The 61,338-nt window shown below is 42.7% G+C and overlaps 4 protein-coding genes and 1 pseudogene across 10 annotated transcripts; 1 reads left to right on the plus strand and 4 right to left on the minus strand.

The window, feature by feature from the left end:
- Nucleotides 1-413: 413 nt before the first annotated feature.
- Nucleotides 414-21,473, minus strand: DDX25 (DEAD-box helicase 25). 2 transcript variants are annotated; one of them, XM_019421337.2, is made up of 12 exons: nucleotides 21,367-21,473; nucleotides 19,146-19,212; nucleotides 18,850-18,891; nucleotides 18,222-18,357; nucleotides 16,134-16,226; nucleotides 15,943-16,045; nucleotides 14,330-14,444; nucleotides 13,294-13,471; nucleotides 5,609-5,846; nucleotides 4,352-4,514; nucleotides 2,121-2,309; nucleotides 414-701 (listed from the first exon to the last, which is right to left on the minus strand). In XM_019421337.2, the coding sequence occupies exons 5-12, from the start codon at nucleotides 16,193-16,195 to the stop codon at nucleotides 640-642; spliced, it is 1,110 nt and encodes a 369-aa protein (XP_019276882.1). In that variant the 5' UTR covers nucleotides 16,196-16,226; nucleotides 18,222-18,357; nucleotides 18,850-18,891; nucleotides 19,146-19,212; nucleotides 21,367-21,473; the 3' UTR covers nucleotides 414-639. The 2 variants fall into 2 exon arrangements, with proteins under 2 accessions (XP_019276882.1, XP_019276881.1); XM_019421336.2 differs by lacking the exon at nucleotides 21,367-21,473 and adding an exon at nucleotides 19,874-19,997.
- PUS3 (pseudouridine synthase 3) lies at nucleotides 21,159-30,700 on the plus strand. 2 transcript variants are annotated; one of them, XM_019421338.2, is made up of 5 exons: nucleotides 21,159-21,259; nucleotides 27,717-28,143; nucleotides 28,256-28,821; nucleotides 29,728-29,918; nucleotides 30,060-30,700. In XM_019421338.2, the coding sequence occupies exons 2-5, from the start codon at nucleotides 27,769-27,771 to the stop codon at nucleotides 30,368-30,370; spliced, it is 1,443 nt and encodes a 480-aa protein (XP_019276883.2). In that variant the 5' UTR covers nucleotides 21,159-21,259; nucleotides 27,717-27,768; the 3' UTR covers nucleotides 30,371-30,700. The 2 variants fall into 2 exon arrangements, with proteins under 2 accessions (XP_019276883.2, XP_019276884.2); XM_019421339.2 differs by lacking the exon at nucleotides 21,159-21,259 and adding an exon at nucleotides 22,118-22,635.
- Nucleotides 23,394-35,009, minus strand: HYLS1 (HYLS1 centriolar and ciliogenesis associated). Of its 5 annotated transcripts, none has more exons than XM_019421344.2 (4): nucleotides 34,897-35,009; nucleotides 31,998-32,041; nucleotides 27,075-27,193; nucleotides 23,394-24,685 (listed from the first exon to the last, which is right to left on the minus strand). In XM_019421344.2, the coding sequence occupies exons 3-4, from the start codon at nucleotides 27,086-27,088 to the stop codon at nucleotides 23,764-23,766; spliced, it is 936 nt and encodes a 311-aa protein (XP_019276889.2). In that variant the 5' UTR covers nucleotides 27,089-27,193; nucleotides 31,998-32,041; nucleotides 34,897-35,009; the 3' UTR covers nucleotides 23,394-23,763. The 5 variants fall into 5 exon arrangements, with proteins under 5 accessions (XP_019276889.2, XP_019276885.2, XP_019276886.2 ...); XM_019421340.2 differs by having other exon boundaries at nucleotides 23,394-24,688; XM_019421341.2 differs by lacking the exon at nucleotides 34,897-35,009 and adding an exon at nucleotides 34,733-34,845 and having other exon boundaries at nucleotides 23,394-24,688.
- A 15,743-nt stretch (nucleotides 35,010-50,752) lies between these two features.
- LOC128776258 (uncharacterized) lies at nucleotides 50,753-53,613 on the minus strand. The gene is made up of 2 exons (XM_053900633.1): nucleotides 52,978-53,613; nucleotides 50,753-51,526 (listed from the first exon to the last, which is right to left on the minus strand). Exons 1-2 carry the CDS (start codon nucleotides 53,575-53,577, stop codon nucleotides 50,753-50,755), a joined length of 1,374 nt encoding a protein of 457 aa, XP_053756608.1. The 5' UTR covers nucleotides 53,578-53,613.
- A 125-nt stretch (nucleotides 53,614-53,738) lies between these two features.
- On the minus strand, nucleotides 53,739-56,342 carry LOC128776200 (uncharacterized; annotated as a pseudogene).
- Nucleotides 56,343-61,338: the final 4,996 nt, after the last annotated feature.

Below are 61,338 nucleotides of genomic sequence, written 5' to 3' on the forward strand. Positions count from 1 at the left end.
TAAGAAGCCAGAGAAAATATTTTCACAATCTGTATGTCACATGAAACAGTAAAAAAGCAAAATGTTCTCTTTCAAATTGTTTTACTTTTTGAAGGTTTCACCCTGAGCTCCAACCTAAGGGGTGTGTGTGCACGCGTGTGCGCGGGCACTCCCAAGCATGCCTGCACGAGGAGGGGGAGCAGACGTGTGAGGGAGAAGGACACTACTGGCTCTAAAGGGTCGCCCAGGGAGTGAGGCCTGGAGCTGTCGGGCTTCTTCCTGGCCCGCGGCTCAGATCCCAGAACTGGTGAAGTTCTACTGCCATCTCGTGGCACTGTGACATGTTCACAAGAGGCACACTCTGCTCAGACCCTACAGACGAAGTTCCCCAAACACCCCAGTGGCCCACACAAAGATGTTTACCTGCAAAAAGGTTAGAATAAGAAATAATCTTGCTTTTTTATTCAAAAAGATCAGTGCTTCACACCAACTTGGTTTCAAAAAGACCTCATGTCTTAAGACTAAGGCTACCATGACATTTATTTTGCCATATTTAACAGTTTCACTTTGAAAAAGCCCCAATGGAAAAAATTACCTTCAAAACCCATTGGGACATTCTCACATAAACTAGGACATTTCACAAACAACACAGTTCTGTCTTCAATATTCAATCTTTTCAATCTCATCCATGTCTTCAGGGTCGAGCTGCTTGATACTGCTATCTAAGAGAAGGGAAGAGAACAGAAGCAGTCTTAGCCTGGGGCATACACAGAATTTCATTCCACTCAGCTCTGAATATCTGAAGACAGTGACACCTTCACAAATACGTGTTCCTGTCATCCCCTGTATGGAAAGCCCTGAGAGAGAACATTCTCTAGATTAGATAAGGAAGAGATAGGATTAAAATAACCAATTAAAACTAACTAAAAGAGCATCAAATGTACCAAACAATAGAACATCTGTGTCTAGATACCTTGGGGCAGAAAAAAAGGCCAGAGTGCAGGTGAGGGGAGCCTGGGAAGGGGCGTGGCCCTACTAGGAGGAATGAATGGGCGTGTGTGGGGTGGGGTGAGGGATGGCAACAGGGAGGGAAGCTAAGGTGCCTCTGCTGAGGTCACTTCCCAGGATTTGGTCATAAGGAGCTTACCATAGCAGGCGTGGATGGATGGTAAGGGTTCTTTCTGCCTGCCATCCCTCTTTGCCTCTCCTAACACAGAGTTGCTTAATCAACTTCCCTGAAGCGTCCATGGATGTGCTACAGTCTAGACTTTCCAAAATCGTATTCCAAACTGCATAGGTGTGCCTCTATGCATTTCCCCAGGGACAGTGTCCATTGCTTCCCACAAAAGTTAAGTACCGTTTTCCCAAAAGGTGAAGATATATTCGGGGTCATTCGAGTGTACCTCTCCCCCTGCTCCCCAGTCATGTCCATGGGCCTTGGGGCCAGGGGTAACTGAAAAGTGGATGCCTCAGGTTACCATCAGAACTTCCATCAGAGCTTCCATCAGAGTGCAAGCTGCTGGTCCAAGAGCCCAGAAGGTTACCAGAGTCTGCCTTGTTTGGATGTGGGGTGGGAAGAAGGGCAGCAGATCTCAGAATTTAGGACTATCCTAGTTGGTGGGGGGGCCAGAATATAATTTTTTTCAAGTTTATTTGAGAGAGCGTGTGAGTGTGAGTGGGGGAGGGGCAGAAAGAGAGTCCCAAGCAGGCTGACTTGGGGCTCGAACCTACAAACCATGAGATCATGACCTGAGCTGGAACCAAGAGTCGGACGCTTAACCAACTGAGCCACCAAGCACTCCAGGAACAAAATATAATCCTAAAGGACTTTATTACTTTGTTTTGGATGGTGCTTTTAGGACATGAAAAGCTGCCCCGGGTCCCATAATGGGCAATAACATAAACCTGAGCTCATATTAATTCCACTTGATTTTTAAGTTGTTCTTCAGCTACCATATATGGATGATTTACTCAACGGCCTCACATTAGGAGCTCTAGCACTCACTGTGGATTAGGAGCTTCCCACTCCCTGGCTCCTGCCCCCATAGACCCTAAACCTCTGGGTACTAGGTCCGTGACAGACACCATCACTGTCACCATCAGCAGGATGCACAGTTCCCACTGTGACAGGTGCTACTTACTAAAGTGATCCTGGATCTTCATAAGCAGGGGTAGCTTATCCACCTCAATCATGTTGAAGGCCAGGCCTTTCTTCCCGAAGCGCCCCGTCCGCCCTATGCGGTGAAGGTAGGTCTCATAGTCTGGCTCCTCAGCTTGGTTTACAGGGAGATCAAAGTTCACAACAATTGTGACCTGCTTCACATCAATCCCTGGAAGAGGAAAGACACTGTGGGGTCCTGCGACTGTCTCCTTAGGACACAGCTGTTCATGAGCCCCATGTGCCAGGGAAACTCTCTCTTAACAGCCGTCATTTACAAACAAAAGCTGGTTTTATGTCACTGAAGTGGATACTGTGGTCAAGCAATTTGCTGGCCCAGGGCGCCTAGGATGCTAGATTTAAGAGTGTCAGTAGAAGCTAATTCTACAGAAGTTTCAGTATGTACAAAGAGCGTGTGTTGTGGACAGGGCTCTCGCCAAGCCCACAGAGCCTCCTCTCCGTTCCTACTGTGCTAAGTCCCCGGCAGGACCCCCTGTCTCACGTGCCCTACCCTTCACTGGACCCCACGCCACTCCATGCCGCAGTCATGGTTCCAGCCAGGACTTTTTTTTATCCCTTGCCTCACTGTTGTAACAACCTCCAGACAAGTTCCCCCTCTTCTCTCCTCCTCCAATCTCTCTGACCACAGTCACCATGGCAACGTCCTGGACACCTAAGTTCAGGGCTGACTGCCCAAACTGCACAGGATGAAGCACAAACAATTCCAGATTTCCAAACCACCTGAAGTCTCATCTCTTCCTCTCCTGACTCAAATCCAACACTGTAGTCACACGGCCTTGCCATTTCCCAAGCAAACTGTAAATTCTTATCAAATTAGATTCTATCCTTTCTTCAAAACCTTTCACATCTAACGTTTCTGGAAGAATTCTATGATCCCCCAGTGCCTCTGTCTCCCAGCACTACAAAGCTGTCTCGGTCACAATCCTTGTCCTCCTTGGAGCTCCTGGTGCCCTCTTTCCTCCAAGGTCTAGAGGTGTGCCATCCAATATGGCCATCTAACTTTAAATTAATTCAAATTACAAGTTCCTCAGTCACACTAGCCACATTTCAAGTGCCCAGCAGCCCTATATGGCCACTGGCTACCAACTGGACAGCACAGAACAGAACATTTACTTCAATGTAGAAAGTTCTACTGGATGGCACTGGTCTAGATAGTCAAGTGCTAGACGCTGAGCTCCTGAGGGGCTGGGACCTCATCTTTTCTCAGGCTCCTCTTCCACAGTGCTGAGCTCCACCTGCATAGCAGGTCTTCATTTCTATCTGAATGAATTAGGAAACATGGTTTGAGTATGGGGTGTAGGCAAGGGTATGGGAAGAATGAATAATGTAGGAAAGGCCTGTCTCCTGAAAAAACAAAGAATTTTCCCCGAAGTAGTCAATAGTTTTAAAATTAAACACCTCAGAGATGATCAATGTTAGTCATCAGGGAGCATGAGTCAAAAACACAATGAGATACCACACACATCTACTAGAATGGCTAAAATGAAAAAGAGTGGCAGTATTAATTGCTGGCAAGGATGCAGAGCAATTGGAACTCTCCTACATTCCTGGTGGGAATAAAAAATGGTACAGTCACTTTGGAAGACAGTTTCAGTTTCCTATGAAGCTAAACATACATTTACCATATGACCCCCAAATCCTACTTTATTTATCCAAGAGAAATGAAAACATGTCTACACAAGACCTACATATGAATGTTTATTACAGATTTATTCAAAATAGCCCCAAACTGTGAATAATTCAAATGTCCATCAACTCGTGAATGAATTAATTGTGGTATATCCATTCAAGGGAATATGACTCAGCAATAAAAAGGACCTAACTACTAATATATGTCACAACACTGATGAATTCAAAAGCATTATATCAAGTAGGATAAGTCAGACACAATGGCTACCTATATATGATTTAATTTATATAGCATTCTGGAAGAGACAAAAAAGTAGACAGAAATCTGATCAGTAGTTGCCAGGGGTCAGATGATATGAAGAAGAGGCTAGCAGCAAAGGAGCACAAGGAAGTTCTGGAGGGAGAGGGAAGTGTCTGTACTTTGATTATAGTGATGATTACATGACCCTATATGCTTGTCAAAAATCTCACTGTATGCTTAAAATCCATGAGTTTTATCATACGTAAATTATATACTTCAATAAACTTGACTTTAAGTGTGTACATACACAAACACACACACACCTCGAGCACAGACATTGGTTGTTATAAGAACTTTCTCTTTCCCATCCCGAAACCTCTGAATGATGGAGGCTCGCTGATCCACGGTCAGCTCTCCGCTTAACAAAGACACTTGGTGGCCATCCTGCATCATCTCCACAGTCAACCACTTGGCATTTCGACGAGTCTACATGAAAACACAAAACCCAGCACAGCATCCCAAGTCAAAGCAGACCTGCTGTGTTTGCAATGCTCACTTACGCATGATGGGGAAGCCAGAAATGGCTGCACAGGGATTTTGCTTTACCTCTCCCTCAAGTCCTAGAGAAATCTTAGAATAGGCATGGAATTTGTCCACCCCCTGTACTTCCTAGGGTCACATCCTCTCAACCTTTAGGAGCTTTGACTTCTCAGCCATTAAGGAGAGATAAAATGCTCGCCTACCTCACGTGGTAGTGTGATGACAAAATGGGATAATGCAGTAATGACACCCTTAGTCCCTTTAAGAAGAGTGCTTCATGTCTGCCAGGAATCTTGCTCAAATCTTTACATGCATTACAGTCATTTGCTCTCACAACAACCTGATGACATAGCTACCTAAATTAAAAAAACCCAAAAACCCAAAGCTTAAAAACATGAAATCACTTGCCCAAGGTTTCATGGCTAGTCCGTGGCAGAAGCGAGCTTTCTTTTATTCTACAAGTATGTGTTCAGTGCTGTCCCTGTGCCAGGCAGGAGCCATTCTAGTGGGCTACAAAAGTAAGACAGATGAGGTCCTGCACTCATGGAGCTTACAGTGTTTGTGGGGTAGAGAGAAAATAAAACCAATGTGTGAACGTGAAACATGTCCGATGGAAAAAGTAAATATGAAAATAAAAACAGGGTAATATTAACAGTGAGAGACGGAGTGGCTACTTTGCTCATAGTAAGTTAGGAATTAGACGAGAACATTCTTAATCTGATGAAGGGTGATCTGTAAAAACTCAACAGTAAACATCAACCTAAATGGGGAACTGTTAGAAGCAATCCCCCTAAAATAATGATGCCCTCTATTTAACATCATATTGAGGTCCTATTCCATTGCTTAATATTTCTAAGTTTCACCCACAAAATACAGATTAATTCCTATCCCAAGCTGTTCTGAAGATTACACTAAATACCCTCTGGTACAAAAAGTGCTTGCGATGGCACCTGGCTCTATGGCACTTATTAGTATTACCATCCCCTCGCCTCCACATGCAGGGAAGTCTGGGCATGACGAAGACAGATCTCAGCAGTTACCTGGCAGAAGATGATGGCCTGACCAATGGTGATGCCACCATAGATGTTGCACAGAGCTTGGTATTTGTCTTTCCTATTCTCACACAGCACATAATACTGTCGGATGTTGTTCAGGGTCAGCTCCTCTTTTCTTAACTTGATAACATTAGGGTCAGGAATGATTCGCTCTGCAAACTGCCACACAGAGTCCTCAAAGGTTGCTGAGAAGAGGAGCATCTGGCACTCAGAAGGTAAAGCTCTGTAAGAGACAAGGGGAAGACGGCCGGGCCGTCAGCCACTGCCATCCCTGTTGCTCTCCTTGGAGGCATCTTCAAGCACATTACACCCACTGCCATGAGGGCTCAGTGGGTGAAGTGCTGCCCATAAGCTCCACCTCTGTGCAAAGGGCCACGTGTCCTGCCCTTTCTTGCCAACCAGAATCTGGAAAAACTCATGAACTGAATGTAGAACTCAAGGGCAAAATTTAGATATGTATTTTGGAGGGTATGGGGTGTCACTTGACAACTGTCTTCTTTTATTTTATTAAAAAAATTTTTTTAACATTTATTTATTCTTGAGAAGAGAAAGACAGAGCATGAGTGGGGAAGGAGAGAGAAAGAGGGAGACACAGAATCTGAAACAGGCTCCAGGCTCTGAGCTGTCAGCACAGAGCCCTACGTGGGGCTCGAACTCACAGACCGTGAGATCATGACCTGAGCTGAAGTCGGATGCTCAACCGATTGAGCCACCCAGGCGCCCTGGCAATTGTCTTCTTAAAAGAGGCAAAATCATGGAGCCAAGAGTGTGGTCTAGATAGTCTTCATGGTATCGTTTCACACAAAGTTAAATGTGGGGAAGGAAACAGGCTAGTCATTCAATGGCAGGTGTTATAGTTCTTGGGAGGAAAAGAACAGCAGCCGCAGCTAACTTTATTTGGAGTGGAAAGAACCTGGATATACACAAAAGGGGAACAAAAGATAAAAACGCTACTGCATGCAAAATATGAGCTGAACCCATGATGAACAGAGGGCCAATTTACATAAAGTTCAACAATGAGTAAAATGAATCTATGGAACTAGCAGTCAAAACAGAGGTTAATCCTGAAGAAAGGGGGCTAGTGATAGGAAAAGAGCCACAGGGACCCCTGGAGAGTTGGGGTTCTATTTTTTGGTCTGGGCCATTGTTACATGAACACGGCCTCTTTGTGATAATTCACTCAACCGTACACTTGTGATTCATGTATTTCTCTGAACACATTTTACACATCAATAAATTTTAATTTAATCTGATTTCACTGGAGAGAAATCATTGTTTTTTGGGGGAAGACAGAGCACCTAGAAGATAAGGCATTAGTGCTACAAGAGAGCGGGAAAGATCATGGAGTCCAGCGAGTCCCAAGTACTCTGTCAAGTCTGGGGTCTGGATCATCTGGGCAGCTTTCCAAAGTAACGATCTGATAGACTTCTTGGCAACTGTGGTAGACTGCCTACATGCGTACCTCCTTAGCTTCCCACATACCACTAGTATGATCATGAAGAGATAAAAAGATATGAATCTACAACAACATGGAGACAGAAAAGGAGACACTGGTGGATGAGAAATTTCAATACGTTTCTGGAAGATGGGAAACTCTGGTAAACAAGAAAACATGAGCACTACAGATGGAAATGGTGATGACAAGGGTGGTTGAGCTGCAAAGGCAGTGGCTCTCTCAGAACCCCTGAGAGCCCTCAGAGCTGTGGGCACCAGAGGCCAGAGTAAGTGGGGGCGGTGTGCCAGAAGATATGAAGGATACTGTGCATTAACTTGCTTGGGGTGGGGGGTGGTCAGCGGGGTCAGTGGGGGAGACTCTTGGCCATCTGCTATATCACAGTTCTCCATCTGGAGAAAGATGGTACCGGGACTTGCATCCCAAGGCCTGTGCCATTTCATTCCAAAAAGACAACGTACACAGACTACACAAGGAAAGGAAACACGGGCTGTTCTGCAATCCACCCTGGATTTTGAAGACTTTGTAGGAGAAACAGAATTTAAACTATTTCATTAATAATTTTCATATTGATTAAATTGACTACTTGTTGATATGCTACTTTTGATTTTGATATATATAAAATATAACATGAACTTCACCAGTTTTTTCTTATGTGGGTATTAGAAAATTTAAAGTTACCCATGTGGTTTGCATTATCTTTCTATTGGACAATACTGTGATTTAATCTTTTTTAAGCAAAAGGAAGAAAATCAACAATGGAAGGGTAAACCAACATAAACACTCTAATTATTACTTAATATTCTCTTGAGTAGGCAGCCCTTTTCAGCTACCGAATCCTTCGTTCTCAGTTATATATAAACACACCAACTTAGCGTAAAGGATGGCCAGAAGGGAGTCTCACTTGATCTTTGGCCAAAATTATTTTAAATAGGAAGGCTGGCTGAAAATGTGTGTGAGGAGCAACTGGACCCCACCTCATTTCAGGCAGCTGAACATGTGCAAGTAGAAGTCTACTGTCTGTGCAGAAATCCCAGACTTGGGGATACCAGCCTCAGTAGAAGGTAAGGGTAAAGCAAAGAGCTGAAAATAAGGAATGAGGGGAAATATGCACATGAGAAAACACAGCCCACTCCCTGGCCCTCCCAGAAGGCCAGCAACCAAGTGCATGTCTCCTGGGGAGCTGTCAATAAGGTTCTTGGTTCCTAATTTTAGATTTTGAAAGGCTGGCCATTGTACCACCAGATTCGAGGGGGGAAAGGCCTACCACAAAAGACACAGACTGTAGCAAAAAACAAAACAAAACAAAAAAAGAAACTTAGGTAATTCAGAGCCAATGTTGAGAATAGAAAAAAAAAATTTAAATACTATAATTAACATCCTCAGAGAGACAACAGCAGCATATTGCATCCATGACAAGAAAAGGAAGTTATGGAAAAGAAACAGGGAATGCCAGGACGATCCAGATAAGACAGAAAAAGGCAGCTAAATGACTGTGTTACTTTAACGACAGATGGAAAGACACACTCAACTGGGTTAAAGAGGTAAATACCAAAAACAAAGCAACTGCACCACATGAAGGGAAGAACAGGGGGAAAGCATGGTGGAGGAGGAGATGTGAAAAGCATACGTGGAGACCAAACATCACAAGTTCAGGATGAGATGGGTACCATTTCTAAATTCAAAGCTGTTTTTGCCTTTTTAAAGCACACCAGTGCTCAGCTGGAAACAGTGGATGCTGAATTAGTTTGGCCATACCATACAAATGGATATGCATTATTGTATCCCTCCCTTGATATCTCTCTGAAACTGAGGAAATTTACATTTCCTGTTTAGAGGTTGCAAGTAAAATGTCCTGTGGGTGCACAAATGGAGAACATTTTTTTTTTTTTTTTTTTTTTTTTTTTTTTTTTATATTTTTTTCAACGTTTTTTTATTTATTTTTGGGACAGAGAGAGACAGAGCATGAACGGGGAGGGGCAGAGAGAGAGGGAGACACAGAATCGGAAACAGGCTCCAGGCTCCGAGCCATCAGCCCAGAGCCCGACGCGGGGCTCGAACTCACGGACCGCGAGATCGTGACCTGGCTGAAGTCGGACGCTTAACCGACTGCGCCACCCAGGCGCCCCACAAATGGAGAACATTTTGACCACAGATGTCTTACCACTTTCAGTGTACAGCTAATTCTATAAGATTTTACCAATGATCATGCTGTCTACACTATACCGGATGATATGTCAAATCACAGCAACAAGAAATATATTCCTCCCATCTCTTAGATACTTTGACTTGAAAAATGGGAGTTCAAAACATCTCCTTGACTTCTATAAAGTTTTAATAAGTCACGGAAAATCTAAAACTGAAGACTGTTGATATCCTATCCAAATACAAACTAGCTTTTGTTCAACTGTCTGCATATGCTGCAGACAATGCAAATATAAATTCTGACAGATTCCACTCAGTCTATAAACTTATCAAAGAAAACAAAAAGATCTTGCTAGCTAAATATCCTGCATACTTTGTAGACCACACTTATAAAAGGCATATAATTTGCTAAACTGTGATGCTGAGCTTCCATTACCAAGGTTTTTGGTGACTTTTTAGTTTCCTTAAAAACTGCAGAAGCATCTAGTACATTTTTTACTGTATGTTAATGGAAGAAGAGAGTCACCTTGGACATATGCCTATAAGATGCCTATCATTGCTGCTGGCCATGAAAAAGAGTTAAAATGTTAGTCATAAAATCGTATCTTCCAAGTGTGAGACAAAAAGAACATCTTTCTCCAACTTGAAAATGTGCTGAATATAGGAATGGAAAAAAGAATTACGGTAAAACAGAAATGATATGCTGTGTGATGCCCTGAAGCAAAAAAAAAAAGAAAAAAAATACTCATTTTAAAGGAAGTAAGACTTCTTCAGAACTCAAGACTGTCAGCAGAAAAGGGAATTAGTTGAACAAGACTTTCTTGTTCCTTTGCTAAAAACTGTAACTTACTCGGAATCCATCTTGGATTTCACAGACTTAAATCCCCTCGGTGCTTCACAACCATTTCCCTGAGAATTACAATGCTATCTAATGGACTTCAGAGTGTTTAAAAACGATGGACATTTTAGACCCGGGTAACCTAAGTGGTGGATTTTATAGATGTGAAGGATCTGAATGACAAATAGCTTGTCTACAAAACAAGCCTGCAGACATAGATGTGGATGTTTCTAGAAAGCTAGACATGAATTCTTGCGTGTTTAAAAAAACTACTGTTGCTAGACAGTAAACTCTTAAATAGTTCATGTTTAAACACCTTATTATTAATGTTTCTATTTATTTTTGAGAGAGAGAGCACAAGCAGGGGAGGGGCGAGAGAGAGGGAGATACAGAATCAGAAGCAGGCTCCAGGCTCTGAGCTGTCAGCACAGAGCCCGACGCAGGGATTGAACTCATGGATCATGAGATTATGACCTGAGTTGAAGTTGGATGCTTAACCGACTAAGCCACCCAGGCGCCCCCCTTAAACACTTTTGTTAAGAGGACATCACACTGGACTAATACCAAGAATTGGTGTAAGCTCGATAAGAGCAGAGCTTCAAGTCAAAATGAATTTTACATTTGACTGTATTCAGTTTTACCACTACATACAAGGAAAGAAGGCTGCAGGCAGTTCAGAGAAGTATTACTGGAGGAGGAAAGAGAAGGAGTAGAAACAGCCTACTGCACTAGGAGACAAAAAGAAATAGGTCATTGCTGATTTTGTCCTTAAACACAGGTAACAGCTGTTTAATTAGTCCTATTGTGTTGACATTCTCCTTGTAAAAAGTCTTCTATTTAAGTATCTTAAGAACATAACAACAGCACAGCTGACAACATTTAAGCATGCAATAAAGAATTAAAAAAAAAATTGGGGCGCCTGGGTGGCGCAGTCGGTTAAGCGTCCGACTTCAGCCAGGTCACGATCTCGCGGTCCGTGAGTTCGAGCCCCGCGTCAGGCTCTGGGCTGATGGCTCGGAGCCTGGAGCCTGTTTCCGATTCTGTGTCTCCCTCTCTCTCTGCCCCTCCCCCGTTCATGCTCTGTCTCTCTCTGTCCCAAAAATAAAAATTAAAAAAAAAAAAAAAAAAAAAAAGAATTAAAAAAAATTAAATTATGATGTCAAAAATGACATAAACTACTGTTATATCTTTCTCATACATACTATTCATTTAATTAGTTCTATTGATAATTACGACCAATAGCCACTTAACTAGTTCTACTGTTGTTTTGCTTAAATTGTAGGATTTATGTAACAGAAAATATAGAATATACAATTTTAAAGAAATATACCATTTATCACATTTTTATGTTGACACACATGTATGACTATTTCTTCTACATTATGTTCATATATATATATATATATATATACACACACACACACACATATATATGTATACATATATATACTTTTTTTTTTTTTTTTTTTTGGTCTGGCATGGCTGTGTCCTGCTCTCTAGAAAGTTAGTCACTGCAGGGAAAAAAATAACCTAAGAAATTTTCCCAGATCTGGCAGGCACAAGTTTTAAAAATGAACAGGGTGAGTGTACTATGTGTCTAGAACAATGAATGAGGGAAAAAGAACCCAAACAAACACATATCACTGTCAAGTTTCAGAATACTATGGAGAAAGAAGATTCTAAAAGCTTCTACAGAGAAAAAACAGATCACGTACAAAAGTTTGGCTATCAGAACAACTTTAAATGTCAGCAACAACACTGGAACTGAGGGAATTATAGTATTTAAAAAATTTTTGTTTTCAACATTGACTCTGAATTTATAGGGAGAATTCTTTTCAACTTGGACTCCACATCCAAGCAAACCATCAATCAAAAGACCAGATTTACAGGTACAATAAAGATATTTTCAGACATGTGGGAGATGGAAAGTAAACTTCCTGACATTGTTTTTTAGGAAGCCATTAGAGAATATACTCCAGCGTACTGAGTAAATTGACAGTAAACCAAGAAAAGGGACCCAGAAAACAGGAGATTCCAAACTGTAAATGAGGGCCAGGAAGACCTAGAGAGACAGCTATACAACGAAGTCCAGACTGAAACCGTAGAGAGTGTGCTCGGGAGAGTTTCAGGGAAAAAAAGACATTGATGGACTTTTTAAGTGTATTTGCCTTTCTGGAGACAGCATTTTCATATGACACATATGATGAAATAGGCAGAGAAAGCTTAAAGATCCCCACACAGTGATACTAACCAAAGGAAAGAAAACAGACAGTTATTAAATTCTGGGGGTAGCAGTTGTACAAGAAAATACATAATTATAGTAATACCCTGTGCAACAGCGAACAGTTATCTGTATGTCCTAATGATATCACTATTAACGTAACCAACTCTTATGATGTAACTAACCACAGAGAGGGGACAGGAGGATGGGGGAGGGTGGTGGTACAAAAGAGCAGAATTCCCACCTCCTCTACAAGGTAGTCAGCAGATGATGACACATTAAGAAAAAGGCACGTGAGCATGTTATTTAAATATATGAAGGTTAATACCAGAACCCAGGTGTATTCTCTACAGGATAGGGCAGGAGGTCACTGTTTTTCATGACGGGTCTTTCAGTACCATTTGAGTTTAATACTGAGCGCATAAATGCTTTCTTTAAAAACAAGTGATATAGATTCCTAAAGCCCACTCCCAGAAATTCTGAACCGGTGAATTTCGCAGGTTAGGCCTGGTGATCTGTGATTTTAGGGCCCTTGGGTGATCCTGAGAGAAAGGCCTAGGAAAACAACAGGATTTACTCGACAAATGAGAGGCAAAGTCAGGACTAGACCACGTGGTTCCCAATTCCAGATTACTGTGTTCTCTACCCACCCCCCCCCCCCCCCCAGCGGTTATCCTCACCACAGCCTTATCAAGTTTTAACAAATTCTCTTTGGACTTTTGCTCTAATAGAGAACTTAGGAACACAATTTGGTGCCAACTCACCACATGGGGTCCACATGTAGGCCAGTGGAGAAAAGAAGAGCAGTCAGGCAAGATTACAAACTGAAGAAACCAGCAAATGCCAGCAGTCTAAAGGCCCGCTGAACTGGTGAAAATATGGAACCCCAAATTTGTTTCAAAGGCAAAAGAAGTAAGGAATTAAGTAGTGAAGGCAATTAGGAGCAGCAGACAAATCAAACTCCCCCTCCAGACGGAAGATTCAGGAAGAACAAGGATGGATGTGAAACTTACCTCTGAATACGAATGCTTTGGTCTGAGAATCCTTGTGTGTCAATCATCACGTCTGCTTCATCCAGGACAAATACACGGATCTTAGTCAGATCAATTAATTTTCGCTTGAAACACCAATCTAGGACAGTCCCAGGAGTGCCGATTATAATCTGTTTGGTGACATCAGTTCCTCTGGGAACTAGGGAGAAAGGGATCGAAGGACTCATTCAGATGCGATGCAAATGACCCTAAGAATCCACACATCAGGGTGATGCGACACAGGACTCTTCCGTCAAAGTACATTTGGTGATGATTTTGCAAATGCAAACCCTGAGGGCCTTCTCAGATTTTGATTTTGCAGAGCTTTAGGACAGATTCCTCATTTCCTAGGATTTAGTAATAACAGTCTTGACTATTTGATTCTGCCCACGGTCTGGTTAAGAAGCCACCCTGCAGCAATAGCACTGGCACAGTGGTGGAAACCCTACAAACTGTCCCCAGACGGTGTCCCCATGTTAAGTTCGTAGACACTAAGAAAATAGTGCTCCCATTTTCACACTCTACAAAAACAAATACATACATGTACATCCATATGTTAATAAAATGAAAAAGAAAGCAAACAACAGAGGTCGGTGAACAAAACTAGTTATCCTTGGAAATAGGCCTTTGGAGGACAAGAAAGAAAAACTTTCACTTCTACCTTCTGACCTGTGTTTTAAAGATCTTTTTCTGCTATGCACATGAAATACTTTAATGAAAAAGTTAAACACCACAAGCTGTCTGCACAAAATGCCTGAGCCTCAAAAAAGAAATATATGTAAGCACCATCTTGCAGGATGTGGAAATGAAGTAGCTAACATTTACTGGGTCCTTCTTATGCTCCAGGCGTGCACACGGAGCGTCATCTGCACCGCTTCATTTAATTCTAGTAACAACCCTTCGGTACAGGTGCTGTCATAGCCCCCGCTTTACAGACAAAAAAGCCGGGAAGGGATGTAACATGCTTGCCGGAGTGAGGATTTAAAAGGTCAGCCAGGACCGGCTTTCTGGTACATACTGTGATTCCCTCGAATGGCGTACATCACTTGAACATCCACACAGAATTTTCCCATCCGTTCGACCACACGACCAGTCTGCAGAGCCAGTTCGTAAGTAGGAGCTAGACAGAGGCACTGTGAGAGAGAAAGGGTAAGTTGAAAGGCTCATGCAAGCCATCGTGCAAATCTGACATACAATTAAAGTCTGTTCAGGAAGAGGCACACGTGCAAAACTGGAGATTTTGGTTGACTAAAATATCTTCAATTGAACACAATTTAGCAGCTGACAGATCTGAGGTGAACGCTGAATATGGGTGGGGGAGAGAAGGGGCTGAAGGTGGAGAAACACCTTTTACATATTCCTCTCTAAAGAGTTATAGAGAGCCACAGGTTATGCTTTTTTTGTGGGGGACAGTGAGGTGTAGGGAGGCTGGGAATCCAGAAGAAAGATAATGCAAGATAAATCACAGCTTGAGCATGACCCTCATAACTTCTTGCCTGCTATTAAGTTTGCCTACTTCCAGAACACCCCCTGCTTGATCCACCGTATACAATGCTGGCAGAATATTCCCTAAAATTTTCCTGCTACTTCCACCCCTCTCTATCTGGTTGATGAATGAAGAAGCCGATGCAAGAAACTGGTGATGTTTAATGCATTTGTTAAGATCAGTTAAGAATCTGCGATACAAAGAGGAAAACATAGCTACAGTGCTAAAAATTGTTTCCACACACATTTCTCAATGTGTGTTCATGCACAGTCTTTCCTGAAGAGTTTTTATTCATCATATCAAACCCTCCCTGAATATTTATTTCAGTGAACTTTTCTAAAAAAGCACAAAGTTTCAAATGCTGGGCATTAGTCATCCATCTCCACAGCTTATCCTGCTGATCAAACTGTAAACTTACCAAAAGAAGCCTTGTTTTCCCCAAGGCATAGAGTGCACTCAGTACTCAGGTACTCAGCTTGTCAAACGAGTTGATGAGTACAGGTTAGAGAAACAGGGAGAGAATACCACTTTCCATGAGTGGAAGCCAGACTGAGCACATGGCAAGATCCATTCCTGCCCCTGCTCAGTCACTCTTCACATCTGTGACCTTATGTGAGACACTTCCCTCCCCAAGCCCCAGTTTCCTCCTCTGCTAAAGGGGGAGGTGGACCAGGTGATCCTCTAGTCCTACAGTCATCACCAGTGAATGCTCACTTTAGGCCTAGCACAGCGCTAAAGAGGTACATTACTTAATCTGCACGACAATCCTATGAGGCATTCGTTCATTCATGAATTCATACATTCATGCATGCATTCAATGCTTAATGAGCGGTTTCTACACTGTGCTCAGAGTCAGGAATGATCCACGCCTTTATAGATGTTATCTTTACAGACAGGGAAACAAACATGGAAAGATCTACTAACTCACCTAAGACATTCTACTAGTAAGCAGAGAGGCTGGGATTGGAACCAAACTATAAAGGCAGTGTTCCCAATCACTGTCCCCTACTGCTGCCCAATGCTCTGTGATTTTATGAAAGAATGTCTATTCTAAATGCCAGCACATCATTGAAGTAATATGACCCGTTACTACAATATCATTGGCATCTTCAAGCATTCCCATCTCTCCCTCAGCCTTTTCTTACCTGTGGGAACAATTCCAAGGTATTAACTCTGCTTAGCATTGCCAACACAAAAGCAGCTGTTTTTCCTGTTCCAGATTGGCTCTGGGCTATGAGGTTCTGAGGTCTGGAGAAAAGAGGAGATGCCTGGGTATAAACTGCATACAGGAGACTAAAAATAATGAAGTTGGGATAGCACTGCCCTGGAAACTCACGGGTGTGCCAGCATCATAGGGAGAGCCATCTCTTGGATTTTGGATGGTCTATTAAATCCCATTGCATAGATCCCTTTTAATAACTCTTCCTTCCTGTCAAAAGAAAAAAAAAAAGCAAACAAAGCCTATGATTGGTCAGCAGTCTCCGAAATACAAACTCCAAAGGTGCATTTTTATTTTTATTAATATATGAAATTTATTGTCAAATTGGTTTCCATACAACACCCAGTGCTCATCCCAAAAGGTGCCCTCCTCAATACCCATCACCCACCCTGCCCTCCCTCCCACCCCCCATCAACCCTCAGATTGTTCTCAGTTTTTAACAGTCTCTTATGCTTTGGTTCTCTCCCACTCTAACCTCTTTTTTTTTTTTTTTTTCTTCCCCTCCCCCATGGGTTTCTGTTACGTTTCTCAGGATCCACATAAGAGTGAAACCATATGGTATCTGTCTTTCTCTGTATGGCTTATTTCACTTAGCATCACACTCTCCAGTTCCATCCACGTTGCTACAAAAGGCCATATTTCATTCTTTCTCATTGCCCAAAGGTGTATTTTTAAATTAAGCCACTTTGCAACTGAGATTCAAAAGTAATATTTAGAAATATACAATTTATACCTCAAATTCCAAACATATACAATCATGATTGTACAGTTTTACCATTAAAATAATACGCTACGCTACAAGCCCAGGCTGAGGACAGTAATAAGAGCCTAACAATGAACTTTCAGTTGAACCCAGAAAAAAAGGAAAAACCTGTCTGATAAAAGTGTATTAACTTGCCAGGAGAGCCTTATTTTCCACACAAGCAGAAAACTGAGATTTACTGTTTAATTCTTTTCTTTCCTTTTTTTTTGTTTTTTGTTTTTTGTTAAGTAGGCTCCACATCCAGCATGGAGCCCAACATGGAGCTTAAACACACAACCCTGAGATCAAGACCTGAGCTGAGATCAAGAATCCAACACTTAACCAACTGAGCCACCCAGGCACCCCTCTGTTTAATTCTTTTTAATGAATGACAAACTTTGATGCTTTAACAGCAATTTTCAGAGAAGACAAAATTATGTCGAGGTGATCCTTACATCAATTCTGTCTAGGAGTGGAAGACACAATATTATCTCATCCTTCTGAGCTAGCATTTAAAGAAATTTTTTAATGTTTATTTATTTTTGAGAGAGAGAGAGAGAGAGAGAGAGACAGACAGACACTGCGAGCAGAGGAGGGGCAGAAAGAGAGGGAAACACAGAGTCCAAAGCAGGCTCCAGGCTCTCAGCTGCCAGCACAGAGCCTGACACGGGGCTGGAACTCATGAGCCATGAGATCATGACCTGAGCTGAAGTCAGACGCTTAACCAACTGAGCCACCCAGGCACCCCAGAGCTAGCATTTTTAAATGCATCTTTCCTGAGGTCTCATGATAGATGTTAGAAAGAAGATAAAAAGAAATAGGTTGGAACATGTCCACCTTCAATAACAGGCACATTTTGCATGTGGTTAATTGGCAGGTTATTGGCAGCCAGCTGTTAATCATAGGTAGGCTTCTCCTTCCATTTAGAAAATGTCTGAGCATTGGGATTTTGGATTTTTCCCCCCTTAAACGGGTCCCTATCAGTAACTCTTCTGATTAAAACACACTTCCTTAATGAGAGTTAACAGATCCCTAGCAAATGCAAACCCATTTGGGAAACTTATTCATTTTAATGCCATCTAAAACAAAATAGAATTAGGAAGGTAACAGCTTATAACTTATCTAAAGGAGGTGAGAGAGAATATTTGGGTCATCAACGTCCCTATATCTGTATCATGGTATGGCAAATAGTAATATGGCTGTGTTGAGCTTAGTTATCTCCCTTAGCATGTCAAGGTTAAAATATTTTACCATCAAAATGTTCTCAATTTGCTGCACAACTCAGGTATTGTAGTGCTCCTTTTTCAGCTATACTTTACTTGCACGCAAAATGTACACATCTCATTTTAATACTGAATATTAGAACAAGAAGGGTATTCTGAGAGTTTTATTATTAGCAGATTATTTTGTTCTGTACCACTCTTTCTGGCATTTTCCCACACAAAATGAATAAAAATACTTACAGCCGCAGCTCTTCAAATGTTTTCACTGAGTAGAGTGGAGAGCTGGGGTCCTTCTGTAAGACTTCAACTCGGTGACTGGATTCTACTAATGACTGCCGGATTAATTTGTTTAAGAGTGAATTGGCTGCCAAATCCACTAGAAAAGCAAAAATAAAAAAGGAAATATTGCATGAGTAAATCTAGCTTCCTAAATGACACCTAATAAATTGCTCCTTCCCATTCAGTGGTTGTATATCAAGCAACTGCTCCTACTCTTATCTTCCTTCTAAAAGAAGGTTCTAGAAAGAATGACAACACTGAGAGTTCCTTTTTACATGAAGATCCAGTTTCTTATGCTCTGCTGTTACACCAACCTCTGGCCTTAAGCAAGCCTACATCCATCACCACCAGACCTAATTTTGCCTTGCCAGCTGAAAATTCTTGACTCATTCCCGCATATTGCATTTCAACTCCCCCTAAAGAAATACAGCCTACTCCTAATTTAGTATTTCTTCTGAAATTCACGATTTATAAAGAAAATAGAGAAAAAGTCCTTTTTCACTTAAGATTATATTATTCACTCACATTGTGAAAGTCATAATTAATTGATACAGAATGCTAGGTTACGTGCAAATGAATTTACTCCTACCTACATCGTCTTCATCATCTTCTTCCGTGTTATTAGAACCATCTAAAAGGATGGAAAAGAAACAATAAACACCAAACAGAAATGTTTGTATGATCCCAATATCTCTCACCAACTCCACAGTGTGCACTGACATGAAGAGTCATCCAGTGGAGGAGTGGGTAAAAAGACAGGGAAGGTAGTGGAGGACCCTGAGTATTAAATTAATGGAAGTCTAGGTATTTCAGTTGCCAGGAGCCTGAGGAAAGCAATGCTTTTTAATTAATTGAGACCAATCTGCTTTATCTAACAGCACTCACCTACGTTTGGGACTGTAGTACTCCTAATACCCCGAAGGTTCTTCCGGGGGTGGATGAGGTTTGAAAACTATTGAAAGACACAAATTGCAATCAATATTAGGAAGCAAGCCACCAAGCAGCTCAGTGCTCCCCACTAGCTGGGAGAGACCACCCGAATATTGTTTCCTTTGCAGTTTCAGGTATTAATGGATTCTTTTCAGGAACAGGTCACCTGTATGAATTATGCTAAAATGAAGGAGACTTTCTGCTGCCCCTGTACCTTAAGTTCCTCTTTATAGTCCTCTAATCTAAATGTGGCAGTCCTTGGGGGCGGGGGTGGGGGGGTGGGGGGGGGGGAAGGGCGGTGTCACAGAACCAGCAAGGAATGGTAGACAGCAAAACGCGGTGGTCGGTAAGATGGAAGCTAGCCGAGGCCAAATGGTCAAATTGGGAGAACAAAAAACTCCGAGGTCTAGTTGGGACTATCAGCTGCTTTCTCTCCCAGGACTTCTAGGGGTCTTCGTTCTGCCCTTCAAACCAAAGGTCTTGCGTCTCTCGGGGTCTCCTTCCTCTGGCCCTCCCCCATATCCTTACCACATCACCCCTCCACCATTTGACACCCCACGCCACACGCTAGCGAGGCTTCCCCTCACCCCCCCGCCCCCGCCACATCCCCCCCAGCAGATTTCCCTCTCAGAGTGAGGTTCTGGCTCCCGCCCACTTCCCCTCCCCGCCTCAGCGGCGGTTACATGACTGTTCAGCCGCTCGCTCTCCGCCGCCCCGGCGTCGCCTCCCCAAAGTAACGACGCCATAGCCGAGATCGCAGCTCCCGCCCCCAGCACGTGCGCCCTCCCGTGGCACGAGGCAGTGCCCGGCCCCAGCCAGCGGCCAATGGGCTTCCCCTGGGGGCGGGCTTACGCGCCCGCGAGCATCCGCCGCGCGGCGCGCAGGCGCACGAGCTCCAGGGAGGCGGGGGGGGGGGGGGGGGGAGTGGGGGCAGGGGGAGTTGTGGCCGCAGGAGCCAGAGAAGTGTGATCCTGGGGCAGGTTTCTATTCCACCAGCAACCCTATCCGTCCCAGGTGTTAGAAACGGGCGACGGGGCGCTATTGTCGTGAACATTCGTGTTCCCCTAACTTCTGCTAACCCAACAAAAGCTTGAGACTCTAAGCCTCCCCAATTTTCGCACTGATTCGCGAGTTCTACCTTCTTTAAGCACCACTCACTACAGACAATTCAGCTCACCCACTCCCGGTTTCAAGCACTCGTGCCCACGTTTCCTCCCAAATATCCGCTTCTGCATTAAAAGATGTCAGAAAGGCCAGAGAATTGCATAGGATAGTAAAGGGTCAGAATGAATGAGTTTCATTTGACAAATTAATTCAAATGCGAAAGATGAGAAGGGGGAGTGAAGTTACCCAATTTCTAAACTTCTGCCCCTGTTCAAATACCTGTGATGTTTCCACATACCGGCTTGTTTTAATTTTAATCCTGATATTTGCCCTTTGCTAAAACAATCCTGAGAAAACTGTTTTCCTTGCGGTAAAACCTTCACCTCTCATCCGCATCTGCATTATCAGTTTTCTAACTGGAATCTTTAGATTTGGATCAGCGTCTCTGCAGAAACTCACAAACCAAAAACCTAGTTATGATCTCTCCGTGGTGCTGAAGCACGACTCCCCAGCTCTGTTCGGTCACTCTCGGGCACCTCAATCGTTTGTTTTGAGGTTATCAAATTCCTTTTCAGCCTTTACATGTGGATTATAATAGCAAATGTTTTTGTCTTACAATGGTAACTTTTTACTCATTTAAGTAGATATAAAGTCGGACCAGGTTCTTTAATGTTAGTTTTCGTATACAGATAGCAGAGACTTGAAAAACTGCTTTTCCGTTATTTTATAGGACTAGATTTATCCTGTATTTTATTCTTGTGTTAGCATAGGTCCCAGATTCTGCTTTGTCGGAGGGGAAATGGTGGTCAGACTAGAAAATATAAGGCAGATTTTGGCGTCTCTCTTGGAACTACATTTCCCACAAGGGTGGACTACATCTCCCATGAGACCCTGGGCGCGCGCTCAGAAGACGCAAAGTGACAGCTTCCTGTCTCGCGAAAAGCTGCGTGGTCGGCAACCGGAAGGTAAGTAAGGGGATTTGGGGATGAATTATCTTCTGGGTTTTCCGAAGAGAAACGCTAAATGTATAGACAGCTGGATGTTTCTCTTTTCCACTCCCCCTTTTACATACCTTATTCTTGAAAGCGCTGGTGGGTGAATATGGGATCTCGCTTAGGACCCTGTTTTTGTATCTGGTGCTTCTTGATGCTCCTGGCAGAAAGTCGCAGCAGTAGGAACTTCTTGTAATTCGGTTTACTTAGAGGGCCCTTGGACTGTGGAGTTAAGTCTCTGCTGCCTCAGAATTGTTTGGTCACAAAACTCAATACTAATAGAGGTCAGGATTCCAATAGTCTGTGGGGAGGGAGGCGTGGCGACTTTTTAAAAAATTGTTCAGGAGATTGCTTTCCACGCGATTGCTTTTCACTGTTAGTGATCATAGTGCGTGTCTCCTGATCCTTCGGCTATTCCTCCTTCCCTCGTTGGTTTAAAATAAAGTTTATCACGGAGAACGCTTTCTACTACCCTATTGGTTACTAATATTTTGAGATTTGAATCTTTTCAACTTCAAAAAACGTATTGAAACTCTAGCGATAGCTAATTATATTTACAGTCGATGGTCGGCGCACACACGACTCCCTCGTTGCGGTAATGTGGCAGCCCCCTTCCAGGCGTTGGGTGTGCTGTGGTGTGCTGGAGGAAGCAATGCACATTGTCAGGAGTCTTGGACCCAAGTCTTTTTGCCACAAATCTTACTACCTGCTTAAGCCCTTTGGACTAGTTCTCTGGTTAAAGGGTTAAACTAGGTAACTAAAAACTATGTGTTGATAGTGGGCGTTGAGATAATATAAAGAGAAGTCATTGGTGTAATTTGCATATAAAAATGCCATGTGGCTTTCAAGGTTTTTAAAGAGGTATAAAAACTACCTTTAATCTCATTACCCAGTAAGGTTTTGATTTTTCCTTGTGCTTTGTATGTGTAGATGACTGTGATCATACTGTATAGTTTACAACTGGTTTCACTTAATTTGCACTTTGCCAATAGCTTCCCATTATTTTCAGTGGACAGTATTCCTAATCATTTCACTGTTGGATAGTTTGCAATTTTTACTTTACAGTGAGCATATCCCACATCTATCTTTGAGTCACTGATTATTTCTTTCCCTGATAAATGCCTTCCAGTGGAACTGGATGAATGTGGCCCAAACATTATGGAGCAAGTATATTTTAGCAGATAGTAATGGTCAAAGTTGTTCATTTTTATGTTGCACAGCTGTTTTCCCTTGAACAAGCAAACTGTTTCTGCTGTCCCTCTGATGGCTTCAAATGCTACAAATGACAATCTCCAGATTCTAGATGTTCCTCGTTGGATTAGAGGCATCAAGAATAGAACCAATTTAAGGTGAACATAATTAGCATTTTGGTCTGTACCCAAATAGGCCAGATTCACTTGGATATTTGTGTCTGCATCTAGTTACAGATAGTATTCGTAGTGAAGAAGTTCTGTTTAATAGTGGGAATAGCCTTCAAGCAACAAGCATAATTTCCAAGCAAATCTCAGTGGCAAATTATAAAAAGCATGGTATTCTAGAAGTGACAATTGGAGGGCAATGTATTATTGAAGTAATTCTGGAATTAAACTTGGGTTAGAATTCTGTATGTCATGTAGTACTGTTACTGAGCATCTATTGAAAATCACTTGGGGCTCTTGGGTGGCTCAGTCGGTTAAGGGTCCGACTTTAGCTCAAGTCATGATCTTACAGTTTGTGAGTTCAAGCCCCACGCCGGGCTCTGTGCTGACAGTTCAGAGCCTGGAACCTGCTTCAGATTCTGTGTCTCCCTCTTTCTCTCTCTGCCCCTCCCCCACTCATGCGCACGTGCTTGCACACACTCTCAAAAATAAACATTAGTTTTAAAAAGATCACTTAAGTTTTCTGGATTTACTATGTTCCTTTAGTGATGGAGGATTATCTGTGTTGCTACTTTCCTTCCTTCCTTTAAGGACTGTGTGCGTAAATGACAGTTTTTTGTTCCTTTCCTCTGGTGCTCATTATTTAAGTGGTGAGAGTATGATGGGAAGTAATGATTGGAAGGAGAATCATAACCCAGTTTTGAGATCATCTTACTTAGGAAGTAGTAGTAAGTAAAAAAAAGATCAAGTTCACAACATCCCAAAATTCTTTAATGAGTAAGCTTAACACCCAGCAACTTTAAAGACAGCAACTCACACATTGGCCAAAGGTTAAAAACAGTATAGAAAACAAATAGTGCTATCTGACAAAGTGAAAGACCAGGTCTGTTTTTCTTTCTCTGGCATTTGTCTTGCAATTACCGGATTTGAGAGTGGTCATTTGGAAGTGAAGTAGTATTTAATACCAATGAGATATAGACTTAGGAAAGACCAATGGTAGGTGAAGTCTTTATAATGTTCCATGGGCTTTTAAGTTAGTTGTTTCTACTTAAATAAAAGGAAAGAGAGAAAGAACCAGGTTACCCCCAAACAATCCCATAAAAGAGGTTAAAAAAACACTTAAGAAGGAAAAAGAGGGAAGGGAAGCTTCCTGGGCATGACACCATTTGCGAGGTCACAACGAACACCCCAGCGAAGGGCAGATCTTTTCTTCTCAGTTGGCACTAGGTAATTGTTTGGAACATATATGTGCTGAGGCTTGGACTGGGGTTCTGTTCGAGAAAGCATCTGCTCTCGGACACCCCAGCGTAATTCCTTTCTATGATCTTCACCAGGTAACCTTATTGAGTCCCAGTCTCGTTTGTACTCAAAGTATCGGGCTACGCGGTCTACCTTGCCCCGGTTTCGGCTCAACTGGTCCAGCCTTGGGAGAATAAAGGACTTTGGTCGACTGGCAACAATCAGGTCTTGTTCATAAGCTGGAGGGGCCATTCCTTCTCTTCGTAGATAGCAAATGAGCTCATCTTGAGAAATTCCTCGGTATTCATGTGGTAAATTAAATTTTTGTGAAATGTCAGCTGGAGATTCCCTGTCTTCCTGGAACTGCAGACTCATCAGCTTTTGTCTTAAGTCCCAGAGATCCATATCGCTTTCTGTACCAGACTCCGATTCACTGATAATTGACTCATCTGTCACTAAGACTTCCCCTCCTGGCTTCTTCCGCAACACCTTTCTCTTCATCGCTGGCTTTCGGAGTCTTTGAGAGGCCTCTGAGACTGTTTCTGAAGTGGCATTACTTTCTACGTGTGGGTACTGCAGTTGCACAGGGAGAGGCTGCTTTCCTGGAATTATTGAAGCTTTACTGTAGGGATCATATTGCATAGACTGGGCATCTCTCCTGACATCTCCCTCACCCTGCCTTGCACAGATATGGGTAAAAGCTGTAGTGGCTGCCAACATTCTTTCTTCTGGATCCATATTGGCCGATTTTTGTCCACTGGGTCCCATGAGTTCCTCCATTGCTTCCCCTCCACTGTAGGACCTTCTGGAAGAAAAAATACTGATCAGTTTTCTGATAATTCCCAGCTCATTAACTGTTCATTCCCTTCTTGTGTATTATTTTATTGTAGTCAAATGGAGAAAGAATGGCTAAGGCAATCATAAATGTAATAGTTCTGTAATAAAATACAGATTTTAGAACAGGGTAGCATGGTAGCGGTTTGGAGGGGCATTAACTCAGCTCCAGAAAATCTACCAGCTGCTTTCATTTCCACTCTCTTGTTTGCTCCCACTTTCTAATGCCTGGTAGTTCTGCTACCTGTAGTAGCTCCTAGGACAGTACAGGTGAGGCAGAAAAAGAGCTTGAGACATAATGCTTAACATATATTATGCAACTTACACTGAGGAGCACTTTGTGTAGCTAGCATTGTTCTATGTGCTTAACATTTATTAATTCATGGAATCCTGTGAGCTAACTGGTACTCTTATTACCGGTTTTCCACAGATGAATAACATGAGGCATAAAGAACTAGTCCAAGGTTACACAGCTTGTAAGTGATGGAGTTGGAAGTCTAACTCAGGCAGTCTGGCTTTAGTCCTTGCTTTTACCGATGAGAGTGATTTAATCCAAAACCATCACAAAGCAGTGATGTGCACATAAACACTCGTATGCTTAAGTGATTTTAATGTGTCATTAGTTGCCAAGCTAAATCTGTTCATCTCAGTACCCTGTCACTGAACTTTTAAACCCCAATCAACCAGCCAAATGCCCAATGCTAGTTTTTGGACTGGATCTAGGATAGGTAGCTACTGCCCACACTATTTCCTGTATCCCTACAATTTTTCTTTCTTTCTTTCTTTTTAATAAGGACTTTTATGCCCTACAATTTTTCTTTTTAAATTAAATTGAAAAACTAGTACATGCACATGGGAATTTTTTTTAATTAAAATATAGTTGGAATACAATATTCATTAGCTTCAGTTGTACATTTGACAAGTTTATAGGTTATGGTAAGCTCACTACAAGTATAGCTACTATCTGTCACCATGACATGTTATTACAATACTATATATACAATAATGACTAGATTTCCTATGCTGTACTGCACATGGTCATTTTAAATAAGGATTCCCCACTTCCCCCACCAAGTCTCACTCTCAAAAGGTAGTTTCTTACACTTTCTCTAGTAATCTTCCATATTCATATGTACATTTTTATACCATAAAGGAGCATATTATACAACTCTTCTGAATCTCTTTTTTTTTTTTTTTAACATTTATTTATTTTTGAGACAGAATGAGACAGAGCATGAGGGGGGAGGTGCAAAGAGAGAGGGAGGACACAGAATCCGAAGCAGGCTCCAGGCTCTGAGCTGTCAGCACAGAGCCTGATGCGGGGCTTGAACCCAAGAATCATGAGATCATGACCTGAGCCAAAGTCAGACGCTTAACCAGCTGAGCTACCCAGGCATCCCGCAACTCCCCTGAATCTTAAAGATGGTCTTGGTGATCCAGCGAGATCAGCACACATGGACTTCATTTTGTTTAAAGTTGTACAGAATTCTGACATATGGATGTGCCCTAATTTATTCGTTTCAGCCCCTGATTTAATTTAGGTTACAGTCTTGTTAAAAACGAATGTTCCAAGTATCTTTCAAGTTTTTACATACTTGTGCAAGCCCACGTGTATGTAAAATTTCTAGAAATGGAGTAGGTGGGTCAAAAGATATGTGTGTGCTCAATTTGATGGATGTTGTCAACTGCCCTGTGAAGAGGCTGTACTGACAGCATCTTCCAGAGCTTGCTTCTCCATTCCCTCTCCAAAGTGGTGTACTGTCAAACCTCCTCTGCAGTCAGCTGGATGAAAAATAGTTCTCCTGTAAATGGTATTTACATTGAGTAGAACTGAACAACTTTTCATACACTTTTATCAGCTGTTTTTCTCTTTTTGTATGAAATGCTTTTCCTTTCCCATTTATCTCTCTGGTTGTTGGACTTTCTCTTATTGATCCTTAAGTTAAAACAGATGTATATACTTTCTGAGCTTCTATAGTATCTTACATAGAAACGCCTTTCACATTCCAAGACTATAAAAGAAAAGTTTTCTTCTAGTATTTGTTATAGTTTCATTTTTTTTTGTATTTAAACTTTTAACATATCATAGATACAGAAACTCTCAAAGGCCAGAAACTAAATGAGGTACCCAGATAACATAGCCTTAGAACACATTTGGTGACAATCCATATAAAGTGACCACCAGTCATAGACTGTCTAGCACTGTCCCAATTTTAAGGATGTAGTATATTCAACGCTAGGATTTTGAAATATGTCAGGAATTTCAACATGTTAATTACATTTCCAGATTGACTCTTCAATAGCTAGAGGTATAGAACAGAAATTCAACTTAAAAAAAGATCATGATGCTTAATTACCTTCTCTCTGCCATCAAAACCACTTAAGAGTGGGAAACCCTTGACTTCAGGCTCTCCTTGCAATATGAAGTACAATCATTGACAAGTTTCGTCAGTCAGGCTAGCTTCTGCCGTACCACCTTTAAGACAGAACTGAGTGTTAGAGGACAAAATATACAAGCCACTCGTTTTATATGAAATACTGGAAAGCAGTGGAAACTGAGTAGACATATATATTCCATATGAACAGATTTTAAGATTAGAAAGATTAGACAAGTGTAATGAGAAGTCAAAAGGAAATGTTTTAAGGAAAAAATATCAAAAACATGATCATCATCAAAAAAATCATCACAGCTAATGAAGCAGAGAGAAATGGGATCTACAAATATTTTCCCTAAATTCTGACTAAACTTTAACAATGCCATTTCTTGATGCTCCTTTCCTTTTCCCCTGTGAACTGGCCAGACAGGATAGAAAAGAACAGTATCTATGGATGATCAACCCAGAACAATTAAGCTAATGCTTGTCTCCCTGGGCAGAAGCAAAATATATCCTTTAGGCATTAAACTAAATCTTAGGTACTATTTGCAGATGATGGAATGATATGGACATAACCAAAGTAATCCGCATTGAAACTGTTGTATCCTTTTATTCTTTTTTCAGGTAGAGTGGACCTATACGGTTTCTTTATTGCTGGGGTTGGTTGTCTTTTATCATGGCTGAAAGTGACATAGACAGAACCCAAACTGTCAAACTCCTAAAAAGAGTACAGGAACTGGAGCAGGAGGTACAGAGACTTAAAAACGAACAGGCCAACAACAAAGACTCAACCGTGAGAGAAAATTCTCTAGGAGCTGGAAAAGCTAAGCGTGCATTTGATTTCAGTGCTCATGGTCGAAGACATGTAGCTCTAAAGATAGCCTATTTGGGCTGGGGATACCAAGGCTTTGCCAGTCAGGAAAACACAAACAATACAATTGAAGAGAAACTGTTTGAGGCTCTAACCAAGACTCGACTAGTAGAAAGCAGACAGACATCCAACTATCACCGCTGTGGGCGAACAGACAAAGGAGTCAGTGCCTTTGGACAGGTAAGGGCCACTATACTGGTTCTTAAGGCAAGTGATCCCCATGTATTCTAGGTGCAAATACTAAGGATTCAGATTGTGTCTTTAAAACAACCATCTTCCTTTAATTCCATAGGTGATTTCTCTTGACCTTCGTTCTCACTTTCCAAAGGACAGGGCTTCAGAGGATTGTAATTTAAAAGATGAAGTCAGTGATGCTGCTAAAGAGATCCGCTATACCCACATTCTCAATCGGGTACTCCCTCCAGACATCCGTGTACTGGCCTGGGCCCCTGTGGAACCTAGCTTCAGTGCTAGGTTCAGCTGTCTTGAGCGGACTTACCGCTATTTTTTCCCTCGTGCTGATTTAGACATTGTGGCCATGAACGATGCAGCTCAGAAGTATGTTGGCACACATGATTTTAGGAACTTATGTAAAATGGATGTAGCCAACGGAGTGATCAATTTTCAGAGGACTATTCTGTCTGCTCAAGTACAGCTAGTGGGCCAGAGCCTGGATAAGGAGAGATGGCAAGAACCTTTCCAGTTATGTCAGTTTGAAGTGATTGGCCAGGCATTCCTTTATCATCAAGTCCGCTGTATGATGGCTATCCTTTTTCTGATTGGCCAAGGAATGGAGAAGCCAGAGATTATTGATGAGCTGCTGAACATAGAGAAAAATCCCCAGAAACCTCAGTACAGGTACGTTAAAAACAAAAGACAATTGTTGCTGTTAGAATATTTTTAAATATATTAAATATTTTAAATAATTAAAGGTTAACATATCTTCTCCCAACAGCTGTCTAATTAACTAGGTCACTTATTTTGTCTTCTTGAAGCTTTGAATCTAACTTGGAGAATGTCATGAATATGCAGGAGGGCTATCTTTTTCTTCTCTTGTTGTTCTATCCCATTAGTAAGGAATAGGTATTTGGACCAGTCCCCTTAAATCAAATAACATTCATTCCTAAATGTTTTTTCCCGAATTTATTTTAAGGGTATTATTATTAGGTTCTGGTGAAGTTTAAAAGTGAGCATTCAAACTATTCATATAAATCTTCCTTGCTTTATATTATTGGGCAGTCATACTACTGTACTTTTGAATTTTTCCTTATTTTCAGTGTCTGCAATGGCAAGAAAGGTAGGAAGAATAGTTAGACTTTTGAGACTAGGCCGAGGCCAGACAGACTAACAATTCATTTCTAAAGCAGTGAAATCTAGTTTTTTACTTCATACTATGCAAAATTAACAAGTTCATAAAAATGTTTTCAATCAGCAATAATCACACCTTGGATAAACCTCACTGGCTACGATACTGCAAAATCAACAAATTGGGAAAAAATGTAAAAAATAATGTTATAGCATTATGGTTGAGGCCTAACCAGTTGATTCATGGTTTGTTGTGTTGTGGTTTTGTTTTTGTCTTTCAAATATAAAGTTGTTCAAGGTTAGGGATGGTGTTTTTTGCTTTCTTATCTGTTACTCAGTACTGACAAAGATTTTCCCCTCCTTTTAATCCAACTACCTCCCCCTACCACTTGTATTTGAAAAACTGTTGGACGGCTGCTGTGTATTTTCATACTGTTTCTTGTCTCTTTTTCCCTCTAGTATGGCTGTAGAATTTCCTCTAGTCTTGTATGACTGTAAGTTTGAAAATATCAAGTGGATTTATGACCGAGAGGTTCAGGAGTTCAATGTTACCCACCTACAACAACTATGGGCTAATCATGCTGTGAAAACTCACATGTTGTATAGCATGCTACAAGGACTGGACTGTGTTGCAGTACCCTGTGGGACAGGTATGACAGGGGAAATCCTAAGAGACAATTATTTACCAGAACCAAAGTTATGTGGGGTTATGGGAGCAGATTTATGTAAAGTTTGGAGGTGATTCTACTGTGGTAAAGTATCCATGTAACATATGACTGTATGTATTATAGGACCAGAGATGGATGGAATGATAGAATGGAGAAATGTTAAGCCCTCTGTCATAAAGCAGACCAGTGCCTTTGTAGAAGGAGTGAAAATGCGCACATATAAACCACTAATGGATCGTCCTAAATGCCAAGGATTAGAATCCCGGATCCAGCATTTTGTACGTAGGGGACGTATCGAGCACCCACATTCATTCCTTGAGGAAGAAACAAAAGCCAAAAGGGACTGTCATGATATAATGGAGGAAGAAAATACTCTTTTGGAGAAACCAACAAAGAGAGTCTGTGTTGATACAGAAATTAAAAGCATCAGTTAACCATAAGAGAATCTAGGAGGCAACAAGCAGCTAGTGGTAGGTGGAGAGAAAGAAATACAAGAAAATATGTACTACAAGAAGTCCTAAAAATTCAGATTATCAGCTCTTTGAAAAAATAAAACAAGAAACCCCCCCAAAAAACCCCAAACCAAAAGAACATTAAGCCCTGTGAGGGAAGCTCCTACTTGAGTAAGAGAATTCAAACATTCTCATTCCTGTCCAAAAGGATTAAGAGATGGAAGAAGCAAAAAGCAATTGTGAAATGGGGTTTACATACATGTGGAAACCTGTGCCTCAAATTCATTAAAGCCTGATCCTGCAAGTGTCTAACTTGTTACGCTGTTTGTTTATTTAATTTTGAGAGAGAGAGAGGAGAGAGAATCTTAAGCAGGCTCCACGTTCAGCACTGGGCCCAAAGCGAGGCTTGATCTTACGACCCTGGGATCATACCTGAGCCAAAATCAAGAGTAGGATGTGCAACTGACTGAGCTACCCAGGCACCCCTGTTATTTTTGTCTTTTTAAAAAGCAAATGGGGGCGCCTGGGTGGCTCAGTCGGTTAAGCACCCGACTTCGGCTCAGGTCATGATCTTGCCGTCCGTGAGTTCGAGCCCCGCATCGGGCTCTGTGCTGACAGCTCAGAGCCTGGAGCCTGTTTCAGATTCTGTGTCTCCCTCTCTCTCTGACCTTCCCCCATTCATGCTCTGTCTCTGTCTCAAAAATGAATAAACGTTAAAAAAAAAAAAAAAAATTAAAAAAAAAAAAAAGCAAATGAATGGAGCGCCTGGGTGGCTCAGTTGGTTAAGCATCCAACTTTGACTCAGGTCATGATCTTATACTCTTGTGAATTTGAGCCCTGCATCAGGCCATGTGCTGACAGCTCAGAGCCTGGAGGCAGCTTCGGATTCTGTATCTCCCTCTCTCTCTGCCCTTCCCCCACTCATGCTCTCTGTCTCTCTCTCTCAAAAATAAACAAACATTAAAAAAATTAAAAGAAAAAATCAAATGAAATATTCACTACTCCTCTGAATTCTCATAAAGAGCTTTGCCTGAGTGTCTTATTTTTTAAAAGAGAAATTAAAAGTAAGAAATTTAGTCCGTTAAATATTTGATACATTGGTTTATACCAGGCACAATACTACCTGAAAATGGCCTAACTCAATAAAGCACAGCATCTCTTAGAAAGCTTATCAGTCTAGTGCTGTGTGAGCCACAAATGGTCTCAGTTGCATAGTCATCATCTTCTTCACCACCTTTTACATAAGTTGCAAACATTCTTGGGGCGCCTGGGTGACTCAGTCACTTAAGCCTCCAACTCTGGGTTTTAGCTCAAGTCATGACCTCATGGTTCAGCAGTTTGAGCCCCACATCTCCACTCTGCACTGACAGCATGGAGCCTGTTTTGGATTCTCCCTCTCCCTCTCTGACCCACCCCTGCTAAAAAAAATATATCTATCTATCTATCTATCTATCTATCTAGATAGAGATAGAGATATATAGATAGCCTTCCTCTTTAATTTTGATGTCAGGATCCTTTTGTTTTTAATGTAATCATTGAGTATAGTAGAATATCCTCACTTAAACATGGAAGGACAAACCAAAGCATTTTATTTTTTTCAATTTCCTACCTTATTTCAATGTACCTCCACTGCCATTAGTTTTCGAGAAAAACCTGGAAAAGAAGAGTTTAAGAAATCACCATTTTAAAAATTCAACTTTAAAGAAACGATACATGGGACAAAAAACACTAAAACACCATGCTTGTAAGATTCCTTAGAAGGAAAGGAGTTAGAGGATTAGGGTCTTAGATCTTAAAATTCTTTCAAGGTTAATGAAACTATACTATCAAATCTAGAAGAATAAGCATTTAGTGACATTTAAAAAAAAAATTTTTTTTTTAACGTTTATTTTTGAGACAGAGAGAGACAGAGCATGAGTGGGGGAGGGTCAGAGAGAAAGGGAGACACAATCTGAAACAGGCTCCAGGCTCTGCACTGTCAGCACGGAGCCCGACGCGGGGCTTGAACTCACGGACCGTGAGATCATGACCTGAGCCGAAGTCGGAAGCTTAACCGACTGAGCCATCCAGGCGCCCCTAGTGACATTATTTTTTTGGTAGTTATCATAGATACACTCAGGACAATCATCACAGATGAAGCAATGATGCATCCTAAAATGTAACTTTGTAAAATTACTTACGTTATCTGAGGTAATATCATAAATTTCAGTTTCTGACTCACGGTATGGAGTCAGAAGTAGGCCTTAGATCTTATTTTCTTCATTGGAAAAATGGAATTAAATGAGATTATATACATTATATATGAACATACAACACATAATATGTATTATATGTAACATAACACATATATGGTATGTATACAAATAAAATGGTGCTTTGTGAGAGGTATTACACCATTTATTTCAATGTTCATGCAATACAAAACTACCTACTAAAAAGATAAAACAGAATAAAGCAGGGACAGAAATGGAATAGGACTCTGGGCTAGGAGGATCTCCAATACTAAAGCCCAAAGAGATTTTTTTTAATGTCATATCTACTATACTATACGGTGATTAACATGTTATTTTGTTTGCATTTAAATTATGGCACACTCCTTTTTCTTCAACGTATGAAGAAGGGTGTTTGCAAATAGTAAAACATAAACTGTAGTAAAGCTCATAGGTAACTGTAAATTCTTACTTTTTAATAAAGACCTGATAATCCTTTCCCTTTACTTAGGAGGAACCTGTCACATAGAAGCTAGAGCAGCTTATATTTTGTAGATACTGATAATATTGACCAAAATACCCAGTAGTGCCTTCTCTTCAAAAATCCTAAGCAACTTGGTATCCCAGGTTTAGTAGTTCCAAGTGCAAGGATTTCAAGGGTGAAAGGGGAGGATTTTAAACTGGGATACTAGTTAGATTCTAACCATTACAGGGAGGCTACCGTAGAGTTACAACAAATTTCTCTACCTCTGGGGAGAAGTAAGCAAGTAGCTGAAAGAACCACAACTTTGGAACAAAGCAAGCAGCTTAAAGAACCACAACATTGGAGCAAAACAAGAGAAAACAAAACACCCAGCAAAAGTCAACCATAATCCAAGGGACAACTGGGGAAAATATGTGCAACAGGTTCAAAGTCACTAATTCAAATTCCTCTTAGAAAGCTAGTAAAAGGTAAATGCACCAGAATAGGGGACCAGAATAAAGGAAAGACAGAAAATTTCCCAAAGAAATAATGACTAATACACACAGAAAATGTTTAATCTCATTAATAACGGAAATAAAGACATTAAGATGCCTTTTCAGATTGGTAAGATTTTCTCATACCCAGTGTCAGTCAGAGTGTGGAGAAATAAGCACCCTGCACACTGTGTGTGTGTAGATGGGGGGATATCAATTTTTCTAGAGGGCAGCTTGGCATTATGAGTCACAATTTAAACTGCACCACAATGTCTAAGCCATAATCCACTTCCAAGAATTATTCTAAGGAAATAAATTGAACAAGAATGCAAACATGTATACATACATGTAACCACCACCATGCTATTTTATGATGAAAGAACTGGAAAAACAAGTGTCCATCGTGAGGGGACTGGTTAAATAATATATTGTACAGTAGTGCCATTGTAAGAAGTACCATGCATCCATTAAAAATGATAATGCTTTATATTTGACAGTCACATGCTCCTAAAATATTACTAAGGCATAATCTGCTTTTTAAATGACTATGCTTTATCATATTTAAAACAATTACATAAAACCAAATATATTTTATGAGTATAATTAGGTATATATACTCAAAACGCATATATCTGAAGGGAACCCAAATATGAAGTGGGTTTTTTTGATGGTTATCTGTGGCCCAGTGGAATATCTAGAATTTTCTTCCTTTTTTCCTTTATACGTTCGTTCTTCTTAGATTTATTTCTAAAATCAACGGGACGGTATAACTTTACAATCAGAAAAAAGGTTTATTTTCATCTGGGGTAGGGCTACAGGGTTCGTTTTTCCACCCTATCCTAACTCATTAGCGAGAGAGCTGCTCGCACGGTTACACCCAGAAGTTCACAAAGGGCGCAACTACCGGCTGGGAAGACTGGTCGCTGCACAACAACAAAGGCCACCTGGTGCCCACCTGGCCTGGGGCGCGGTCGTCGCCTCGGATGCTGGCGGCCTCCGGGGAACCCGGCTCCCGCGGCGACACCACCCCCTTCCCCTGCAGCCCTCTGGGCTACGGAGGTGCCAGCCAGGGCAGCTATCGGGCTGGCAGTGGACGTCGGGCGCGCCACGGGAGCCCACTGTGACTTCAAGGGGCTCAGGCACGCCAAGTGCACAGCACGACACAGCTTACGCCAACCTTGGGAAGCAGTAAACCCGGGTTTGGAAGGTATGTCGGACGTGAGACGGCGCACCAGTGAGGGTACTCCCATTCCGTGCTATTCAGACCTCGACCTCTCCGTACGGCGGGCGATCGGCCCCCGTGGGCCCGTGGGCCCCCTATTCCAGTCTCTACCCGCTTACCGGCCCCGCCGAGGTCCGCTCGCCGCACCGACTCCCGCTGCCGGCCTAGCGAAGCTCCGCAGGGTTCCGTTAGCGTCCAGCAGCTCGCGCAGGCGCACGGCACACCCAACCTCGAAGCTGCAGTTAACGCCTGGCCGCCGCGGTTTAAACTAGAAGAGCGAACCTGCATCCTCGGCCCCGCCCTCCAGTTCTTCTATTGGTTCTGACCATGAATGTCTTCCATGTCTACATTCTGATTGGTGCCCATTTTCTCTTGCCTTCCTCCACTGGCGGGAGGAAGCCCGGGATTTGAGGCGTGGATTCGGAAATGTTCGAACCTCCCCTTGCTCTGGCGCGTAACCCGGAACTGTCTCTGCGGCGCCTTCAGGCCTACGGGTAGAGGAGGGGACTCTCTAACCTCGGTTAACGGCAAGTTAGCTGAGTTTTGGGAGGGACGGCCTTAACGTTCCGTTCATCTCAGTGGAACGAATGTCCGCCCTTCCCAATTTTGGGCGGCCCCGGGGGGTGGGTGGCGTTGGAACTGAAGGTCCTCAGAGCTCAGCTGGAGCATCTCCAGCCTCCAGCTTTTTCAGACAGCCCCCCTGGGGTCTGACATACGCAGGTTCTGTGCACGCTCTTTGAATCCTTTCCGTGGCTTCTGATTTGACGGGTTGCTGTGTCTCCCGTGCGTACCAATGTTACTCTGCACTTGTGCTCCAGCCATGCTGACTTCTTGCTAGGGTTGGCACTCACTTGGGGTTTTCCTTCGGAGTGCTCCCGTCTGCTCCCTTGACATAGCCATACTCCTTAAAAAAACGTGTGTGTGTTTGTGTATGTACCCGCTTTGGGAATTGCTGAGGATGAGATCTAGAAAAGAAAATGAGTAGAGGTCCCCACGACTCAGCATTTTCTAGTCATTGCCCTGCAACATAACTAAACAATTTGTCCTGCCAAGTCCTGAGCGTTCTGGATCCCAATTTACACAAATAGGCGCTGGATGACAAATTTGTATTATTTCTTAAATCCAGGATTCAATGAGAGAGAGAAGATCATATTTAATCCACTTCACATTGCCTCTTATTCTTCCCTCTTAGTCTCGGGGCCTTTGCACAAGCTCTAAGTCACTTTGGATTTGTTGGGGGAAAGAAAAAGGACTAAAGATGGCAGAAAGTAGGTTGTAAAGATTTGAATGACCCTACCCCCTAGATTTCAATCTCAGTCAATACCACTTTAGTGCCACACATTCTTTTCTTTCCTCATGGGCAAATATCCCTTGTTCTAGTTTGGTTGTCTTACACCTGCATGACCTTTTCTTTGACATCAAATCTCCTCAATGTATTTTAGAAACAAGAGTAGAGTCATTTTTCTTACCTACCGCTTTGATCATTTAACATGTTCCTTACCTCCGCCCCCAATTATTTTCTTGTTATCCTTTATGTTAAAGTTTGATTTTTAAAAACCTTTAATTGATAACAACTTAAAGGATCTATCTCCTGTCATATTTCAAGTGGTGTCTTGTGTTCAACTCAGTCCTTGTTTTTTTCTGGATCACTATGCTCCAACTTTGCCTAGATCTGATTTAATAATCTTCATGATTCTCTGAAATACATTACACCCAGGTCAAGAAACCTTAACTAAGGCCGTCTAAAATACAGTATATAAAAGAAAATCCTATTCTTGAAAACCAAATTGTATCCTTAAAAATTTTTATTGAGGAAAGTTACAAACACATAAAAAAATTGTATGTAATGAAGCCCCATGAACTCAATGCCCAGTTCCAATAATTATTAACTCATGACCAATCTTGTTAATTCTATATCACTATCCATGTACCTACTCTTATATTGTTTTGAAGAGAATATCAGGCATCTGAAATCTATAAATATTACATATGATATTTTTACAAAAGACTTTTAAAAAGCATAACCGCAATACTATTATCACACCTAAAATATCTAATATATTTCATTAATAGCATCAAATAACCAGTGTTTGATTTTCTACTTGTCTCATTTTTTTTCCCCCTTGTTTGTTTGAACCAGGATCCAATCAAGTCCACACATTGTGACTGGTTGTTTCATTTACATTTCTTTTATAAATTCCTCCTCCATTTTCTTCTTGTGCAGTTTGTTGAAGGAAGCACATTGTTGGTCCTATGGAGTTTCCCATAATCTGAATTTTGCTGATTACATTTAATTTATGCAATTTAATATGGTTTCCTTACCTCTCACTTATAACAGAGGTCTCTTTTAGATGCTTTCCCTACTTAGGTTTATTAACCCATCAGCATCTTTTTCTGTGCTTGAAATATTACTTTCAGTTGGTTATATTGTCATGCTTAAGGTAATCCCTCCTTTATGATATGTTTGCTCACCTCACCCCTTTGTTGACATTTTCAAACTCCTTCAACTGTAGCCCTCTCTTACCTGACTCATTATCTCCTGCCTCTAACATTTGCAATTCTTCCTTCTTTAGTCTTGGAAATACAGAGAAAAACAATGGCATAAAGAAAAGCAAAATGAGGGGTTGCCCTGGTGGCTCAGTCAGGTTATGCATCTGACTTGATTTCGGCTCAGGTCATGATCTCACCATTCATGAGTTCAAACCCTGCATCTAGCTCTGTGCTGACGATGTGGAGTCTGCTTGGGATTCTCTCTCTTTCCCTCTCTCTCTCTGTTCCTCCCCTGCTTGTGCTTGCTTGCCCTTTCAAAATAAACAAACAAACTTAAAAAAATTTAAAAAAAGAAAAGCAAAGCAAAATGAAAACAGCTCTCTCTACCCTGCTGCCACCTCCTATCAGCCTACTTGTCCAATTTCTCCTCTCTATTCTCATTGCTCAGTTGTTTCTTAAGTCCCTGCATTCTGGATTCTATGCTCATCAGTGTATTCAAAGTGTACTCTCAAATGTAACTAGTGATCTTCTTAACAGTCATCTCTAGTTGTTTTGCTCGGTTCCCGTTCTCTCTCTCTTCCTCTCTCTCTCTTTTTTTTTTTTTTTTTTTTGAGACTGTTTGATAATTTATTCAGCAAATATTTGTTGAGCACTTAACCTTAAAAATAAAGCTGTCAGTTGTTTTACCAGCAAAAATTGGTTTATTTGGGAATAGCAGGGGATTGTTACCTGGGACTGTAACCTGGGACATGCAAGGTTTAGCAAAATGATTGGCAAATACAGAGAACAAAGGAGAGACATTCTTTTATAGAGGAAAGGAGGAAGTTAGGAGGGGCTGTTATAAGCAAAAAGTACTTTGGAGTAAACTGGGAATTTGAAGTATTCTAGGGTTTTCATTGGCTGAGTTGTGACAGTCTCTCATTGGTTGGGCTGTTGTCAGGCAAGTGGAAAAAGCCTCCTTCTTCTTTCTGGGGTAGTCGAGTATAGGCTTCTTCCTTTTGGAAATGCAAGGCACATCGCTTTTTATTGGGGAATCTATAATTGACAATGAACTGTAGGGCATGAAACCTCCCCTTTCTGACCTCTCAGCTCCATTTTAAATGAGGTAGCCTTTACTTGGTTTCACAATACCTATGTTAGGTACTGTGCCATGTCTTAGTGATTTGATGATGAATAAAAAGACATGATCCTTGCCCTTATAAAGCTTCCAGTTGGGTAGGAGAAAATAACATTTATCAAACAATCACAAATTATTGTAAAATTACAATTCTGTCCAGTGCTAAGGAGAGGCAAATGGTCTCATAAGAACATCTAATAATGGGGAGATTTGACATAGTGCCACTGAACAAAGAGCTAAAGGATAGTAGGGAAAATGTGGAAGGGTGAGATGGGGGTGAAAGGAGATTTCTAGGCAGAAGGAAAACCATATGCAAAGGCCTATTGGGGGTGGAAGATTGGAAGATTCAAGAAATTGAAAGAAGACCAGCAAAGAGAGGGTAGAGGTGAGACGGAAGAGGTAGGCAAGGGCCAGGTTATGTAGGTCATGTAGGCCAGGACAAAGAATTTGATTTTTTCCTAAGAACTATGGAAACTCACTAAAGTGAAGATTGGGATGTGTTATGTGACACATTCATATGTGCATTTGAAATTTTGTCTTGGATGCATTGAGGAGAATGCATCTGAGGGGGCAAGATTATGTGAAGTACAAATGCGAAGCAGTTACAGTATTTTAGGCAGAAGATGGTGGTGGCTTTGGTGAGGATGCTAACAGCCAGAAATAGCAAGAAGAGAGAGGACAGATAGCTATTTAGTGGATAAAACTCATAATGACTTGACCTTGAATTGACTGGGGTTGATGTATGGAAGATAGGTCATGGATTATTTGTAGGTTTCTGGTTTTTGCAGCTGGATGCCACTTTCTGAGATGGAAAATTCTGGAAGACCATATTTTGACAGGCAGAGTTAGATTTTGGGCATGGTGAATTTGAGATGCCCTTGAGACATCCAGGTGGAGGTAAAATTAGGCAGTTGGAAATCTGAGTGTGGAGGTCAGATGCAAAGTATGGCCTTGTAGTATTTGCATGTGGGTGGATAGTTGTTTAAGTAATGCGTGTGAATGAGATCTTCCAGGAAAGAGTATAGAATGAAAAGAGAAAGCAGCCTAGTCTCATCTTGAAACTCATCTGGTGAACTCTCTGAGGTTACCCTGTCCTGGCTCTCCTCTCACCTCTCCTCTTCTGCCTCTCAACTGTTGCTGGTTTCCAGAGTGTGGTCTTTTTTCCCCCTTGGAGAGCTAAATAGTTTTATCGCTCCCACAACTCATTTTATGTGAGATAAGTTCAAAATATTTCCAATTCTTATTCTTCCCTGGTTTCTAAAATTTATCTTTGCTGTGTACTAAGATTTCTACATGAATACCTTTTATTGTCTTCCCAAATACAACATATCTAAAATACTATTTATTGTTTCCCTCTGGATTCACCCTTATGATATCCATATTCCTTTCGGTGATCTTATCATTTCCCCGGGCTTTCATCACTGAAGGAATGATCATTTTTTACTCTTTCTTATCCCCATATATCTTATAATTATTTTTTTTCAATATATGAAATTTATTGTCAAATTGGTTTCCATACAACCCCCAGTGCTCATCCCAAAAGGTGCCCTCCTCAATACCCATCACCCACCCTCCTCTCCCTCCCATCCCCCATCAACCCTCAGTTTGTTCTCAGTTTTTAAGAGTCTCTTATGCTTTGGCTCTCTCCCCCTCTAACCTCTTTTTTTTTTTTTTTCCTTCCCCTCCCCCATGGGTTCCTGTTAAGTTTCTCAGGATCCACATAAGAATGAAAACATATGGTATCTGTCTTTCTCTGTATGGCTTATTTCACTTAGCATAACACTCTCCAGTTTCATCCATGTTGCTACAAAGGGCCATATTTCATTCTTTCTCATTGCCACGTAGTATTCCATTGTGTATATAAACCACAATTTCTTTATCCATTCAGCAGTTGATGGACATTTAGGCTCTTTCCATAATTTGGCTATTGTTGAGAGTGCTGCTATAAACATTGGGGTACAAGTGCCCCTATGCATCAGTACTCCTATATCCCTTGGGTAAATTCCTAGCAGTGCTATTGCTGGGTCATAGGGTAGGTCTATTTTTAATTTTCTGAGGAACCTCCACACTGCTTTCCAGAGCGGCTGCACCAATTTGCATTCCCACCAAAAGTGCAAGAGGGTTCCCGTTTCTCCACATCCTCTCCAGCATCTATAGTCTCCTGATTTGTTCATTTTGGCCACTCTGACTGGCGTGAGGTGATACCTGAGTGTGGTTTTGATTTATATTTCCCTGATAAGGAGCGACGTTGAGCATCTTTTCATGTGCCTGTTGGCCATCCGGATGTCTTCTTTAGAGAAGTGTCTATTCATGTTTTCTGCCCATTTCTTCACTATATATCTTATAATTATTAAGTTCTTGCATTTGTTTCCTTTTAAAGTCTCCTAACTCTCACTTCCATTTCCTTTTTACTATTAATCTCTAGTTCAGCCCTAATTATTTCACTTTCAGATTCTTTCAGTAACACATTTAATAATATGGAAGGATATGACATAGTAATTAAGACTGTATGCTCTGAGCTCATATTATCTGGGCTCAAAATCTAACTCCTCCACTCCCTAGTTTTGTGACTTAGGCAAGTTATATGGCATCTCTTTGATTCGATTTTCTTACTTTTAAAATGGAGATGACAATCTGACTTTCATGGGGTTGTTGTGAAAGTTAAATGAGAAAATGCACATTAGCACAATGTCTACCAAATAATAATAACTTGCCGCATTATAGATCTTATATAGTATAGTTGGCCCTTGAACAACACAGATTTAAACTGTGCAGGCTGACTGATAATGTAGTTTTTTAAAATAAATATAATAATAGTACTGTAAATATATTTTTCTTCCTTATGATTTTCTTAATATTTTCTTTTTTCTACCTTTATTATAAGACTACAGTGTCTAATATATATAACATTCAAAATATGTATTAACCAACTATCTTATCAGTAAGGCTTCTGGTGAACAGAGGCTATTAGTAGTAGTTAAGGTTTTGGGGAGTCAAAAGTTACATGCAGTACTTCACTAGAATTCACCAGTGGAGTCATCTGGGCCATGGGTTTCCTTTGTGGAAAGTTTTTTGATTATTAATTTAATATTTTAAATAGTTATGGAACTAATCAAATAATTCAGTATTGGGTAAATTGCAATAGTCTGTAATGTTTGAGGAATTGGTCCATTTTGTCTAAGTTGTCAAATTTATTTATATAGAGTCATTCATAGTATTACCTTATTATCTTTTTGAGGTCATCAAGGTCTGTAGTGGCATCCCATGCTTCATTCCTGATGTTGGAAATAATAGTTCTTCTCTATTTTGTCAGTCTTACTAGAGGTTTCTAAATTTTTTAGATCTTTTCAAAGAATCAGCTCTTTTATTTTTTTCAATTGTTTTTCTGTTTTCATTTTCGTTGATTTCTCCTCTTATTATTTCCTTCCTTCTGTGTAGGGTTTAATTCGCTCTTGTTTTCTTAGGTTCTTGAGATGGGAGCTTAGAATATTGATATGTGGCTTTTCCTCTGTTCAGATGTATGCATTTCTTGCTATAAAAGGAGCTATAAAAAGAGCACTGCGTTAGCTCCTTTCTACAAGTTTTGACATATTTTAATTTTTATTCAGTTCAATGCATTTAAAACAATTTTCCCTTGAAACTTCCTCTTTGATCCATGGGGTACCTAAGAGTATGTTGTTTAATTTTCAAGTGTTTGTAGATTTTCTTATTATCTTTTTGTTATGAATTTCTGGTTTGATTCCATTGTTGTTGGAGGATGCACTTTGTGTGAGTTTAAGTCTTTTAAATTTATTTAAGTTTATTTATGGCCCAGATGTTGCAAACCTTGGTACATGTTCTGTGGGCACCTAAAACAGTGTTTATTCTTTTGTTATTGGGTAAAAGGTTTAGCAAATGTCAGATCCTTTGGTTGATTATGGTACTGAGTTCACCCATGTACTTGCTAAATTTATGTCTAGTTGTCTTATCAATTGTTGAGAGAAAAATGTGGACATCTCCAGCTATAATTGTGGATTTGTCTATTCCTTCAGTTCTATCAGTTTTTGCTTTACATATTTTATAGCTCTGTTGTTGGATGTTTGCTTATTTAGAATTGCTCTGCCTTCTTGATGGATTGGCCCTTTTATGTAATGTTCCTCTCTGTCTCTGGTAATTTTCTTTGCCCCAAAGTCTACTTTATCTATGGTTAATAACTCCTGTTGTCTTTTGATTATTTGTATGCTGTATCTTTTTCATCCTTTTATTTTCAATATTATATTTAGAGTGAGTTTCTTATAGATAACATAAAGTTGTATCACGTTTGCTAATCCACTCTGCCAATCTGTGTCTTGATGTATTTAGAACATTTACAGGTAGGATAATAATTGATATTTTGGACTTTAAGTCAGTCATTGAATTAGTTTTGTTTTTGTTTTTCATGTCTTTTAGTTTTTCCTGCCTTCATATAGAGTACAGGAATAATTTTTAGAATTCCATTTTTATTTATCTGTTTGCATTTTCTCTCACTTTATTCTTGGTGAGTCTAACTGAAAGTTTGTTTTATCTTATTCTTTTCAAAAAGCAGGTCTTAGGGGCGCCTGGGTGGCTCAGTCGGTTAAGCGGCCGACTTCGGCTCAGGTCATGATCTCGCGGTCCGTGAGTTTGAGCCCCGCGTCGGGCTCTGTGCTGACAGCTCAGAGCCTGGAGCCTGTTTCAGATTCTGTGTCTCCCTCTCTCTGACCCTCCCCCGTTCATGCTCTGTCTCTCTCTGTCTCAAAAATAAATAAACGTTAAAAAAAAATTAAAAAAAAAAAAGTAGGTCTTAGTTTTATTGATCTTTTCTATTGCCTTTTAAGTCTCTACTTCACTTATTTCCACTCTTATCCTTGTTATTTCCTTCCTTCTGTTAATTTTGAACTTCATTTGTTCTTCTTTTTCTAGTTCCTTGAGGTGTCAAGTTAGGTTGTATATTTAAGGTCTTTCTTGTTTCTTGACATAGACGTTCATCTCTGTGAACTTCCCTCTTAGAACTGCTTTTGCCCCCCCCCCCCCCCCCACTCAGTTTTGGTGTGTTGAATTTCCATTTTCATTTGGCTTGAGGTATTTTTTGATTTATGATTTGATTTCTTCTTTGACTCATTGGCTGTTCAGTAGCATGTTGTTTAATCTCTATATATTTATGAATTTTTCAGTTTTATTTTTGTAATTGATTTCTAGTTTCAAACCATTGTAATTGAAAAAGATGCCTGATATGACTTCATTCTCTTTAAATTTATTAAGACTTGTTTTGTGGCCTAATTTATGATCTGTCCAGGAGAATGTGTTTGCTTAAGCCATGTGTGCTTAAGAAAGGTATGCATTCTGCTGCTTTTGGATGAAATGTTCTGTATATGTCTTTTAAGTTCATCTGGTCTAATGTGTCATTTAAGGCCAATGTTTACTTATTGATTTTCTGTCTGGATGATCTATCCTTTGGTGAAAACAAAGTATTAAAGTCCCCTGATATTACCAACTTAGAGGTGCCTGGGTGGCTCAGTTAGATGAGCATCTGACTCTTGGTTTCGGCTCAGGTTGTGGTCTCACAGTCATGAGATCGAGCCCCCGTGTCAGGATCCATGGTGGGCATGGAAGCTGCATAAGATTCTCCCTCTCCCTATGCCTCTCCCAACTCGCTTGCACACTCTCTCTCAAAATATTTTTTTCTCATGTTTTATCTTGTTCTTTCATTTGGAACATATTCCCCTATTTCTTCATTTTCATTGTGTTAATGTACACACATTAGATAAAATAGCCTCCTCTCCCAGTCTTAAAGGAATGGCATTGTGCAGTAGATGAACTTTATTATTCAACCTTGCCCTATCTCTTGGTTGCCTTTCAAACCTTTGTGATCGTGAAAACAGCCTGTTTTAACGCTAGTGACTCTGAGTAGTTGAGGGTGTGCTAGGACCCCTCAGTGTCCTGAATGGGATGATCCCAGTCAGCACCTAGATTCAGGCTGATGAAAGCCAGATCCTCAGGCAGTAGCTTGTAGAGTATGCAAATATACCTCTTTCAGAGGAAGACTGGGAGATAAGAGTTTCTGTCTGCTCCCTTTGTGCTGATGGCCAGTTAAGAGTTGTTTCTTTCTTTGCTACTGTATCACTGAACCCATGAACATAAGCCCCACTGGCCATCAGACTTAGGCTATCAAACGATGTGTCCTCTGGGCAGCCAGGGCATTAGATGTGTGCATAAGCACCTTTCTTAGAGATGCCAACAACTTGGGGCAGGGCAGAGGGAGAGCACAGAAATGACGCCACTACCCTCCCTGGTCCCTGGAGAAGTTGGCCGCTAGATGTAGATTAGAAGCCTGCCCCTCAGGCCACAGCTATGAAGATAATCCAATAGGCCTCTTTCATAAATACCAGCAACCCTGACTGAAATAGAGAGATAGTGCTAAAATGGTACCCACTGGCCCTCATCCCTAGATGGTACCTAAATGGGCCTTGAGATGTGTGTTAAACCAGCAGTTTACCCCTCAGGCCAAAGCTCCAAGAGGAGAAAATAAGCCTCTTTCACAGAGAAACCAGCCTGTGTTTTGGTCACTGTCTCTGTGTTGTGCCCTGAGATTGGTAGCTGCCAAGTCTTGTCTCTTCATTTGTTACATTCCCATGGGACCGTGAACACAAGAGCCACTGGCCACCAGAGCCAGGCAACTAGAGGTGTTCCCAGGAGGGGATACCAGTCGTATGGACTAACTCCCCTCCAGGGCACACCAATGATCTGCAGTACAGCACAAGGAGAATAGGAAGAAAGTGCCCACCCCCCAAGGTCTCTGGAGAGGATTAGAGTTGGCCCTTAGATGTGTGTTTATTTTATTTTTTTTTTAATTTTATTTACTTTATTTGTTTTTTATTTAAACTTTAGTTAACATACAGTGCAATATTGGTTTCAGGGGTGGAATTCAGTGATTCATCAAAACACTTGATTATATAAAACACCCAGTGCTCATCACAACAAGTTCCCTCCTTAGTACCCATCTAGCCCATCTTCCACTCACCTCCCTCTGTCAACCCATAGTTTGTTCCCTATCATTCAGAATCTTCCTGTGGTTTGCTTCCCTCTCTTCTCTCCCCACTCCCATAAGTTCATCTATTTTGTTTCTTAAATTCCACATATTGAGTGAAATCATATGGTATTTGTCTTTCTCTGATTGACTTGTTTTGCTTAGCATAATACATTCTACCTCCATCCACGTCATTTCAAACAGCAAGATTTCATTCTTTTTGATGGCTGAGTAATATTCCATTGCATATATATATACCACGTCTTTTTACCCATTAATCATTCTGTGGAAATTTGGGCTCTCTCTATAGTTTGGCTATTGTTTATAATGCTGCTGTAACTATTTGGGTGCATGTACCCCTTCAAATCTGTATTTTTGTATCCTTTGGGTAAATACCTAATAGTGCAATTGCTGGATTTTAGGGTAGTTCTATTTTTAGTTTCTTTTTTTTTTTTTTTTAATTTTTTAACGTTTATTTATTATTGAGAGATAGAGAGACACAGAGCATGAGCAGGGGAGGGGCAGAGAGGGGGAGACATTAGAATCCGAAGTAGACTCCAGGCTCTGAGCTGTCAGCACAGAGCCCAACACGGGGCTCAAACTCACAAACTGCGACATCATGACCTGAGCCAAAGTCGGTCGTTTAACCAACTGAGCCACCCAGGCACCCCTCTATTTTTAGTTTCTTGAAGAACCTCTATACTGTTCTCCAGAGTGGCTGCAACAGTTTGCATTCCCACCAGTAGTTCAAGAGGGTTCCCCTTTCTCTGCATCCTTGCCAACATCTGTTGTTTCTTGTGTTGTTCATTTTAGCCATTCTGACAGTTGTGAGGTGGTATCTCATTGCGGTTTTGATTTGTATGTCCCTGATGATGAGTAATACTGAGCATCTTTTGATGTGTCTGTTACCCACCTGTTTATGTCTTCTGCCCATTTCTTAACTAGGTTGTTCATTTTTTGGGTGTTGAGTTTGATAAGTTCTTTATAGATTTTGAATACTAACCCTTTATCCACTATGCTGTTTGCAAATATCTTCTCCCATTCTGTAGGCTGCCTTTAAGTTTTGCTGCTTGCTTCCTATATGTGTGTTTAATAAGCCTGTTCCTCAGGCCATAGCTATGAACATAAGCTAATAAGTCTCTTTCATAGGAAGACGGGGCACCTCAGCCTGTTGTCTCTCTGCTGTGCCCTGGGAGGTAGTTAAGGTGTCTTTTTCCATTGTCTATAATCCTGTGGGACCCACAAGTGTAAGCCTCGCTGACCACCAGGAGACCTAGAGGTGGGCAGCAGGCACAAATATCAGAGCACCAGAGGAGAGTATAAGTTCCTTTCCAGGAGATACCAGTGGGCTGGAGCAAGGCAGAGGGTGAGCACAAAGAAGATGCCTGTAGGCCTCTGGTTTTGGAGAGTGTTTCATTAGGCCTGTAGATGAGTGTTAAATTAGATGCTTTTCCCTCTGGCGGATGCTTTAAGATAAATAGATAAGCTTCTTTCACCCAAAGTCTTGGTACTTTTTCCGCTGGCTGCCTTTGTACTGGACTCTGGAGTGGGTGAGTCTGCACAAGCCCTTTAAGAACTGTTTCTTAGTTGAAATAGCCTTGTGGGTCTCATGGACACAAGCCTTATTGGTTTTCAAAACCAGATGTTTTGGGGACTGTCTTTCAGGTGCAGGTCTTTAAAGTTGGGGTACCAGGTGTGTGGTTCAAACCCTTCACTCTTCAAGGAGAAACTTGGGTTTGTGAGTTCTCTCCCGATCATAAATTGCTGTGTGTTGTGGGAGAAGGGGACATTTATGACGTGTCTCAGTTTCTCCTCCCCTTCATGTTATGTTATGTTTTTTTTTTTTTTTTTTTTTTTTTTTTTTTTTTATCCAACATGTAGGAGCTGCTTAGCTAGTTTTGGGTTTCTCTCAGAGGATCTTTCTCCATATATAGATTTTGTATGTCTGTGGGAAGAGGTTGAGTGCAGGATCCTACTACATCACTGGCTTGAACTGAAACCTCCATTTTAATTTATCTATAACGTTTTTGAGTGACTCTCTTTGTATAGCTCCTTTAGTGGTTGCTCGAGGTGTTATATATGCATAACTTATTGTGGGGAAATAGGTTCTACTTACATAAATGGGTTAGAAAAAAGCTTAGGACAGAAAGCTGCCACCACGGGGCGAAAGCACCCAAGGTTAGCTAGTGAGATATTGTAATGGGATCACGAGTAACTTGTTATATCACCTGCAGGAAATTACTTTTCATCTGATACCGATATACTATTGTACATTGATCATAAACCCCACTTGGCCCCCAAGACCCTTTGCTTCTTACAACACACAAGTTAATGATTACTGTCTGATTGTTTTCTCCACATTCACGTGTGTAAGATCTTGCTTTCTTCACATTCACCACGTGGGTCCATAATTATGGAGACAAAACCCCTGTTTGGGGCTCTTGTCTCCTCCTGGACATTAGCCACTCTCGTATTCAATTCTGTGTCTGCTCTCTTGCTGGATAAGAAAGAACTCCAGACTCATAGTCTGCGACAACTTATCACTGTCTATAGGTGTTGCCATTTTACCAGTTGGAATGCAGTATAGGATCCCTTTGTCCTTTTATGTCCCTTTATAATATAATCCTCCATTTTTAATTGTTTTAAATATTTCCTTTTCATACATCAAGAACTACATCAGACAATATTATAATTTTTGCTTTCTCTGTCAAATGTAATTTTGAACTCAAATGAGGAAGGAAAGTCTATTGTGTTTATCATTCTCTTATGATGTTTTATCTTTGTTCTTGATGTCCCAAGAACAGCATTTTCTAAGTACTTCCTTTAGCCATTCTTTTAGGGTCAGTCTACTGGCAACATATTCTCCTAGTTTTCTTCATCTTAGAATGTCTTGTGTCTCCCTTTCATTCCTGAAGTATATTTTTGCTGAATATAGGATCTACCCATTCTTTTCTTTCAATAGGAAAATGTACTTCCTTCTAGCCTCCGCGGTTTCTGATGGGAAATCTTACCATTGAATTGTTTCCCCTTGTGGATAAAATGTCATTTCTTTCTTGCTGCTTTCAAGACTTTTCTCTTTGTCTGCAGTTTTTAAAAGGTCGGCTATGATGTGTCTTGGTGTGGATTTCTTTGTGTTTGACTGTGAGATTTTTCACTCTGCCCTAGGGAATAACCACTGTGCTTTTTATGGTGCTTTTTCCTGCTTTGTGTAGTTTGTTCACACGTGTGCCAATCAGTACTCAGTTGAATACTTGAGAGAGATCCTCTCCAGATCTGTATTCTCTCTGTACTCTTTTCTCCAGTTCCCTTCTCTGTGAGCTCTAGCCATCTTGGTCTCTCCAGACTGTCAATTTTGCCTCTTCAATTCAGGCACACGTCCTTAGCCTGCGAATTCTCCAGGTGTGAGATGGTACAGTCATAGTCATATGGCTCACCTCGCTTAATTTTCCATGCTTCAGGAATCACTGACCTACATTACCTGATATTCAATGCCTTGAAAACTATGTACTATATTCTATTCATTTTTTGAGTTTCTTTAGGCAGGAGGATAAATCTGGTCCTTATTAGACCATCTTGACTAAGATGATTTTTAATGGGACTAAAAATCAGCAGGTGGATCAGATAATACCCAGTTCATGCTGGGCAGCTCAGGTTTCATGGTAACTTGGTATCCCATGGTCCAGTGTTTAGGTGAGTTGAATGGGAATGTGGTGGGAATCACTGCCCCTGCATCCCTTATATCCTGGATGGTGGCACTAAGCTCTGAAATCCCTCCTAAGAATTGCTTTAGGTTTGCCATTTTCCTAGGTAGAGGCATTTCTAATGGTTTCTATTTGACCTTTCTTGCCCTAATAGCTCTCATTCCATAGTCAGGGAATCAATAAGGAATTCTGCCAGCTGAGTATGTCAATTCCAAGTATGCATTCTGAAATTGGAAAAGTAAACACAGGAAGGTTCAGGGACCCATTGGGCCCACTGTGAAATTGACCTGAGCTCAAACTCCATCGATCACCTGACCTTCCTGAGCCCCTACTCTGATTGGTTTTGGGTCTCCTGGAATTAGTGTCAATTCAGAGCCAGTTTCTAGTAATCCCTGAAAGGTCTGAATATTTCCTGTTCCCCACTTCACAGTTACCCTGGTAAAAGGCCATAGGTCCCTTTGAGCAAGGCTGGGAGGAATAATGACAGTATACATTTTCAATAATGTACTTCAAGAAGAAGGAGACACCCCCTTCATTCAAAGGATTCTGAGTCTGTAAACTTGCTCAAGTCAGTGAACGATTGAGGAGTCCCTGATTCTGTTTTTATGATTCAAGTTAGACTTTTGTTCACCGATGTAGAACTTTCCTGCTTGTATAGAACAAGTAAGAATTTATTAGATTTTCTATCTATTTCACTTGTAGGAACACTATAATTAACTAGCCAAAGCTGTAAGTCTGTGTAAGTCAAACTATCAGATTGCTGCTTTGGCTCTCTTGTCCCTTGCAATAACCAGGCCCACCTTGCTGGTGTTGGGGGTGTCACCACTTGGCTTCTGCTGTTATGCCCAGAATTCGTGATCCCCAAAGACCACTAGGGAGCCGAGTCCGATACAAAAGCAAAAGAGCCTTTATTCGAGCTAGCTCGAGCTCAATCCCCTACCTGCACCGGCGCAGCGGTGAGATACCAGGGAGAGAGAGCGAGTTTCAAAAGGACAAAGGTTTTATTGGGGCCTAGGGGCAGTTGGTGAGGTAATGGCTGTGGCCTCAGCTGATTGGCTGGGGAAGGGTCCGAGTCCTGTTAGGCAGGTGAGGGGGGGGGGTTTACTCAAGGGGAGGAGGTGTGGTCAAGGTGAAGGACACAGAACAAGATGGAGTCGGCCGGCGTAGGCCCGCCCTTTCATTCCCCCCTTGTCATGTAGCTTAGGGACCCAATCATGGGACTGGCTGCATTTATGGTGACAAGGGGAACAGAGTTTGGAGGTTTATGCAAAGTTCTGGGAAGCAAGTGTCCCTGAGGTGGCTCTGGGAGGTCTGATTAAGTATTGTCCCCAAGCTGGTGTCTATGATCTGCCAGGTGATGTTTTGGGGGGCATGGGGACTCCCGGCAGCGTGAGCAATGACAAGCAGAGTTAACAGAGTTACCAACATTAGGTGGGGCGAATGTGCTGTAGCTTGAGCTTGAGCGGGTTGTGTTGGTCCCGACTGATGGCCCATCATGTGACGAAGTCGTTCTGGATCGAGGAGGGGTCCGCTGGCCAAACGTGGGTGTGATGGACCTAGGTCGCGATGCCATCTACTTTGAGAGCGGTGGGGGTTGTCAACACCACGATGTAGGGTCCCTTCCAGCATGGCTCGAAGGTCTCTCAGTGGTGCCTCTTGACGTAGACCCAGTCTCCCGGCCTGTACTGATGAGGTGTCGGGGTCCGGCCAGCCTCATAGATGGCACAGAGGCGTGGCCAAATGTCCTCATGCGCCCTCTGGATTCCGCTCAAGGAAAGAAAAAGTTCTTGATCTTTAAACTCAGCAATAAGTTCAGCTCGAAGGCTGGGAATAACAGGGGGTGGCCTGCCAAACATGATCTCGTAGGGAGTAAAACCCAGAGTGTAAGGAGTGTTTCTAACCCGGTAAAGGGCGTACGGTAGGAGAGTCACCCAGTCCCCGCCAGTCTCCATGGTTAATTTGGTAAGGGTCTCTTTTAGGGTTCTATTCATTCTTCCTACCTGTCCTGAGCTCTGGGGCCTATAAGAACAATGTAATTTCCAGTTTGCCCCCACTGCCTTGGCTACTGACTGTGTTACCTGCGAGATAAAAGCTGGTCCATTGTCTGATCCTACCATGGCAGGAAAACCATACCTGGGTAAGATGTCTTCTAGTAGCTTCTTAGCCACCGTCTGAGCCGTTTCATGCTTGGTTGGGTATGCCTCCACCCAGCCAGAGAAGGTGTCTGTAAATAGTAAAAGATATTTATAACCATACTTTCCTGGTTTGACTTCAGTGAAGTCGACTTCCCATTGGGCTCCTGGTCTGGTGCCTCTGAGCCTGGTTCCTTTTTTATTTGATGTGGCTCTCGCGTTGGTGAGTTGGCAGGTCTTGAAGGCAGATGCAACTTGCTCTATTTTGGTGTCCTGTTGGTGAATCTTGATTCCGGCATGTCGGATTAAGTCTTTTAATTTTCGGGCCCCCATGTGAGTAGACCAATGCATGTGCTCTAATATCGAGACTCCGAGCCGGTCTGGCAGCACGAGCTCCTTGTTAGGTGTATACCATCATCCCTTTATCTCCTGGGCCATGGGGAGTTTCTTGATCCTCTGTAACTCCTCCTGGAGTATTTGGGCTGGTCTGGTAAAACTGGGTCTCCCGGGTCCAGTAGTTGTATGGTCATGGTGGGGACTGGAGTAAGGGCTACTGCCTTGGCTGCCTGGTCAGCCTTTGGATTACCTCTAGCTACTGGGCTATCAGCTTTTTGGTGCCCTTGGCAGTGGATAATGGCTAGCTTGGCAGGAAGCCATAAGGCCGTAAGCAGGTTAAGTATCTCCTGCTTATTTTTTATAGTCCGTCTTTCTGCCATCAGTAACCCCCTCTCCTGATAAATTGCCCCATGAATATGAGCTGTGGCAAATGCATAACGGCTGTCTGTGTAGATGTTAAGCCGTTTTCCAGCTCCCAGCATCAGCGCCTTGGTGAGGGCTATGAGCTCTGCTCGCTGGGCTGACGTTCCGGAGGGTAGAGCCTCCGCCCATACGGTGTCCGTTTCGGTGACCACTGCTGCACCCACATACCTGTGTCCATCTCGCACAAAGCTGCTGCCATCAGTGAACCAAGTAGCCTCAGCATCGGGGAGGGGCCGGTCGGTCAGGTCCGTCCGGACTCCACGTACTTGTTCCAGGATTCCCGCACAGTCATGTAGTGGAGCACCTAGGTCAGGGTCGGGCAGCAGGGTTGCAGGATTGAGGGCTCCACTGGGGTGGAACTGCACTCGTGGAGGGTTGAGTAGGAGGCTCTGGTAATGAGTCATACGTGTATTGCTCATCCATCTATCCGGAGGCTGTTTCAGGACCCCTTCAATGGCGTGTGGGGTCGTGATCCAGATCTCCTGTCCTAGGGTCAGTTTGTCTGCATCCTTGACTAGGAGTGCTGTCGCTGCAATAATTCTTAGGCATGGTGGCCAGCCGGCAGCCACTGGGTCTAGTTTCTTAGACAGGTAAGCCACTGGGCGGTTTCAGGGGCCTAAGGCTTGAGTTAGAACCCCTTTTGCTATTCCCTTATGTTCGTCTACAAAGAGGTGGAAGGGCTTCGTAATGTCTGGTAGGCCCAGGGCTGGGGCACTTAGGAGGGCCTTTTTTAACTGATTAAAGGCAGTTTCTTCTTTTTCAGCCCATTTAAATGTTTTCCCCTCTTTGGTAGCTTCATATAGGGGCCTGGTGATCTCAGCAAAACCTGGAACCCAGAGGCGGCAGTAGCCGGCTGATCCTAGGAACTCCCTCACTTCTCTTCGGGAGGTGGGAGTAGGGATCTTTAGGACAGTTTCTTTTCTGGCATCTGATAACCGCCGCTGTCCGCCCTCCAGGATATATACCAGGTAACTTACCCTCTCCCTGCATATCTGAGCCTTCTTCGCGGATGCCCGGTACCCTAAGGCCCCCAGGGTAGCCAGCAGGTCCTGGGTCCCTCGCTCACAGTCTTTGGCCGTGTCGGCAGCAATCAGGATGTCACCTATGTACTGTAGAAGGGTGAGGCCAGGGTGCTCCCTTCTGTACTCACCCAGGTCCTCGTGTAGTGCCTCGTCGAAGATGGTGGGTGAATTTTTGAATCCCTGAGGTAGCCGTGTCCAGGTGAGTTGCCCACTGTAGCCCTCCTCCGGATCATGCCACTCAAAGGCAAACAAGGGTTGGCTCTGGGGTGCCAGCGGCAGACTGAAGAAGGCGCCCTTTAAATCTAGTACAGTATACCAGACCCTGGAGGGCGCCAAGGAGCTCAAGAGAGTATAAGGGTTGGGAACAGTTGGGTGTATGTCCGCGACCCTCTTATTTACTTCCCGGAGGTCTTGTACTGGTCGGTAGTCATTTGTGTGAGGCTTTTTGACCGGCAGTAAGGGGGTGTTCCAGGCAGACTGGCAAGGAACTAGTACCCCTAGGCTTCGTAGTCTCCAGATGTGTGGCTGGATCCCCTTCCGGGCCTCCTGAGACATGGGGTATTGTTTGATCCTTACCGGACTCTCTCCTGGCTTGAGTTCTACCAGGACTGGGGTCCTATGAGCGGCTAGTCCCATCCCCCGCCCCCCTTCTCTGCCCAAACCGAGGGGAATTCTTGTAGCCATCTGTCTATATTATCCTCTCTCGGGAGCGCCTCCTAGTGGAGGCGCTATTCATCCTCCAGTTTCATGGTCAGGACCTGGATGGGGTGGCCCTTGCCATCGGTGACCTGAGGCCCCCCCTTGTCTGAAAGTTATCTGAGCTCCAATCTTGGTCAGTAAGACCCATGCTAACAGCGGGTAGGGGCATTCTGGTATTACCATAAAGGAGTGGGATACCCGGCCCGTTCCCAAATCTACTGTTCTTTGGGTAGTCCATGAATACTGGCTCATACCAGTTGCCCCTTGTACCCAGGACTTCTTGCTGGCTAGTTTTCCTTGTGGGGTGCGGAGGACCGAATGTTGTGCTCCGGTGTCGACAAGGAAGTCAACAGGGGTCCCCTCTACTTTAAGAGTTACCCTGGGTTCGGGGAGAGGGTCCGAACCCCGACTCCCCTAATCACTCAGTTCATCTAGCTCTAGGACTTTTACTCGATCAGTCTTGCTTCCCTTCCCGCCGGCCCTTTTTGGACAATCTCGGGCCCAATGCCCTATCTCCTTGCAGTATGCGCACTGATCCTTCTGCAGCCTCTGGTTCCCCCCCTTGGTGGTTCCTTTACCTTTTCTTGCGTCGTCTGCCAGCTGCCGGAGATGGCGGTCTCGTTCCTCGGGGGAGTCAGCAGTGGTAGCTAGTAGTATTCTGGCCAGGTCTCGAGTCTGCTTACTGCTGGCAGCCGCCATGGCGCGAGCCTGCTTGTCCTCAGGAGGCTCCCGGTTATTATATACCTTTTTGGCTACCACCAGTAAGTCCTGCAGACTTTTTTCTCCTAGTCTATCTATTTTCTGTAATTTTCTCCTAATGTCTATGGCCGATTGGTTTACAAAGGCCATGATAACAGCTGCCTTGCTTTCCGGAGCCTCTGGATCCATGGGGGTATAGGTACGGAATGCCTCCATGATCCATTCTTTTTTTTTTTTTTTCTTTTTTTTTTTTTTTTTTTTTAATTTTTTTTTTTTCAACGTTTTTTATTTATTTTTGGGACAGAGAGAGACAGAGCATGAACGGGGGAGGGTCAGAGAGAGAGGGAGACACAGAATCGGAAACAGGCTCCAGGCTCCGAGCCATCAGCCCAGAGCCTGACGCGGGGCTCGAACTCACGGACCGCGAGATCGTGACCTGGCTGAAGTCGGACGCTTAACCGACTGCGCCACCCAGGCGCCCCAGCCTCCATGATCCATTCTAAAAAGGCAGCCGGAGATTCATCTTTTCCCTGTTGTACATTTCCTACCTTGGCCAAATTGGTTGGCTTTCTAGCAGCCATTCGGAGACCCCCATTAGAGTCTGGCGGTAGACCCGGAGCCTCTCCTTACCTTCTGCCGTGTTGAAATCCCACTGGGGCCGAGTTAAGGGAAAGGAGGCATCTATCTGAGCCTGGTTGGTGGTGGGATTCCCATCTGCGCCCGGAACTAGTTTTCGGGCCTCATTGAGGATTCTTTCTCTTCAGTTGTGAACAGGACCTGCAAAAGCTGCTGGCAATCGTCCCACGTGGGCTGATGGGTAAAAAGAACAGAGTCTAATAAATCAATAAGCCCTGCCGGTTTCTCGGAAAACTTAGGATTCTGAGCTTTCCAATTGTAGAGGTCACTAGTGGCGAAAGGCCAATAGTGATGGGGCTGATTCCCCTCCGCGTCTGGGGGTCCGGTGGCTCGCAGGGGCAGAATAGTGGAGTCGGCGGCGGAGGCGGATTGCTCCCTCTGAGCCCTTTGTCCGGTGAAGGGCGGGCTTCCCACTGGAGCGTTTCCGCCTCCCGCTCTCGGAACAGCGTCTGCCTCCCCCGGAGGGGGAGGATGGTGTTCTTCCGGCACCCTAGAGGGGTTATACGGGGGAGGAAAAATTAATTCTTCTTCAGTACCCCCCTGTAAGACAGGGTAGAGGGGTGCTGAAGGCTGGATAAGACTTTTCTTCTTCTTTGTCCCCTGCAAAGCAAGAATGGGTTTTGGCTCCGGAGGGAGCAGGGCTAGGAAGGGCTTAAGCCAAGAGGGTGGGTCTTCTACAAGGTCCTGCCAAGTGATAATGTAAGGGAGCTGATCAAGATGGCCCGTCTTAGGCCGAGAGATGATACTCCTGACTCGGTGGATGGTAGGGAGGTCGAAGGTCCCCTCTGGTGGCCATCCGACATTGAAAGTTGGCCACTCGCTAGAACAAAAAAACTGCCACCGACACTTTCGGACTTCCACACTGAGGTTGTTAGCTCTTCCCCTCACATCCTTAAAGTGATCAATCATAATACTTAGAGGAGTAGTCTGAGTCTGTCCCATAACGTCCGTCCAGTAAGTCCACAGAACAAAACAGAGAAACACAAAAACAGACAAACAGAGGGCCCCTAAAAAGTCTTCCAACTCCATGGAAGCAAAACTGAAAGCTAGCTTAGACCTGTGAGGGGATTCCATGTCCCTCCTAAACTGATGAGGGGATTCCACGTCCCTCCAAAGATGACGGCCTCACGCCGACCAGCCGGAGCGACCCGCCTCGTCTCAGACCTTTGAGGGGATTCCACGTCCCTCCAGAAGGGAGGATCGGAACGTCTTCCGAAACTCCCGGCCTGTGGTCCTCCAGTGCGTCCACTTAGACCGCGTCAGGCACTACCAGAATTCCAGAAATGAGCTCACACAGAAAAGACAGACCAAACAGACAGACACTAACCATGGCCAGTCAGGCTCTCCGGGTCGGGGGTCCCTCGGGGGTCTTGGAGATCCTGGGCCGAGCCCCCAAATGTTATGCCCAGAATTCGTGATCCCCAAAGACCACTAGGGAGCCGAGTCCGATGCAAAAGCAAAAGAGCCTTTATTCGAGCTAGCTCGAGTTCAATCCCCTACCTGCACCGGCGCAGCAGTGAGATACCAGGGAGAGAGAGCGAGTTTCAAAAGGACAAAGGTTTTATTGGGGCCTAGGGGCAGTTGGTGAGGTAATGGCTGTGGCCTCAGCCGATTGGCTGGGGAAGGGTCCGAGTCCTGTTAGGCAGGTGAGGGGGGGGGGGTTTACTCAAGGGGAGGAGGTGTGGTCAAGGTGAAAGACACAGAACAAGATGGAGTCGGCCGGCGTAGGCCCGCCCTTTCACTGCCACCCTGGGGTCCAATTTGTCCCAATGCATTTAGGTTTTCCAGTTGTGACTGCAGTTCCTACTGTAAGTTCTGTCCTATAAGAGAAGGGTGATCATAGAGCTCCTCAAGGATGCTGGGGCTCCCCTCACAAATTTATTTGTCAAAGTAGTGGTGAGAAGACGTACGTCTGAGCACCCCCCATCTCCTCCCTCCCGCCCCCCACCAAACCCTGTGGGTAAGTAAGTCTTAAATCACAATGCACTCTGACATTCCAATCTCCCTAAGCCTTTGAATCCCTTCCTCTAACTGCCTTTCTAACTTCCAAACTGCAAAATTAAATGCACAATCTCTGTTTAGTGTGCCCATATCAATAACTTCAGCCTGATGCGACTTTATGTTCCTTGCATCATTATCCCATACCCTTAGTATCCATTTCCACACATTCCGCCCCAGATTTCTGCTTGTACGGATTATAAAAATCAAATACTTCTTTCTTTTGGAGTATAGCACATGGGTCACCTCACCTTAAGTGGCCTGCTAGGACTTGATTCTAGTTCTAGGTCTAGAAGCAAAGGGGGTGGTGGGGTGGATCCTGAGGAGAATCTGTATTATCTTGTAAGGCAGCTGCCTCAGGGGTGGCCATTATAGTTTCCTCAGTCAATGCAGGGTTAATCCCCTCAGATGGGGGTGGAACAGCTGACACTACTGGACATGAGGATACTGCTGCCACTGGGTCTGGGGAGGCCAGTGCCACTGCAGTTGGGTGAAACACTTCCGCTGAGGGTGGGGAAGTCAGTTCCCCTGGGGACAGGGAGGAGTCTTCCACCAGCAGAGAAGACTCTTCAAAATTTAGCAGTTCGATGTCCCCACCTCCATCATTCTAACTTATTCTTTCTCAATTAATGACCTCTTTGTAACAGTAGAGCCTTTGAAAGACCAGGAGTTCAAGTTACATCGTAATGCAGCCACTTGTAGGATGAGGGTCTGCATTTGATTTTCAGCAATTTCAGCCCTGCAGCTAGAGGAAATAAAAGGTCTCCTTCGGGGCACACATGAAGTTCTCTGTCATTTCTGTGGCCCAGGACCTGGACATTCAAACCTCTGAACTCATCCTTTTCTTTCCCCACATTGTCTAGTGATCTTGGGAGCAACTAGCCAACCTTATCCTATTTGTTAGTTTTCTGAAAATGTTTGAAAGTACACATAGCCATTTTAGTCTTGTTTCTTATAAGTAATTAATGAGCGCCCAGTGGAGATATTTTGCTTATCTTTATTGCCAGATTATGCAATCAACTATCTTTGCACTCTTTACTACTGGAAATAGAGTCCTTAGTGTCTTTAAATCTAATCAGATTAGAGGGGCACCTGGGTGACTCAGTTGGTTAAGCGTCTGACTTTGGCTCAGGTCATGATCTCACAGTTCATGGGTTCGAGCCCCGCATTGGGCTCTGTGCAGACAGCTTGGAGCCTGGAGCCTGCTCAGATCCTGTCTCCTTCTCTCTCTGCCTCTACCCTGTTTGTGCTCTCTCTCTCTCTCAAAAATAAATAAACATTAAAAACATTTTTTTTTAAATCTCATCGGATTAGAGAGCCAATTTCACAAACCCCAGAACTAATTCAGAATACTCATCTTTACAGTTCTGCTCCTTTAGAATCACCATCAGTACCAAAATCTTTTTTTTTACTAAAAAAATTTTTAATGTTTATTTTTGAGACAGAGAGAAACAGAGTGAAAGTGGGAGAGGGACAGAGAAAGAGGGAGACACAGAATCCGAAGCAGGCTCCAGGCTCCAAGCTGTCAGCAAAGAGCCCAACATGGGGCTTGAACCCACGAACCGTGAGATCATGACCTGAGCCAAAGTCGGATGCTTAATCGACCAAGCCACCCAGGTACCCCAGTACCAAAATCTTTATTAGGCAGAGAAGCAGCTCTAGTAAGGAGATGAATACAGATGTATATGTATATGTTATGTTTACATAGAAGCTATATTTATAACTTTAAAAATATATAATTATTTATTTATTATAGGAATTGGTTCATGTGATCATGGAGGCCAACAAGTCCCACAATTAGTCATCTGCAAGCTGGAGAACCCGGCCAGTGGTGCAATTCAATCTGAGTCCAAAGGCCTGAGAACCAGGATCTTCAATGGCTGTACTGGCTTAAGCCAGGAGAGCAAATTTGCCCATCTGCATTTTTGTTCTATTCAGGCCTTCAATGGATTGGATGGTGTCTACCTTCATTTGTGAAGGTGATCTTCTTTACTCAGTCTACTGATTCAAATGCTACTTTCTTCTGGAAACATCCTCACAGATGCACCCAGACAGAATGTTTTACCAGCTATCTGGGTACCCCTTAGCCCAGCCTAGCTGACACTAAAATTAACCATCACACCTACTGCCTTCTCCCATATCCTGCCATCTTAATTTTACATCCCAGTCTTCTCTCCTGAGCTACATGATCACATAGCTACTGTCTACTTGCCATTTTTACTTGAATGTCTCACTTTACTTTCAGATATAATATGTACAAAGTTGAATTACCTCCCTTCTTCATGCCACAATGACAGAATTCCTCAGCGAGGGGATTTCTCCCTGTGAGTGATGACACTTACACTCAGTTGCACATACCGGATACCTGAGAGTCATTGATATCCACCCTTTTCTCCATTCTAGTGGATCACCTACAATCTACCCAAAGTATAGCTCAGACGCTTCCATTTTCCTCTATTTATTTTATTTATTTATTTATTTATTTTTTTCAAATGAGGAGTATTGCCATCTTAACCATATATTTTTTTTAACGTTTATTTATTTTTGAGACAGAGAGAGACAGAACATGAATGGGGGAGGGTCAGAGAGAGAGGGAGACACAGAATTGAAACAGGCTCCGGGCTCTGAGCTGTCAGCACAGGGGCCCGATGCGGGGCTCGAACTCACGGACCGCGAGATCGTGACCTGAGCCGAAGTCGGCGCTCAACTGACTGAGCCACCCAGGCGCCCCTTTCCTCTATTTATTTTTGAGAGAGAGAGAGAGAGAGAGAGAGAGAGAGAGAGAGAGAGAGAGAATGAGTATGAGCGGGGGAGGGGCAGGGAGAGAGGGGGCAGGGGATCCCAAGCAGGCTCTGCACTGACAGCTGTGAGCCCGATGTGGGGCTCAAACCCACGAACCGCCAGATCATGACCTGAGCCAAAGTTGAAAGCTCAGTTGACTGACCCATCCAAGTGTCACCATCCTTCTCTCTCTTAATGTTGCCATCCCCAAAGAGTTACACTCTCATCAGCATAAATCACAGCTCATCTGTGACCACCTGTGATTTCTGTATTTATGTTCCAGTATTCTCTTTGGTTTGTTCATAGCACGTAAACACACTTCATAATTATTCTTTTACTTACTTGCATATTCATTGCTTGAGAGTGGGAACCATGACTATCATATTTGTCATTGTTTTCCCAGCTCCTAGGACAGTGCCTAGTACTCAGAGGTAGGATTAGTAGATATTTGCTGCATGAATGAGAGCATTGAGGCAGAGCCTCTGCTTCTCTGTCGAAAGGAACCAGCAAGAGCAGCCTCATTCTGTGGCAATCACAACATTACCCAGCGGGGGGGGGGGGGGGGGGTGCATACCAGACAAAGTGTGTCAGAGGGACCATGTCTACTGGAGTCTCCATTGGGCTGGTGGAGGAGGCTCCCTGTTCTGGTTGTCATCTTAGGACTTTAACTCCAACTGCTGTAATCACACAAACTGGTAACGGTAAACTGATTACCTTGAAAATATGTGGTTTGAGGGGGCTTTGGAGGATGGCAAGATCATCAACTTCTTTTTATATTCCTGTATTTTCTTTAAAACTTTATTTAAAGAGAGAGAGCGTGCATGTGCACGAGCAGGGGGAGGGGTAGAGAGCAAGAGGGAGAGAGAGAATTCCAAGCAGGCTCTGTGCTGATAGCATAGAGCCTGATGTGGTGCTCGATCTCATGAACCATGAGATCCTGACCTGAGTGGAAATCAAGAGTCAGATGCTTAGCCAGCTGAGCCACCCAGGCACCCCTTTACATTCCTGTATTATTTAAAATATTATAGCAGGCATATGTTACATTATGATTTAAAATTTTTATAGAAATTTAAATAAATGTGTTTAAAAATAACGCACTTGGTTAAAAACTAAAACGTATTTGGTTGAGAAATGATGCTGCATGATTAATTTCTGAATGTGCTTTTCAGTGGTTCCAAGAGATTTGGCTTCAAAGACAGAATATTCTTTTGAGCAGAGTAAGACTGAGTCAGACTTCTTGCTTCATTTGCTCTTTTCTTCTTAATCTTCTATTCTGTGATTTTTCTATGCCATGATAGCTTCATTTGCTTTTGGTTTTGATTTGTCTTATTCTAATTTGTGATGGAATACAGGTTATCTCCTTGTAAAAGGAAAATTACTCTACTCTGGATGTGACTGCTATGTGAGGTTAGATATAATCAGAGTCACCTATATGTACATAGGTAGGTAGTGACCAGGTTTGTAAGGCCCCAAGCCTCTGTCAGAAAGGGTTAGAGAAGAGGG

This window comes from Panthera pardus, unplaced genomic scaffold (genome assembly GCF_024362965.1).
Source record: "Panthera pardus isolate Hobbes unplaced genomic scaffold, ASM2436296v1 HiC_scaffold_12, whole genome shotgun sequence".
Classification (NCBI taxonomy): Eukaryota; Metazoa; Chordata; class Mammalia; order Carnivora; family Felidae; genus Panthera; species Panthera pardus.

Coding starts and splice junctions, on each gene's coding strand:
- PUS3 (XM_019421338.2), top strand. CDS start 27,769: ATGGCTGAAAGTGACATAGACAGAACCCAAACTGTCAAACTCCTAAAA. Junction 28,822..29,727: donor CCCCAGAAACCTCAGTACAG/GTACGTTAAAAA, acceptor TTTTCCCTCTAG/TATGGCTGTAGAATTTCCTC. Junction 29,919..30,059: donor TGCAGTACCCTGTGGGACAG/GTATGACAGGGG, acceptor TATGTATTATAG/GACCAGAGATGGATGGAATG.
- DDX25 (XM_019421336.2), bottom strand. CDS start 19,936: ATGGCGTCGTTACTTTGGGGAGGCGACGCCGGGGCGGCGGAGAGCGAG. Junction 19,213..19,873: donor GCGAGCGGCTGAACAGTCAT/GTAACCGCCGCT, acceptor GTCTTTCAATAG/TTTTCAAACCTCATCCACCC. Junction 5,847..13,293: donor CAAAGCATTCGTATTCAGAG/GTAAGTTTCACA, acceptor TGTCTCTTACAG/AGCTTTACCTTCTGAGTGCC.
- LOC128776258 (XM_053900633.1), bottom strand. CDS start 53,577: ATGTCTCAGGAGGCCCGGAAGGGGATCCAGCCACACATCTGGAGACTA. Junction 51,527..52,977: donor CTCAGATATGCAGGGAGAGG/GTAAGTTACCTG, acceptor GCCGGAATCAAG/ATTCACCAACAGGACACCAA.